Source organism: Ascaphus truei, chromosome 9 (assembly GCF_040206685.1).
Source record: "Ascaphus truei isolate aAscTru1 chromosome 9, aAscTru1.hap1, whole genome shotgun sequence".
Lineage (NCBI taxonomy): Eukaryota > Metazoa > Chordata > Amphibia > Anura > Ascaphidae > Ascaphus > Ascaphus truei.
The window spans coordinates 24,541,875-24,613,963 of NC_134491.1; the positions used below are offsets into that span (position 1 = coordinate 24,541,875).

At 43.9% G+C, this 72,089-nt stretch overlaps 3 protein-coding genes across 5 annotated transcripts in view; 1 reads left to right on the forward strand and 2 right to left on the reverse strand.

Moving 5' to 3' along the window:
* The window catches only part of LOC142502629 (omega-hydroxyceramide transacylase-like), a 25,103-nt gene extending 10,144 nt beyond the window's left edge, over positions 1-14,959 (reverse strand). For both annotated transcript variants that reach the window (XM_075613872.1, XM_075613871.1), the window contains exons 1-2: positions 14,562-14,959; positions 2,952-3,184 (exon numbers count right to left, since the gene is read on the reverse strand). In XM_075613872.1, coding sequence (XP_075469987.1) covers positions 2,952-3,184; positions 14,562-14,760 — 432 coding nt within the window. In that variant the 5' untranslated portion in view covers positions 14,761-14,959. The remainder of the gene's footprint in view (positions 1-2,951; positions 3,185-14,561) is intronic.
* Positions 14,960-41,219: 26,260 nt separating this feature from the next.
* On the reverse strand, positions 41,220-49,248 carry LOC142502630 (large ribosomal subunit protein P2-like). Of its 2 annotated transcripts, none has more exons than XM_075613874.1 (5): positions 49,089-49,248; positions 47,319-47,442; positions 43,811-43,859; positions 43,264-43,353; positions 41,220-41,336 (listed from the first exon to the last, which is right to left on the reverse strand). In XM_075613874.1, the coding sequence occupies exons 2-5, from the start codon at positions 47,439-47,441 to the stop codon at positions 41,266-41,268; spliced, it is 333 nt and encodes a 110-aa protein (XP_075469989.1). In that variant the 5' UTR covers position 47,442; positions 49,089-49,248; the 3' UTR covers positions 41,220-41,265. The 2 variants fall into 2 exon arrangements, with proteins under 2 accessions (XP_075469989.1, XP_075469988.1); XM_075613873.1 differs by having other exon boundaries at positions 41,220-41,339.
* A 12,047-nt stretch (positions 49,249-61,295) lies between these two features.
* Positions 61,296-63,320, forward strand: LOC142502632 (potassium voltage-gated channel subfamily A member 1-like). The gene has a single exon (XM_075613875.1). The coding sequence runs from the start codon at positions 61,739-61,741 to the stop codon at positions 63,317-63,319; it is 1,581 nt and encodes a 526-aa protein (XP_075469990.1). The 5' UTR covers positions 61,296-61,738; the 3' UTR covers position 63,320.
* The last annotated feature ends 8,769 nt before the right edge of the window (positions 63,321-72,089 follow it).

Genomic DNA, 72,089 nt, shown 5'->3' on the forward strand with positions numbered 1-72,089 from the left:
TATGACAGACTCGGGCAAGAGTGGCCTTTGAGAGGTTAAAATCCAGAGTGGTAGTTTAGATGGAAAGCGCTACCAACTGTGCAGGTATTGAAGTGTGTAGAAATGGGAAGGTGCCGTAGGCATCAAATGTGGAAAGCGCTCACCCAGACTTCATACACTTCGCGCTGGTGGCTCCTTTTGTTTCCTCCTTCACAGCACTTGCTGCAGAAACACCGCTCCACAGCTCTCCTGGGCTCGCACACCAATGATGGAACTGCTCACAGGGTGCCGGGTTTCCGGGTATGACGTCACGGCCGGACGTGACGCACCAACCCTTCCCGGCCGCTGCCTGGAACTACCGGAGCGCACAGGGGCTGAGAGCCGAATCTCACACACCCCACACAGCTTCAAAATTTCACAGCCTCCGCAGTACACTCTCCAAGGGACTCCACGTTAAACCACCAGGACTGGGGCAATGAGACAGGAATGCACAAGAGCTGCAACCCCTCGAGGCTCCTCCTCCTACGCGTTTCAGCACGTGACGTGCTTTCATCAGGGATACAATTTCACCCCAATAAATTACCATCTCTATCTCTCATAGCCATATAGAGCTCTTTTTCCACTTATAACTAACTTGTGGTAGGTGCAAACTGTTAGATTTTATCTTGCACTTTTCTAATTACCATGTTTTACATACTAATCCCACTTCTGCTCTGTCTCTAACTCCTCTACCAGTCCCTTCCCTCTCTGATCATCATCTTCTAACCTTTAGCCTAACTCTACCCTCTGCGCCCTCCCCAACCCCTGCTTCCACACGTACATACAGAAACAGATATGCTCTAGACCCCTCCAATGTTCAACCTGTCCTCTCTCCCATCTGTAACCTTTACTGCCCAAACCTGGAAACTTATCTATACAACACCACTCTCTCATCATCCCTAGAGAAGACATCTTCTGCATGCCATCACACAGCGCCCCCGACAACTTACATCACAACCGTGGCATACAAACTCCACCCGCTACCTCCAAATGTGCTCCCGCAGTGTGGAACGTCATTTGAGGAAATCAAGCTCTACAGCAGATTTCCTCCCATACAAATTCCTACTTTCCTCCTAAGCACCACCCTTTCGTTTGCCAAACAAACCTACTTTTCTTCTCTCTTACTAACTCTGTCCTTTAAATACAGAGACAAAAAATTTGTTTAATACAGATGCGGTCTTCCGTTCCTTCGTGTCTCCAGGGACGTTCGGGAGGCAGTCCATGTTACTGCCCACAGGGGAATTTGTGCCTCCATGTGGCATGCTTTCATCCGCTACGGCTTTTAAAAAGCCGGGGGCAGCGCAGGCACACTTTTCGTGCGCGCGGCACAGGAGGGGCTGCCATGCGGGTGCAGCAAGGGGATACGATGAAATGGAGGACTTCCTCTGTACCCTTGATTTTTCCTTATCTCCAATAATAATATGCCCATCTCACACTGAAAGGGTCCTATATTTTCTTTTCTAATCTGTTTGTTAAGGTACTTAAAGAATTTTTTAGGTGTCATCTTAGTTTCTGTTGCAATCCTTTTTTTTTTTTCATTTTCAATTTTTGCTAATTTGATTGCCCTTTTGCAACTTTTCTTACGTTCCTTATAATTCTGATATGATGCATCCGACCCTTCTGACTTTAAGAATGTAAAAGCCCGCCTCTTCCATTCTATTTTCTCCCCTACCTGTTTATTTATCCACATTGTTAAATAAATGGGGAAGGGAGAAGGGGAAGTTAGCTACCCATATGCTGCCACAGTGTACCCTCTTTAACTATGCCAGTGCCTATACTATCCGGCACCTCCTATATAAACTAAGTGTTCTTGTATAGACAGGCATTCTGAGAAACTAAGCCTATCATATCAACATAAGCTACATTCACTTTGTTGACACCTAGTTATATGCACCCCCAGCCCATTGGAAGAGATTATCTCATTCCTAAGGGAATCACCAACTATATATATGGCACTGGTGTACCCGCAACAGTTTATTTACCATTGTGGATTTAGCTTACTTACTAAGATACTAACTCACTTTGTAGCTAGTTTATCTACATTAGCCCACATCCAGTATTTTTATATCACGTGGAGATATTTCTGTTTGGTTTTTGTCCACTATTATTTTACAACATTAAATAAAGTTATGTTTTAACTTACTCGTCATACTATATACATCACTTGGGTTTGAGTACTAGTTGGTAGGAGCTTCTGTCCCTTGCAGCTGCAAGTTTTACCTTACTCTACATTGGTTAAGGCTTGTTTCGTGTATATTTATTACCCAATGGTATATACTGATGTGTTTTTCTAACAATGTTTTAAAGACTGCCCATTTATCTTCCACATTTTCCCTGCAAAAACCTCATCCCACATCATTAATTACAAGGTTTCTTTCAGAATTAAAATAATAAAATTTATGTTCGAACATTTACATAGGCCGTTTTTTTTTTGTTTAAGCATCAATTATCTACTTTAATCCCTTTAAACCTAATACTGTCATCAATTCAATCTGGTGGTGACCCTGAACCTTTCAGAGTCACTTCCATAGCCCTGACAGAAACAGTGTCATACTATTGTAGCAAACTTTAATGTATCTGGACTCAGAGCAGGCTGCAGTCATTCAACTGCGGTTGCCCCGGCTCTGGAGGATTAAAGCTGTTGGGGGTCCGATCTGGAAGCATGGACTACATGCAGTGCGTACATAGCAGGCACCGTTGCTGGAGCTGCAGCTTTTTGCTTTTCCAGTCAGTCTTGATACTTCTGTATCTCATAATCCTCTATATTTTGTCATGAAAGTGCATGCATACTGTATGAGTTTTAAGTAGTGATGTTTTTGCATATATTATTTTTATTGAATACAACGAGGACTTTAGATTACTATGCTTACCAACACGTTTCCTTTAGCAATGGTTTTGCCATGTTTAATTTATAGGCCTCACTAAATTCTTACCTGCATGACTTCCTCTTTGGATTTGTAATCCGAGACCAGTATATTTTTCCCATCCGATAATCTGGTAAGCGCAACATGAAGTCGGCCTGTAGTCAACTGATGTGCATTGTCAGGCAACAATTTCAATAAAGCCTTGTGCAGAATTCTGGTTGCATTAAAGCATGGAAATAATAGACCATGCATTGTCTTCCTGGCTTCCATCGCAGCCTCAAAGAAAGTTTTCTGCAACTCATCTGAAAGAACAACAGAATACATAATATAAAAGTGGGCCATATTTAAGTGGCGATAAGCCATTAGACACTTTAAAGCCCATTTACAGTATCTAAATGGGACATACAGGGCAGTATTTACTTCACAAGACAGCGGTGCCAAACTTTTCCCCATGCGCACCCCTGCCTGCTCTCCTCGGCGCCTGGCGCCACCCCCCCCCCCCCCTCACCCTACTCAGCCTCGGCGTCAAATTACGCGCGGGGTCAAGTGACATCACATTGCCATGGTAACGTGACCCCCACGGCGTCATTTGACACCAGGTTTCCATGACGACGCATCGCTGCAAGGGAAGGCAAGTGTATTTTAGAGGCCTTGCGCGCTCCGCCGGCATTTAATTGAAATGCCTGGGGGGAGAGTGCCGGACCTCTATAACTGCTGCGCCCCCCCAGAAAATATTGTGCACCGCTGTCATAAGATACCTTCCAGCATTGGAAGACATCTTATGGCCTATTCACTTGAATTGGCTGTAAAGTGTCTTCTGGTGCTGGAATGTTTCTAATCGAGTAGCACAATTTAGTGGATATAAGCCACAGTATTTTATGACTTGCTCCATCTTAGTAAATAAGGCCCATATTTCAGGATTTACTAACCTGTGATACAGATTATTGCACTGCCACTCCATGTTAACTGCTATTGATGTACCTTGCAATTAATGCAGGATTGTGAGGCAATAACCCGTATCGTATTTCAGGGAAAAAACGTCTCTTTATCAATTACATTGTTATTTATTATTGAGCTTGTTTCCTTTTTAATTTAATAATATAACGCTATTGTGACAGGATATTGAATGTGCACTACATACATTTCTATAGTTATATGTTAGCAGGGGCCAGGAGATCTGAGGATGTAATCTCAATATTAAGAAGATGTTATAATAATAAATTGCTGCAGCCTTTTTCGACCAAAGATAATATGGGCTGTGTTTATTTACAGGTGGGTGTGTTTGTCATTTACACCATTTTACCAGGATCATTCATTGAGCAAAGCAAGGTAGAGAAAGGTAGAGAAATAAATTGTAATTTATTCGGCATAAATTCACATACACACAGTGAAACACAAAATACAGACAAAAAAACACACTTACTGGGGTCGAAAACTAGACTTTCCTAGGTGTAGGGAACTCTTTGGGAGAGTGCTACCCTGACTGGGACTTAGCCCAAAATCTCCAGGAACTAAAATCGTCATGAAATCCTAGCCGCGACCGCTACGTTCGTTTCTGAGAACTTGGGTGCAAAAGTTGGGACTTGGTCTCTGACGGGCAGGCATGAAATCGATGCCGGTTGCCTTGCTATTTCGCACAAGCAACATTGAAAAGCCCGCCCCTGCTCTTTCAGCTCTGACTCAAGGGGAACACACAATATGATTGGCTCACGGCTTCTTATAGTATTCCCTTCTTCATTCATAAAATAGAAGCAGACCAGACAGCCAATCAGCACGTGGGAACTTTCTTAACCAACCACTCAGAGCCAAGCCGGGTATAAAAGCCAGGTCAGCTAGAAATTTGAAATAGCCAAGAGACATGTGCAAACCTGCCACATCTCCCACCAGCTATCCCAATGCCACCCGCTGGGCAGGCGCCCCTAGGTCTGGCAGAACAAGTGGCATCCCAGAGGACTGCCATTGATCTCCGGAGCTAGTACTCCACCTTTCCCCACTAACCAAATGCTGTTCACACCTCTGGGAATCCTCTGGCTGCTTTGAACTCCGATGTCCAGCAGACATACTGGTGCCTATGGGATTGCACGGGCTACCTGTTAGGACATAGGTTCCGAATGTTTAAACATATTAAAACTCCATTTTAACACACTATGAGTTTCTGGGTACAGGGAACAGAAAAGGGAAAAAGTACTCTTTTTATTTCTGTCTACATGATTTCCGCCCATGCTTTCCCTTTGACTTAGGTTCGACTCTCAGAGTCCCCCCAACCTTAGTATATGGCTTGTGGGTAGCCAACCATACATGTTTGTGGGTCACCTTACACTAGCTGGGGTACCCCCCTTAACCTAGGGATTCCCTCAGCTCAAGAGATACACATTTATCCCTGTGCCTCATTCGCCTTTCCGAGATGTGCTGAAACAGGGCGCCCTAGTGATGAGTCGCACTTACGTTTCCAAGGGGAGGTATTGCCAGGACAATGTGCCTACATGTATCTGAGAACCAAGCATGATTCCCGGGTATATTTATTGGGGAACTGGTCACTTTGGATCCCAACCTCCTAGGCACATTCGGACAACGGTTCCACCACAAAACCCCTCTTGAAACTCATCAACTAGCAACCCCTGCTTGATTGCATGGCCGTAAAGGGGAAAACACAAAAAATGGTTTTATTACATACAATAAATACAATACAATGTAATGATATAATGTTACCGAGTCCAAAAGCTAACTCTCTTAGACCCATATACACGGAGCAGGGATAACCAAATAGGCTTGACCTTTATTATATAGCCTTGTTACCCCCTCCCGTCACAGTGTTAAACAGGAAGGAGTAGTGTAATCCAGTGTTTCCCAACTCCAGTCCTCAGGGAACCCCAAAGGGTCAGGTCTTACGGATATCCCTGCTCCAGCACAGGTGGGTCAATCAGCAGCTCAGTCATTTTGATTGAGCCACCTGTGCTGGAGCAGGGATATCCTTAAGACCTAACCTGTTGGGGTTCCCTGAGGACTGGAGTTGGGAAACACTGGTGTAATCAATGCTGCACAAGTCATAAAATCCCCAGTCAGCCAAGCCCAATAATCACATGCTAGGCTCAGGTTTCTCACGTGGTATATGTGGACAGCTTGACCCAATTATATTCCTTTATATGAAGCAAAGTCTTTTACTAGTGTGAGAATGAGAAATAATTCCTAATCCTGCTTAGTAGGGTGACAATGTACTTAACTAACACAAAAAGAAAACTCCAGTGTACATTTTGCTATCACTGCTACTTGTATATGAAACCACCCCTGCTTATGTTATCTACTAATATATACTGTGTGTGTGTGTGTGTGTGTGTGTGTGTGTGTGTGTGTGTGTGTGTGTGTGTGTGTGTGTGTGTGTGTGTGTGTGTGTGTGTGTGTGTGTGTGTGTGTGTGTGTGTGTGTGTGTATACATATATATATATACACATATATATATATATATATATATATATATATCCATGTAGAGGTATCAGTACCGTGTTAGCCGAGCTTCAATAATCAAAAAATATATAGATGATACCTTTCTGTGGCTAACGAAATGCTTTTATTTGTGCGAGCTTTCGAGATATACTGATCTCCTCTTCCGGCGATGTTACAATGAATGAAGCAAGCAAAAGCTATACTATAAACAGTGTCTATTGGAATGTTATCTGTGCTGGTCCTTCCCCCGGTGTGGATGTGTTTTATGGCTGGAGGTGTCAAAAGGTTCCTGAAAGCAAATGATGAAAGAGTGTGTATGTGTATCAGTGTGAATAAAAATGAATGGAGAGCTCATCAGTGTGAAGTTAGTTGTACTGCTGGCTTTGCATTTTCAAGACTGTAGGGTTTACCATCACATTTTAAGTTACGGTGGGTGAAAAAGGCAACAAGAAATCTCCACCGTATTGCATATACAGTAGCAAATTATTTCAAAATCCTAACAAAAATATACGCAAACCGTTTAAAAAATATACTCCCATATATAAAATCCTCTTAACAAATTGTTTTTTAACTAGTTGACAATTTACAGTAAGATTGGTATATATTAAATAGTTGTTATGTTAAGGTTTAAAAAAGAAATGGATCTTACATTATCTATAGTATAACTACTGATGCAAGCTGGAATGTATTGAAAATAAGTATGTTTACCATGTAAGAACTGTAGGATTGTAAGATTTCTAATAAAAAAAGATTGAAAAAATAAATAAAATCACACATAAAGCAAACATGACCTAGTTTTGATGCCTTCTCCATTTACAAAATTATTTTGGCCTCCTCTATCACAGATATTTCTAATTTTCTAATTGCTAATATCTATCCACAAGATCTCTACATTTTCATAATTCCCTTCATAAACATCTTCCCTTATAAAAGGTTTAGATCTAGATTAACATATATACATACTCCTCCTAATCCACTTCTATTTGCTCGATCCTTTTGAAGACGGAAATTATCCTCTAAATTAACTGCCCAGTCATGAGTTGCATTCCATCATTTCAGTAATGCTTATGATATCACACTGCTCCCTTGTCGCTAGTGAATCAAGCTCACCCATTTTATCTGTCAGGCTTCTTTAATTAGCAAGCATGCATTTAAGTTTTTTTCAGTCTGTACTATTATCTTATCTGCACCGGTCTTTCCACTCCAATTGGATTTAGTCTTTAGAAGTTTTCTGGTAGTATCAGTATTTAATATGCGTGGCTTCCTGCTTGCCAAACTCTATGACCCCTTGCTATTTCCCCATCCCTATCTATTCCGTTTAGTTCATTACATAATAGAGGAGGTTAAAAAAAAATAATACGTCCATCAAGTTCAACCTTAGCTAAATTTAGACGACAAATAGTTTATCCTATATCCCTACTTACAGTCAGGGCCTCCGACAGGGGGGACAGCTGGGAAAGGTGTCCCGGGCCCGCTGGCTGAGGGGGGGACCGGCGGCCGGACCAAGCAGTTGGGCCCGACCTCTCATGGCTGCCGGGCCCCGGCTCTTCCCAAGCTGCGGCCTCCCTACTCACTAACTGTCCCAGGCCAGGCCCTTTGACATCAGCACGCGTCAGGACATCTGTGCGCACCGGAAGTGAGCTGGGCTACGCTTACGGCACGCCGGTATGAGGGACGCCCGGCAATGACATCAGATGCTCGGATTGGGACAGAGTGAAGGAAAAACCTGCAGCTTGGGGAGAGCTAGGCCACCCCCCACCCCCGCAGCCAGCAGGCCCGACTAGAGGCCTGACACTTTTGACCAGCAGCAAAGTAAGGGTTTATATGTAGTGGGTTTTTCTATGGATGGGGATGGGGGTGGGGGGGGGGTTATATGTATTGTTTTTTTATACGTATTTGTTGCAGGGTACATGCAACCACACACGCAGGTTCTTTGGATAAGGCTTATTTATTTGAGTCTTAAAACATACAGCACACCAAAAACAAATAGCTTCTCATCAGCAAACAAAAGAAAATAGCTTCTTCTTCAGCAGACAAAACAAAATAAGGCAGCTTCACTTTTGTATGCAGGAGACAGACAGTTTATCACACATGTACTTTGCAACACAGACCTTACAGCAGTAATCTCTTCAGCATTTTCAGTCCTGTCTCCTCACCAACTCTCCTGCATATGTGTACAGCCTGGGGTTTTAACACCTTGATTATGCAGCTGGGGTCAGACTAATTAAGCACCCCTTCTCAACTTAACCTCGTCACTGCTGCACTGCAAGCCTAAACAAAGGTTTTCAAGCATATGGCTGGTGACGTTCATTCACCCTGTCACAGTATTTTTTTTTTTTTATGTTTTGTTTATGTAGCCCTTTTTCTGAACGCTCCCAAAGGGACTACTGGTCACTGTACACAACCTGTGGCTCCAGGAGATCTGAGCCTCCGCTAGCTGGGAGCCTGGGGTAACACCTATAGCGCAGCGCCTCCACTTACCCAGGATCCCCGTGATGTGAGATTGCCCTGGGCAAGAAATACAACAACACACATATGAATGCAACCAGTTTTACTGTAATAATGCACGGTAACCTTATCACTCTATATTATAGCAATTAAAGCATAACATATAACCTTAGTGGCTCGGCCACGCTCATCAGGAGTAACGTCTCCGTCCCCTCACCACGTGCCCCACACACCGTGTCCATGTATTAATGTATTGGTATAGGCTCAGTCCTTTAGCCACTCGCTTAGTGTCCCTCAAGAGTTACGCCTAAGGCGGGATCAGCGCCTGTTGACCGGTGTTGGTGCACTTGATGTTAATAATACCTTCCGGTCATGGCGGTGACCGGTAACTCTTCGCAAAGGATCAGATGAATCAACGGTCTGCCTACTGGGTCTCAATGTCCAGCCGTCTGGTCCCAAACAGCTCACCAGCAATCCTGCTCCGCACTCTTGTCCCTAACTGTCTACACAATACGGTGAACGGCGTTCCTATCCTATAGGGCTTCCCTGCAGCACTGCAACCTATGGTGACTTCAGGGAATACTCCTAGGGGCCTACGGGGTAGAACTGTCCTATGCAGACGGGTCACTGACCCCCTGCTCCCACATTACCTCTCCCTTCACCTCCCGGATCTCCTCTCACTAGCTTGGTCCCTAATACCTGCAGCAACCCCACTGCACTCAACCTGGTACCCACAGCAACCGCACTGCACTCAACCGGGTACCCGCAGCAACCGCACTGCACACACACACACTGTGCCTTCTTGTCAGCGCACACAGCACTGACAGCCATGACACTGACAAGACTACACACTCACCCACACCTAAAGGCAGGGTCCCTAACTTAGGGGCCGTCCCTCAGTACCTACCCACTACCCTAACAGGGATTGGGGCCTGCCTGGGATCTGGGGATACCTTACCCGGTGCAGGAGACACTTGCTCCCTACACCCTTCCTCCCCCTTCCTGTTCCCAGCTCCAACTGCCTTGCTCCAAAGCCCGCGAAATGTATCTATATCCCTGGCTGAGAATCCTGGCCTCTCATTGGCCACTTGGGGACACCTGGGGTGCTTGGCCCCAAGCCCCCTTGGAACTGTAGTCCCGTAGAGGCTGCAAACACATTGGGGCCGCGGGCGTGCTTCTCCTGCGCATGCGCGACTTGGTACTGGCTCCTGTGAGCCTTCTGCGCATGCGCGATCACTGCGCAAGCGCGCAGCGGTAATGGCGGCCCCCGCTACCCGGATGCGCTGCCGAGACTCCGGGGACTGGGACCGCGCCCTGCTCCGGCCCCCACCTTTGTGTTGTACCGGCAGGTCCGTCGCTGACTCCGGCGGCACCCGCAATCGCTCGGCACGCTACACAGGGGGTCTCTGGGACCAGAAAGAGACCGGGGCTACATTTATATTCTATGTATTGTTTTTTATATATTTATTGGGGGGTTTATATGTATTGGGTTTTGCTTATATGTATGGGGGGATTTTCTATGTATTGTTTTTCTTCCATGTATTGTTTTTTTTATGTATGGTTTTTTTCTATGTATTTTTTTTAATATGTATTGGGGCTTTTTTATATGTATTGGGGGATTTTTTATATGCATTGAGGTTTTTAATATGCATTGGGGTCTTTTTTTATATGTATTTGGGTAGGTTATATATGCATTTTTTATATGTATTGTTTTTTTTATATGTATGGGGATAGATATATATATATAAGTATTAGCGCCTAACCAAATCCCCACTGACACAGGACTGTAGTGTGAGGATGATGAATTAATGAATGTATAAGCAATACCATATATATATATATATATATATATAAATATAGTGTAGCAGATACACCATTCACGCTTGCCTTGCTGGTATCCGGCACCGTTGGCGATTGACTATACTCATAACTGCTTATGTTCTTGATTTGTTTGTGAGTGCACAATTTTACCTTTTCCAGTCCTCCATAAATTTAATAATTTACTACACTATGAGTGCGCAAAAGCAAGTAAGACACAAGTAGGACACATGGCTGTAGAATCACAAAAAGGTAGTGCTGTTTGCACATATGAAACAACCTAGAGTAAGGGTTCCATAGGAGATAATGACTCCAGATAGCAGAGAAAATGATACTCAGCTGCCATATAGTGATGATGGAGTCAGTCCCACGGAGTTAAACTCCAGGAACTCCAGGATGTGTGGAAATAAGTCATACAGTCCACAGGATAAGCACCAAGAGTCACGCCAACAAAATAATGAATAGCTGCCTAGAGTGGACACTCAACGCGTTTCAGCCAAGGGGGCCTTCTTCCCGGAGTGGAAACAGCACTGGCTTTTTGTGATTCTACAGCCATGTGTCTTACTTGCTTTTGTGCAGCCACCACAGGCATTGTATGCATCTTTTTTTTATTTTGATATTTTGTATTGCTGTTCAGGGTTTGAGTCTTTGTTTCATTTTGTCTCCCCTGTGCCTCCCCCTTGGTTTAAGTTATTATTTTTCTTATGTACATCATTTTTGTATATAGGTTTATTTATGCCATACCTTTCTTTATGCCCTTAGCTTAGTTATCTACCTTTTTAGCTTAGGTCTTTACCAGGGTTTTTTTGAAATATTCAGCTTTCTTTGTGTCGCTTTATATAGTTATCAGGCTCATTGTGCAGACACATTTTTTGCCTTTGATTTCTTTTTCAGCATTATTGATTTTTGTAAATTTTAGTCAGTCACAGTCTTTTTGTATTTTTTGCTGCCCTTAGTGTGTATATGTTTTTAAATGTTAGTGTTCTTTTTGCTCGCTATTAAAATCTATTCATTTTCTATTCTGACTTTAGTTTCCTGGTCTTTTGGTATTATGTTATCAGTTATTTTGTGGTATATTTAGAGTGCTGCTTTCGGGGATTGTCTTAGTCTTTTGTGTGTTCAAAATATATATATATTGGTGAGGTGGTTTTTTTGTATGTACTTGGGGGGGTTTGTATATATTTGGGGAGTGGGGATTTTTGTATATGTATTTTGGAGTGGGAAGTTTTTTGCATTAGGGAGTTGGGTTTTTTGGTATATATTTAGTGGGGGGAAATGTGTGAGGAAGGAGATTGAGTGAACGTGGGGTAATTGACGGAGGGGGAGAGTGAGAGGAGAGAGGGGGTGAGTGAGGAAAAGAGGGAGTAAGAATGAGACAATGGGGAGAGAAATACATGTGAGGTGGGGGGGCAGAGATTGAATGAGAGTAGGGTAATTGTTGGAGGGGGAAGTGAGAGGTGAGACTGAGGGGAGAGAAATACATGGGAAGAGGGAGGGAAATAGAGGGGGCTTGAGAGGTGTGAAATGGGGGGCCAGCAAGGTGTGAAATGAGGCTCGAAACACTGCTGATGGGGGGGGGGCGGTGGGTAGGGGGCCCGGTCTGAACTGTAGTCCTGGCCCCTAGAACCTAGAAATCTGTTGCCAGCCCTGCTTACAGTATATTGATCCAGAGGAAGGTAAACAAACACCCCCAGTGAAATATCGTCCAATGATATCTCATAAGGGAAAAAAAAAAATTCCTTCCTGACTCCAAGAATTGGAAATCAGATTACTCCCTGGATCAACATCCTTTCCATGTTTACTTACTTGGTATATATCCCTGTATATCTTTCCTTTCTAAAAAGATATGCAACCTTATTTTGAACATATCTATTGTGACTACCACCACAGACATTCATAGGTAACGAATTCAACATTTTAAGTACCCTTATTGTAAAGAAGCATTTCCTCTGTTTCTGGTGAAATATCCTTTCCTCCAACCTTAAGGCATGACCCTGAGTCCTTTGTACTGCCCTTTCGATGAATAGTTCTTTTGAAAGCTCCTTGTACTGTCCTTCAATAAGAACATTATCTTTTTCTTGTCCCTCCTCCATTCATTCTAGTTTAAAATCTTATACAATCTTTTTCATATTCTCTTCCCTAGCACAGAAAATCACTCTTCGTTGAGGTGCTATCCGTCCCTACCATAAAGATAGCGCCTCTTAGAAAAGGAGTTCCAGTGCTCTAAAAAAAAACACTTTCTTAGTCATGCATTAACCTCCCTAATCTCCGACTGTCTCCCTGGGATTGCACATGGCACTGGTAGTATTTCAGAAAATACTACCTTGAAGGTCCTTGTCTGAAGCTTTCTCTAACTTTGTTATTGGTGCCAATGTGTACCAAGACTGCTGCGTCAGTCCCAGCACCTCCCAATAATCTGTCTACTCGATCCACAATGTACCGAACTTGAGCCCCTGGGAAACAACAAACTGTTCAGTTCATACAGTCTTGGCAACAGATTACCATATCTAATAATGGAATCCCCTGCCACCACAATCATTCTTGGTTTCTAAGTTTCCTGAGTCCCCTCTGTTCTGAAGGAACTCTTCCCTGACTGCTAGAGGAATCAGTCTCCCCCAACCTTGCCATTCCTGCCCTGACACTCCCAATATCTTTGCTCAATATGGAAAATCTGTTGGAATGGGTCAGCTAAGAACTGACCTGCCTCTTCCTCTTCCCCCTGCTTCCCCTTCTAACTGTTACCCAGCTACCAACCTGTTTCTGTTCCTCACTCCACCATCCGCACCTCTAGTCCCAGCCAGAGCCTGTTCAGTGAGCACTAAAGTCCTTTCAAGATTGTCAATGTCCCTCAATATTGCAACTTTCCGCTTCAGATCAGCAATCTGACTCTAAAGAGACCACCTGCTCACACTTCTCACAGCGGTATGCTCCCTGGAACAGCTGCTCCAAGTGCACATACATGTGGCAATGTGTGCATTGAGTGTCATTTTCAATCCTGCTCAAATTTGCAACTATGGAGTTATAAGTGCTAACAATTAACTGTACTTCAATATACTATACCTTGTTTCACCCCTTCCTTGTTCCAACTCCTTGTTCTAACTCCACACTTAAAACAAACAGCACTTGAAATCAAACAATACAATTTCATATACAGGAAGACAAAGATACAATACAGAGATACTGAACATATATATTTATACATATTCTGTAGCAAACACACACATATTCAAAATCTAGGGTGAGTCAGCGCTACTAGGCTACGCATATAGTGGCGGCGACGCGATGGTGACGTCAGGCTGCGGTCGCTGGAAAAATCAAATTGAGATGACTTCCAGCAATCGCAAACCAAGTCGCGCTCTTTCGCGCTTACTATAAGCGCACGCGATGGTGGCAATGCATTTGTTTTGACACGACGTCGCATCGCTGTCGCCGGCACTATAAGCGCAGCATGCTACACATATATAGAAAATAAAAATTTGTGCACGCACGTATGAGGGTGTCCCTAAACCCTAGCGAGATCCAAAAGGAAAGCGTACCCACAGCACTCAAAAACAGCTATGACACCAATTAAAATCAAACAGAAAGCCGTTTAATGCAAAGAGAGATGTTTTTTCTCTCTTTGCATTGAACTGCTTTCTGTTTGATTTTAATTGGTGTCACAGCTGCTTATGAGCGCTGCGGGTACTATTTTTCTTTTGACAGGCATATTCAATTCAATAAATTCATAGAGTGCAAAGCTATTCCATTTACTACTTATGCCGTAGTTTTCGGGCTTTTTTTTCCTCCCAAATAACAATGTATGCACACGGTTGTTATCTGCAAAGGTCTTTACATACTTGGCATATAGATTGTCAGCTCTTCTGCACTCCCATACACTGTCTCTTGCTCTATGCTGTAATGATACAGTGTATCTAGAACACACATTGCATTTAGTAACATCCATAACACGTACAGTATAGATGCATTTCTTACCTAGATTAGTCCTGCAGACTACAGCAGCAGCAATGAGAGATCCAGCGGAGGCTCCATAAACCTTGGGAGCCGACTTTAGGATGTCAGGTGCCAGCTCCCACAGGGCTTGCACAGCTCCAATCTGATACAACGCAAGAAACCCGCTGCCTGAAAAGGACAGGGACATAGGACTATTTTCGGATTCTACATCTTCTGTCATTGCCTTAAGAACGTTTTGTTCTGCTTTTGAGATTGCAGTAGCAAGGAATAACTCTACTTAAAAGCAATCTCCTAAACTTTCAGGGTGTGCCTGTAACAGTAAAATAAAGAGAGGGAAAACAAGCTTTCCTTAATAATCCGTCTTCCTAGTTTTCTGCTTTCTGTAACCGGCTTTGTTTAATATGTTCTGTGGAGGCGCTTTGTAGTAAATGACCATTTAAATACTGCACATGCTGACACATAACTGCATGTTACACCACATGGCGGGCTTGAAAGACAGACAGTTTTTCTTTTGTGTACTAATTTTACCATTCAGAGCATGTGTACTGAAAAAGTTCAAATCCAGAACAGCTGTTTTAAACAGTGACAATGAATTTGGTGGCACAAACTTTTTGCTGCAAATGTGGGCACTGTAAGCAAAATATTATAAACATTTCTATCTAAACTACAATAACTTATTCAGCGTTAAATAAAGATGCGGCAGTGGTAACGATAAAAGGGGGTAAGGGGTACCACTACTTTTGGTTTACAAACTTGCTATTTGACTTCCTTTCTAAAAAGAGAGGGATTTATTTTAGAAAGTATTTCTATATATTTTTACAGCATAGGTATTGCCTAAATCTTTGTCAAATACAGGCCAAAGAGCTTTTCCCTAAATGTTTAATAATAATACTAAATGTATTTATTTTTAATTTGGAAACTGTACCGGTACTTTTGTACTGTATGAAACTGATTAAAAAAAAATCAGTCACTGCAGAGTCATGTTCTTTATTTATCACTAAAAAAGGTGGCAAAACTCAGTTCTTTTAAGCTCCCCCACAAAAAAAATGAATCTATATTTTTTTTTTCACAACAATGTATATTTAAAGCATATGAATTCCTCCCCACAATGTAATGCACGTGACGTGCAGTGAAATAGTTAAAACATCCAAAGCATGTGAACTGCAAATCCTGGCCATTGAAAACAACATTTCATGCTGAGGCGATAATAAACAGTAAATTGTTGAGCGTCACTAATACTGTTCTTTAGTTTTTACATTAAGAAACCTAATACAGTACATCCATTTATTAATATTAAAGCTGTAATCCCCCTGCCCCAGAAGGTTATATGAGTTTAATGTAATAGTAACCTTTAGACTACACTGAGCTCTGGGGAGAGCTTCATTTTAATCTCTGAGATACTTAGGGGCCTATGCTAGCAGCCTTCATAAAATGTCTCGCTGGGCCTGTTACGCCGCCATTTCTTTCAGTGTATTTATTACGGTATTCAGAAAGCCTTTATGAAGGTTAATAGAATAAGCCCCCAAAACTTACGAGGATCGGCGATGTGATAGTCGCCTCTCTCAAAAGTCTCATCTATGGATCTGCAGCGATCTGTCCCAGCTGCACAGAGTGAGCCGCCTCTCCCTGCGCTTATCTCACCAGCGATCGCAGGGTTTTAATAAAAATGCTATTACTAGTTTACGTGAGCAGGGGATCTCTGGAGCAGAACCGCGTCGATTTCATGTCCGGAATTCAAAGCCTCTGTGATATTGTGGGAGTCTAATTTTATTTTTAGTGATAATAATTCTTTCAGGCACCAAATTAAATTCTATAAACGCTACATAGATGATCTTCTATTTATTTGGGATGGTGACCTCACTTCACTCCAAACATTCATTCACCAACTTAACATTAATGATCACAATTTACATTTCACTTTTCAGGAGAACACTCACTACATTTATTATTTAGACCTAATGTTGTATGTGGACATGCGGGGGTGCATCCAAACTGATATCTATAGGAAGCCGAATGCACGCAATTCTTACCTTAGAGCAGACAGTAATCATTCAAAATACCTGAAAAGAGGTATACTTAAAGGACAATTCATTAGACTGAAACGGTTGTGTTCAACAGAAGAATCCTTTGATGTTCAATCAAAAGACCTCGTCTCTAGATTTAAATCTAGGGGTTACGATTTATCACATATCACAGAGGCTTTGAATTCTGTTAAACAACTAGATAGAAGGGACCTTTTGAACTCCTCTAGAAAGAAACCAGTATCAGATCATATGGTTACACCACTGTTTATTACCCAACAAAGCACCCAGTCAGACCGTATCCGACACATCATACACAAGCATTGGGATACTTTAAAATTAGATCATGATTTATCATCAATTGTTGATATGAAACCAAAATTCGTTTTCAGGAAAGCGAAGTCACTAGGCACATCACTCTCCCCTAGTCTTTTTGACTCCAGTTTGAATTTCAAACGGATTAGCAATATCCCTAAGGGATTTTTCCCATGCGGGCATTGCAGTATTTGCAAGTATGCAAATAAAATTTAAAAAATTATAAGTATTAACCCAAAGGCTGAACATATTATACATACTTTCATCAACTGCAATTCCAGCTATACAGTATATCTTTTGAGATGCGGATGCAGTAGGGGTTATGTGGGTCGCACCATTAGACCCCTCAAAAAACGAATCATGGAACATGTTCGTGCCATTAATAAGAGGGATCAATCCCACCCAGTTTCCAGGCATTTTTCATCATGTCCACAGGGGACAATCAAGAACTTTTCCTTTTCAGGAATAGATCATATACATGCCCCAACCCGGGGAGGTGACAGGCTGGGTATACTAAACAGAAAAGAAATGTACTGGATGTACAGTTTAGGCACCATGCAACCCTCTGGCATCAACATTGACTGGGAATTGAAGCATTTCCTATAAATCTGTCTTCTATGCTCAAAAATAGATCCGTATAGATAGTACAAGTCATTTTCTAGATTAATCTTTATCTATATCTTCTACGGGATTTATACCCATTAGTTTCATATGATATATATTCATATACATGTCCTCATTGTTTGGAATGTTTTAATCGTATGACATATATCTATTTTTCAAGATAAGTCACCTTATGATTATATACATTATTCGTTTATATATATTTCATTATCATAGTTATTATAGACTTATATATATATTTATCATTTATCATTTATTGCATAGTTATACACAGGTGACTGTATTATATATTTTATGTGGGTTTTTTATTAGCACTTTTTAATATTATTTGTATAAATTGTTTATTTCACATTGAAGACTAGACTAATTTTTTTACTAATCATAATATATGTTTTCTATATTTAACCATTTATGGTTTTAAAATTATTTTATATCCATCTTGTTAATATCTTTTATATCACATATCTATGTCTATACATTAGGTATACACATAGTCTATATTGTCACTTATATATGTAGCCATACTCTATTAGTGTACATCTAGCACATGCACATTATTTGATCATACATTTTTTATTGTTTATCATATATATATGTCTTTATGACATTGATACATCTACACACATTGTTGCTATGATGTTTAATATTAGTCTTTCTCTTCTTTTTGTTTTGTATTAATTGTTATCTGTTGTTATCTCTTAGGCTCTCACAGTCTCACACTATGACCAGTGTCAGGTTAACATCCTATATTATTGACTTTTGCCTCAGCTTTTAACTATAGCTGTTTGCATAATTAATTAATTAGACCATCACGCTATTCATTGGATTTAGATTAGGGCGTATACTTCAGGGACCACTATATAGTCTGACACTGTGAGAGCCTCAGTACTCTTTGATAAAGCGCCTCCACGGCGGGAAACGCGTCAGAGTTTTAACCCTGTGTGTCTGTCTTTTTTTTTTTGGCCAAATATGCCCAATAAATAATCTTTATTAATTTATTTTTTTGCCCCAGTCCCTTTTTTTCAACTTTCTGGCAGTGCTCCGCTTTTTTTCCTTTTCTATTTGTACTACGGATTATGCCACAAGAAAAAATGATTTAATGTACACACAAGATAGTACAGGGAGTAATGCAACACAGTAGCAAACAAATACAGTAGTAAACAAATGAACATATAACATATAATCAGGTGGTGATGGGGTGAACACAATAGGGAAAAGGGAATGCAACAACATAAGGGAACAAACAGAGGGACAAACCACACACAGGGGTAGGGTAATCAGGGGGGCAACGTTTCGGGGGGGACACCCCTTCCTAAGGCCCGTTCCCTCAGGTCTGAAAAGACCATAAGGTACTTCCCTTTACCCTAACACCCCAAAAACCAGAGCAACACTCAGAGACCTATACACTGTTAAATGGAAGCTCACATAGAGCACAATCAGTCCTGATTTCACCAGAGTAAGTATAGAAAAGAAAATCAGACCATCAGGTAACAAGACCAAGTATCTCTCCTATCTCTCTCTCTCCACGGGTGTGCTGCTAACTACTGCACTGAGTACCTGTGTACTTAAATGTCCTCTCCCGATGACGTCATCGACGCATGGCACCATACAGCACGTCAATCTGTGCACCTCCACAGCTGATCTCCCTCACAGTAGTTGTATACTATGGCGCGCTCTCATCTTAGTCCCGCGCATGCGCAGTGGTTTTCAAACAGATCGGAACGGTCCCCAGCTCCTGGGTGCAGGTGCGCATACGTCCAAAAACTCCATTCACAGCCGGAACCCCAGGCTTAGTTCCTAAGCTTCACCAGTACATGTGCATATCACCAACTCTGTTCCAGCGTGTGTCAGGGATTCCATGACAGGATATAAAGCATACAGCTGTCTGGTCAGGTTTCCATCCCTCTGGGTAATGCATTCACCAGTGCAGGATAGTGTAGATGGGTGTAATCGGGCTCTAGAGTAAATGAGTGTCTCCACAACAGAAGAAACATGTGTTAGAAAATGAATAAAACTACTTAAAAATCCACTATACATTAATTACAAAAAATCTAGGGGTATCAGATACAGTGTTTCCTGTAGAAATGACCATACATAACTGAGTGGCCTAAGATCACAAGACCAGCATAAACCTAAGTGGTATTGGGATAGAGGTGAGTGGAGACATCTAGACGGACCAAAGGAAGAATCGCCACACGAAGACTGCCATAAGTGACCACCTTAGCACCTGTCCCACCGTTCATGGTACCTGGCAATCCATGCATCAAATGACCAGGTGTCTGGGCCAACCATCGAGGAATGCATCACGTCACGGTCTGGCAACAATTCATCTGTTCCTAAGAGATTGACAACTTATTAAATGTCACAAAGAAAAAAACAGTGTGAAAGCGCTATAAATAGTGAAATAAATATTAAACCCTAGTCTAGGTGAAATTAGGCCGCCAGGTGAGTGCTGATTGCACAATCAGACACTTAGATGTAGTAAAGAAAAAGAAAACCGGCGCCCTACAAGTTCAGTAGTATATAGAAAGTCCAAAACGATATCATTAAAGTCCCAACAAAGTCCTCTTGCAAAAACGATGGAAGAATTGCTGTGCAGCTCCCACCATGCATGAAGGGTTATGTGGAGAAAAAACAAACAAACAAAATTATGGTGCAGTATGTCAAACTAATATAATTGACAAAATGACCCAAAACACTAATGACAAAACAAGACAGACAAACAGACAAACAATAGCAAGGGTAATAGTGATAAAAAGCTAATTTATTAAAACAACATAAATGAAGGGTTCCAGAAGACTAGAAAATCGTCAGGTCCCGATATTGTAAAATTGGGACCCTACTCACAAGATATCAATTTGTAACAGGCAATGGAGATAAACGCCGTGCTGCTCGGATGGATGCCGCGTCACTATGGGGCGGGACCTCCAGGCGGATGTCACGTGACTGGAAGGCGGGATTTCCTGGAACAGCGTTTTTTTCAACTTCAAGCCTGGATCAACTGCACGTCTTCTTTCACCAACAGACAGCTCTAAAAGAACTTCCCTATGCGTTTCATGCGCCTGCGCGCACTTCCTCACTTCCTAGAAGGTCCCGCCCCATAGTGACACGGCATCCATCTGAGGCAGGGGAATCACAGGAAGGCGCTCCGGCCACCACTGCAGTGGATGAGCAGCATGGCGTTTATCTCCATTGCCTGTTACAAATTGATATCTTGTGAGTAGGGTCCCAATTTTACAATATCTGGACCTGGCGATTTTCTAGTCTTCTGGAACCCTTCATTTATGTTGTTTTAATAAATTAGCTTTTTATCACTATTACCCTTGCTATTGTTTGTCTGTTTGTCTGTCTTGTTTTGTTTTGTCATTAGTGTTTTGGGTAATTTTGTCACTTATATTAGTTTGACATACTGCACCATAATTTTGTTTGTTTGTTTTTTCTCCACATAACCCTTCATGCATGGTGGGAGCTGCACAGCAATTTTTCCATCGTTTTTGCAACAGAGGACTTTGTTGGGACTTTAATGATATCGTTTTGGACTTTCTATATACTACTGAACTTGTAAGGCGCCGGTTTTCTTTTTCTTAACTTATTAAATGTACATCAAAATCCTTTTTTTTAAATAACAGCTGAGGTCCAGTTCTTTGTTCATCCCTTTAGGGGCCAGTGTATCCAGTCGCCTAATCCATAGCGTCTCCTTCTGTAGCAGTGGTTTCTGTATGTTACCGCCCCGACGTTTTCTCCTCAGGCCATCTATCACCTGAAATCTGAGTTGACTTGCATTATGCCCAGCTTGTGTGAAGTGGTGGGCAACTGGGGCTTCCGGGTCACACCTCCTGATGGCAGCCTTGTGTTGTCTGATTCTATCCTTTACGCATTGGGTCGTCTCTCCCACATATCCCAAACCACGAGGGCACTTAACGAGATATATCATGTATTTGGATAGGCAGGTAAAGAACTCTCTAATATGGAATTGCTGACCCGTATGCGGGTGTTTGAAGGTTGGTCCCTCTTGCATACTGCTGCACTGGCTGCAGCCAAAACACCGGTAGCTCCCAAATCTAGGTGTCCCCAGGAAGGTTTGCCTAGGCCCTGTTCCATCAATATCTGCTTTCACAAGCTGATCACGTATGTTCCTCCCCCTCTTGTATGAGAAAAATAATTCTCTTGTAAAATCACCTCTAACAAATCAACAATAAACATAAGTTCTCTAGGCGTATAGAGTCCATTGAGATCTAGAGTATCTTTGACCGCTTGAATCCCCACTCTGTGTGGGATTGATGTGTATAGACTATTAACGTCCAGCGTCACCAGAAGAGTGTCATTGGACAAATGTGTAACAGACTTAAATTTGTTTAAAAAATCAGATGTATCTTGTATATAGGACCGGGAGCTGGTGACAAACAGTCGTAATAACTTATCCAGAAAAATGGCACACTGTTGGAAGACAGACTCGGTGCCCGCAACAATGGGTCTACCTGGTGGTGATCTCAGATTTTTATGCACTTTGGGTATCTACAACTATGTATAAACTGGCGAGAGTAAAATTATTTCTAAGTCCAGCTTCGGTACAATTGAAGCAACCCTGAAAATGAACCTAAGCATTATTCAAAGCAACTTTTAATAAAAACATCATATAGGAAGGTCTAGGAGCTCTGAAAATGAATGTGCGCATCTTTTCAGTAGATCCTTGGAGATAAGGGACTTAGAAGAATTTTGAATGATTTTTATTAACATGGTGTATAACAGTGTATATGTATATGCCCTGTATATCAACTGGGGAATTTCCAAGTCCGTGGTTCCGAGAGACCAAATGTCCACCAAGCTTGGTGACACTGTGTCTGGTCGGGTCCTGGACTTTAAAGTCTCAGAGATGCCAAGGTGTTAGGGTGGGAAGAGTACCGGAGTTACACTGAAGTACCCACGTCCTGACATGAATAAGGGCTATTCAGTAACCATTTGACCATCCCCAGACTCTGAGAAGATACAGTGAAAGCCGTCTGATAGCTCAAGGCATTCACACACAATAAGCTGTAAAAGCTTGCACAGTCAGTGGTTGTAAAGGGAGCATGAGGAGATAATGCCTATTGGAGCTGCATGAAGCATACGGGATTGACTGAATGCAGACCTGTTTCCTGTATGTGGGTAAAATCGGTAATGGTGTACTTTACTCACAATGCATACCGTTCCCCTTCTCTCCTGGCGTAACGGAACACCTAACCAGGTGACCGGCGTCCCTCCAGTGCGTGGCCACGATCAAGGTAAACAGTAGATGAGTAGGACGATCGATGCCACAGCCGCTCCGGTATACTCAGACTCACCAGGATGATGATTAAAATAAAAACTTTATTAGGCTACATAAAATGGATACTCTGACAGACAAACTAAGAGACCTCCTCCCATGCGTTTCGAGCAAGACTGCCCTTTCTCAAAGAGTATGACGCAAGTGAAGGTAGGGCACTATTTAAACCCCCCTTCCACTAATTAACTAGTGTGTTGCACCTGTAATCATTCATTGTTAATTTCTAAACATTGATTTTTAAACATAATATATGCAGTTTGGACCCACACTTTGTCAACAGTATATTGCACTGAAATACGTAATAAAGAAACAATTTATGTTATGCATTTGAAAGCAGAAGATATACTGCAATATATTTCAATTAGTTTGCAACAGTGTCTATATATATATATATATATATATATATATATATATATATATATATATATATATATATCTTAAAGGATACCTAAATCCTATTAACTCTATGGAATCAGCTATTGCCAGATAATATATAGCAGTTATTGGTGTTTCATAAGGTACCATTACATATAGCATAAGGAGTATCTGGTATAGCTTGCTATCAATGAACCAAGTAATGATATTAGATGATATTTAGAACAAAAAGGCAAAATAAATTTATCATTGGTAATTGATTTCATCAAACCACATTCACATTTGTAATATACAGTATGAAAGAAACCTGTTCTAGAGAATTTTTTTTTGTATTATTATTAAAAATATATATATATTCAGCAGTCAAAACTATGATAGGGAAAGGGATATAAGAGGGAAGGGAGGGAGACAAGGGGAGAGGGGGTGGGATGGGAGGAGAAGGGAAGAGGGGGATAGGGTATAGAGACCAAATATAGAGACCAAATGTCCACCAAGCTTGGTGCCACTATGTCTGGTCGGGTCCCGGACTTTAAAGTCTCAGAGATGCCAAGGTGTTAGGGTGAGCAGAGTACGGAGTTTCACTCAAGTACCCACGTCCTGACATGAATAAGGGCTATCCAGCAACCATGTGACCATCCCCAGACTCTGAGAAGCCTGGCACAATGGGGGGGTTCAATATGCTAAGTGGCAGAGGTGCCAGGTTGGTGCATGCCCCTTAGCAGAATTGAAATCAGTGCCCGCCCGGCTTCAGAGTACCGGCAACTCTGTCATAGGCTGGTAGGAAAATTCCCAAGCGCTGATTGGCTGTAGTGTTTTGTGAATGGGACTCAGAATCCAGACGAAACCTAGCAGCCAATCAGGTCGAGAGATTCTAAGCGCCAAGGCAGCAGCGGCATATTTGAATTGACCAAAAGATGCTCTGAGAGAAATAGACACGAGCAGGCTTCAGAAATTTCAAGGCGAACATTTTTCTAAGTCCCACTTTTTGGGGCCAAGTTCTCAGAATAGAATGTTGCGGTCGGAACTATAAGCCGAAAACAGTACCAGTACGTTTGGTACTATCTCCCGGTCAAGGGATTTTGGTATTTCCAGAGCAGATACAGTAGTGGCATCTGGTAACGCATGCCGAGCTCAGTTCCAGGACTTTTGCGGGTACATCCCGGTGAACCAAAGACTTTGTTTTAAGGACTATCTGAGCTAGGAAGGGTTAGTTTTTTCGCCTACATCCCCCATTAAGTGTGTTTCCCTCTGTATAATTGTAATCCACTGTGTTACGTTTATTTCAATGGAATAAATGACCATTTGTTTTACTCCTTGGTTTTGCTCAATGAATGATCCCGGCTTATAGAAATAGAAAAAATCTTGAGACGGCACTGGCATATTTTGCAAGGAGATAATCTCCTGGGGCCAATCCCCACAGAAAGGCCAAAGAAGTTATACTCCAAGGCGAAAAACTTCAAACAAAAGCTGGTTCCAAGTTTTCTAAAAGTATGCAGAAAAAAAACATGGTTAGAAAAAACGTTCCAAGGGTATTACATACCATTTCTTGCAATGTGACATTTGACACAAATATTCACTCTTTTGTGCTCTGTGCACATATATTTCCATTGTCATGCATTCAAATAAGAAGAAAATAATATATTATGTCTCACTAAAGAATAGTTGTCAAAATATGGTAAGTATAATTGTCTACAATTCTGATTTTTTTAATCATTTATGAAATGATCTGGCTGTGAAAAATGACAGCCAGATCATTCTCCATAAATGATTTAAAAATCAAAATCCTCAATGGAATGTTCAAACACACCCAAGAACGGAAAACATTTGAGCTTAGAATGATAATACTCTTTGACACCAAAACAAGTGGACTTAATGCAGACATGGGGTTTCTCACACACTATCATAATTTGTTGTAATGGTCATCCCTGCCATTGTGCCATCGTATACCTTCCCCAACCCCCCCCCCCCCCCCAGCATCCTCTTCCCCTCTGTGCTGCTGTGGATGTATAGCCCCCCCTTCCCTAATTCTCACCGTCCTTATCTGTTTTAACACATTTCCAGTGCCTCTCTGTTCTTTATTCTTCCTTTTTTTTTCCATTTTTTATCTTTTCCAATCCCAGTCTAAGTTGTAGAAACCTTTGTATATCAGTATTGCTGACCTGAGGAAGAGAGGAAAACTCTCGAAAGTTTGTCATATGACATCAATTGTTAGTCCAAATAAAAAAAGGTATCACCTAATACTGAAGAACTCATTTATTCTGCACTATCGCAAACTGGACTAACACGGCTATTTCCATTATATATACACACACATATGCAATTAAGGAATCCTTTATAAAATTCTCCCCTTTTTGCTATATTAAATAAATAAGGTACTAAAGTCATATTAATGCTTATTAGAACATCTATAATAAATATCTCTCTCTCTCTGAATTTGTCAGTTTGGGATCGAGATTAGAAAAGTAAAATTTAAGACAGACACTATAAGAGAGCACTTGTTTGTTCAAAATTAATCATAGCCACCAGATGGCAGTAAACTCATTCATTGCTCAGATCTAAAAAGATCATCTTGTATCTATTTCAGCTCCAACATATTTTAACATAGTGCAAGTTAATAAACAATGGTGACACATTGTAATAGTCCTCAAGTACTTCTTTATTATACATACTTCTGTTATTAAGACTTAGAATAACTTTATAACTCCTTCTTTATACTTTAACACCTAAATGTATTCCTTAAAATATATTTGGGCATAAAAAATAATAATACATTGTTTAATAGAAAAATAGTGAGACGACGATGCAATTGTTATGTATACAGTATACAGTTTGAAAAACAAAAATTAAAACTGGTGATAAGGTGTCAATGAGTCATTAAACACTAAATTGTGTAGGATAACAGATAGTAAGATTCATAGTACTCAAACCCGTCCTAATATACATACCATATCTCAAATGTATGTGTGGTAGTGGATACCTCCAATAAATCATGCATATATAGTGTATTCACAGAATACAGCTGACCTCTATGATCATAAAGCAAAGAGCTATTGTCATATCCCAAGATCCAAACCATATATTTGTACAAATACGGCATCTATATGAGTGATATCATATTTTGTATTGGACCAGGAGTATCCCGCATGAATGAGAGATGCTGCAGCAGAATAATACATCCACCAAAAATATATGTTGTTGTGTTAAATACTCTTAATAGCAGAGCAGGGATTGATGCAGGGATTGCCTGATACATTACGTTTGGAATTATTGATCCCCACCATTATACAGGCATACCCCGGTTTAAGGACACTCACTTTAAGTACACTCACGAGTAAGGACATATCGCCAAGTAGGCAAATGGCAGCTTGTGCCTGCGCCTGTCAGCACGTCCTGAACAGCAATACTGGCTCCGTACCTGTACCGAAGCTGTGCGCAAGTGGGGAGACTATAGAGCCTGTTACACATGTGTTATTTACATCAGTTATGCACGTATTTGACGATTGCAGTACAGTACATGCATCGACAAGTGGGAAAAGGTAGTGCTTCACTTTAAGGGATCTTTATTGTGATGCAACGCAAAATGACGAGATAAACTGTGCTTCTCATACACACCTTTGATATTTCTGATCCGCACTTTCAAACATCTTTTAGTGTGGCCCACATATTGATAGCCAGAGGCACAATTAATCAGATACACCAAGTGGGTTGAGTTACAGTTTATAAAGTCGTCGACAGCAAAGCTCTCACCTGTTACATGAGATTTAAATGTTTTCCTATCAGTGTGGAGATATTTGAAAATGGAACATTTACCACAAATAAAATTGCCACTAGGTTTTGTATTTAGCCAAAGTTTACTGTCTTGATGGTTCGAAATAGTTCCCACATCACTAGGTGCAAGTAAATTTTATTGGATTTTAGTTGGTTTGCATTATCACTTTAGTGAATTTTTTCTAGTAGCGCACTTTATTGTCCTCTTTTTTGTTTACTTGGGGAGATGTCTGTTATCGCCCCTCTTTTGTTGCATATCTTGAATATGTTATCCCTATATGCACCGAATATGTAAGCATTTCCTGCAATATACAATTAGGTGAGTGGTTTTCCATTGAATGTATACAGTAGAAATTTGCAAGTTCTTATAAGAATATAATTAATTGCTCACGATGAAGTTTATTTTTATTTTAAGGTATATACCCCCACTATAACACAAATTAATGAACACCGGGCAGAAGAGGGTTTGAGTGTCCGAGGAGAGTGAGAGGACAAAGGAAAAGGCCATATGCGGGAAGATCATTTGATCTTTGCCATTTTTTTTGTATTCGGCCTGCTCACTGGTTAAAAAAAAAATTAAGGGTCCTTCGTTCTGGGCAGACGATGGGCTTTTTAAACCAGAAAGACATTTTTGCTCTGCTCTATTTCCACCTCGAGAGAGGAGAGAGATAGCATTAATTTAACCAGCAGCTGAAGTGACCACGCCCGCCCCCCCCCCCCCCCTCCCTGCAGTTGCAATGTGCAGAGATAACATTCCAGGCACTAAAGTTAACTAGACTTCAGTACAGTAGTTTCAAATTGGTTTTAAATCAGGTTAGTGATAAGAACAGAGAGACATTTTTATTAACTTAGTTTGTAGGATCAAGCTGTTTTGTTTTATTTTTATACGGGAGGTGAGAATTTTTTGGCCGTGTATAAAAGAAGTGGAAATTATTTGTCTGTGTTCAACGTGTTCCAAAAGTTTAAGGAAAATCCCTTTATGTTTTCTGTTTGTGTGTAACCAGTAAATACATTTCAGCTGAGACTGTTATGGCAGATACATTAATTAAAAAAAAAAAAGTTGGACATCTTTTTAGAAAGGAAAGGTATTTGTATTGTATTGTATGTCTTTATTTATATAGCGCCATTAATGTACATAGCGCTTCACAGTAGTAATACATGTGGTAATCGAATAAATAACAGATAATATAAATAACAGATCATGGGAATAAGTGCTTTAGACAAACATAACATTAAGGAAGAGAAGTCCCTGCCCCGAGGAGCTTACAATCTAATTGGTAGGTAGGGAGAATGTACAGAGACAGTAGGAGGGAGTTCTGGTAAGTAGGTATACAGGTAGGTATACAGGGATAAACCAAATAAGTAAACATGGGAAGAATGTTGATCCAGGGATTAATCCGATTGTCAATTCTTGGAGTCTGGAAGGAATTTATTTTCCCCCTTAATGAGGTTTTTTGTTTTCCTTCCTCTGGATCAATAAGTATAGATATAGGAAAGTATCTTGTCTAAATTTAGCATAGGTTGAACTTGATGGACGTATGTCTTTTTTCAACCTCATCTACTATGTAACTTTATTTGTTCTGGTTAGGATATGATTGGGAATTGCTAAAAGTTCACAAGCACACTGTATATTTTATGTTAAGGGTGTCTTGCCCCTTGACAATGTCCCTGAGATTTAATTTTTTATTTTAGGGTTGCCATGGAAATTTTAGCCTGCATCAGGCTGTGGGGAAAGCTCAATTGTTTTTAAAATCTGAGCTGCTCAATACAGTATGTCAAACTAGTATCCAAATTAAATGTTAAAGATAGGGGCGTTGTATGTTGTGGAGTGAAATGTATATCACTCTATGGTATAAAATATTTATTAGTATATGATGTTTAGGATTGGAGTATAGTACAAGAGCTTAACACACAAATGTCAGGAGATATATTAAAGCAAGTATTTTACTTTGCTATTATATTCCAGCAATTCATATTTGAAATACTGAAAAGTTTTCATCTATCTTGCCCAAGGAAATTTGGCGGAACGCCCTGACAGCTGGCTATAGGCCCAGAACTGTGCCACAAGTTCTGATACTATTTTAATAATTAAAAATAAGTAATACAGAGTAGATATGTTTTTATTTGTATAACACCAGAAGTTTGCTCAGAGCTTCATAAAGAATACAGTACAGGGAATTAGTGTGGAGTCCGGTACAAGATAATTTTTCTACTTTAAATTTAACTAAATATATATATATATATATGCGCGGGAATATGACATTTTATAACCTTTGACTATTTTTCTTTCCAAAAAGGTGTCCCACCTTGAATCCAGCATCTATAACCTCTCATCTTAAAGAATGGGTCTCTGAGCAATCCAGATTTTATTTTACATTTTGATGGTTTCTGTCAGAGAGATACATAAGATAATGTGGTGTCAGATTATGTTTGTTTCCAGGGATGTGTAGCGGTCATGCACTCTTGAAGCTAGCTCTGGATAATGGAACGCACTGAATGTGCAGGGCTGGAAGGAAATTGAGAGCATATGTGGAGATCACTATAAAGGTTGGAGCTCAGGTGCAAAACGGCAATCTTACCCCTGTCAGCTCATCCGTCCTAGGTCCAACGATTCCTCAGCAATGTATGTTTGTTTCCAACATGAGGTTTTAAAAGCAAATTTTTTACTCAAGGTTTCGGGGTTTTTTTTTTTTTTAATATTTATATATTAATGGCTTTGCATCTCATCCCAGCCTCTGTCTAAAAGCTGTGTTTAAAACAGCATGCATTGGCTTGAGGATTGGCTTGTGTAATACGAGCTTGAGACAAAAGGTGGCACTGAGTGCTCATTTGCATGTCATTTCCCAGAATCCCTTGCTGCAGTGGAAGCGCTGTATGCTGGGCGACAATGGGGAAAGACAGGGTTGCAGACCTGTCTAAGACATGCAAATGAACATACAGTAATATTTACAGTTGCTTTATGCTTTACTGTGGAGGGTTTTTGTCACTTTTTTTACCCACCATAACCTTAATAATAGTGGTGATTACCTAGTCTAGTCTCAAACCTGCTTAGCCATTAAGACCAACCTCACACTGATGATACCCATCAAGGTTGAAACAGCTGTGTAGCTGGGACTGTGCCCCCTTGGCTCTGTGGCATCGACTCCTCTGAGTCTAAAGCCACTTGCTGCTATTAGGGGGGCACGCCATCCCGAGCTTCCTAGGAAGGCGACAGAAGAAAGATGGTGACAGGTGTGCATCTCAAGAATACGGTTCGTTTTGAGATCGATGCAGAGGAAAGAGATCGTATTGGATTGAAGTTCATCATCGAGGAGGTGCTGCGGAAAGCCAGTGTGGTCGCAGAAAAGGTGTTCTGCCTACAGGATTTCGCACGGCAGGGCATCTATGATGTGACGCATCATTTGGAAGGAGAATGCCTGAATCTCTATGAGAAGGTTAAAAGGATGGTGGAAGACCCGAAAATGCGAGGAATTAAAGTGATTCCGAGCTTCCAGATGGACGAGAAAGTGGTGACGGTACACATGTACAACCCGTTCGTACCGAAAGAAGACCTGGTGATGTTCTTGAGGCGATACAGTACAAGTGTCAAGGGGGGAATTGAATTAAAGAACGCCTACGGGATCTATAACAGCAAGAGGAGATTTTGGATTAGGCTTAAACCTGACCCAGATGGAGTGGGGGGTGTGGCTCATCCACCTTCAACTTTCAGTATCGGAGGGAATCTGGGTTTTTTGAGTTATTTCGGCCAACCTACCTACTGCAGGAAGTGCTACCAGTATGGACATACTAAAGAACATTGTGAAAAAACTGGGGTGGTTTGCAGGAACTGTGGGAAAGAGGGACATTTTGCGGTGGATTGTGACATTACAAAAAAGTGCGACTTGTGTGGTGAGTTTGGACACTTTGCACGACAATGCTCGAAAAAAAGTGTAAGGAATCCGCTCCTCGGTTTACTGTTTGCCTTACCTTGCAGACGGTGCAGTCCTGGAACACTTCCCCTGATATTTACTGCAGCCTGGATTCACTCACCAAAGCAATACTGCCACACGCCCCTTCTGCCATTGGTTCTCTGACCTTTAAGTACTGCTCTCCCACAATGCTCCCTGCCGAGCATAGTCCTTCCTGGATGTCTCTGTGTTCTGCCATAAGCCTTGTCTTGTCTGTCTCCTTGGTTCCTGAGACCGGCTGCTAGTGTCACGCAGCGGTCTGTTCCTGTGCTGAAGCGGAGTACTCTCCTTGTTGTCTTCAGCTCCCTGGTTCCTGTGACCGGCTGCTAGTCTCATGCAGCGGTCAGTGCCTGTTTGCTGTGCTGAAGCTGAGTACTCTCCTTGTTACTTCAGCTCCTTGTTTCCTGTGACCGGCTGCTATATTCACGCAGCGGTCTGTTACTGTTTCCTTCACTGAAGCGGAGGTTTCCCTGTGTATCTTCAGCTTCCTGGTTCCTGGGGCCTACTCTTTCCCTAATCTAGAGAGGCCGTGTCCTGGTTCCTGCGCTGAAACGGAGGATTCCCCTGCGTCTTCAGCCTCCTGGTTTCCTGCACTGAAGCGGAGGTTTCCCTGTGTATCTTCAGCTTCCTGGTTCCTGGGGCCTACTCTTTCCCTAATCTAGAGGCCGTGTCCTGGTTCCTGCGCTGAAACGGAGGATTCCCCAGCCCGCTCAGGACTCTTGCGCTGAAGCACTGGTTTACCAGTGCAGCTAGGCGGTGTGCTACTCTGGTCTGTCTACCACCTCCTGAGACCAGTACCATGGGCCATGGTCGCCGCACGCGCAGAAGCCACTCCCGCGCTCCTAAGCTGAAGCGGGGCTCTACTGACTACCTGTTGCTGAACTCCTGCTTGAACAACGTTTACCCTGATGTCTCCAGTCCTGACCCTGGCGTGTCCACCGACGATGCTGTCTTCTCCTATCCTGATCCTGCTACGTATGACTACGAACTGCGCAATCCGGATCCGCCTGCGCGGTCTAAGGTCGGTGCTTTTACAACCCCACCTCAGCCACGCGGTCCAACCCAGGTTTGTGGCGAGCACAGCCGTGACAGTATGCTCGGCCCCACAAACTCGGACCGCCCTGTGGTGAGGGTTGGTAAGTTTCTGTCTGAAATCCTGTCCCGGCCTGTAGACCAGTCCCAGTTTGAAAACCAGTATCTGTGCGAAATACTACCCCTGATTGAAGAACAGATTATGTATGAAGGTTTAACCCCGTTGCAAAGACAATGCCGTAACGATCTCATTATTAAGGCTTACTGCCTCAAGGACTTAAAACGGTCTCTGGCCGCTTGTGTTTGCTCCCCTGGTTCCCCTTTAACCTGGGATAATGTGAATCCTATCAAACTTGCCAACGCCCAAGATATACTCTTTGCCTTGGCCTTATCATTGGACATTCCCGTAGTACAACAGGACCCTCTCTTCATGTTGGTTCATGCTCAAGACACACTCCGTGTACTTTCCACCTGTGCTGCCAGTCCTGTCGCTAAACCTGGGGACGTATCTCCCTCTCCAGGAAATGACCAAACTGACCCACTATCACTGCCCCATAACGTAGAAGCTGCCACGGTCCCTAGCCCTGATTGTACACCCGGGTACTCTGACACCAATGATACGTCTACGTTAACCCCTGCTGATCAGTCCTGTGAGGTTCCCCTGGAATATATGTATATTTCTCTAGCCAACACTAAGGCTCTAGTATCCGAGAACAAGTCCCTTTGTCCCTCTATTCCTAACTCTGAATCTCCCTTTTCAGTCCTTGAAGTTTTTCCTGCTTTAACCCCTGCTAGGCAGTTCTGTATGCCTTCCCTGTCAGAGAACGAATCCCTCCTACCTCCACGTACTCAGTTTGAATTTCTAAGTTCTGTTCCCAGGGTCATTCCTGTATTAACCCCTGTGGGGCAGCTCTCTGAGTCCCCTTTGGTAACCCCCTGTTCTCCGCCAGCCATGGTCACGTCCCTAGCTCCAGAGGAAAAATCCCTTGTCTCACCTATTACAGAGGAAAAACTCTCTATGTTCTACTCTCTGGTACTGTCTGCATTAACTTCTGTAAATTCTTGCTGCCTCCAAACTAATGCCTTCGTTCTAGCCTCAGAGAATGTGTCCCCAAGTCCTACAGCAGAGGTTGCATTAAATGACTTCCCCAAGGTTGCTGAATCCTTAGTTAGTTTTTGCTATAAAACCCCTGCTTCCGCTCAAGTCTCAGCTGCTGCGCCCCCTGAAACTTTGGCTAAAGTTCTGTTTCCAGTTAAATGTATTCAGTTACCAAGTTTTTCCCTAAGCTTGGTCGCAGAGTTCCCATTCCCGGGTACTTCGCTGAACCAGTCTGTCACCCAGAGAGCGATGATCCCTGCTTCAGCACATAGTTCCCACGTTGTGGAATCTGCAGTCATTTCTGGTTTCCCAGACACTCCTTACCAAATACCCACTTCAGAGACCAGTACAGTTATGATTACCCCCCGTGTACTGTCTGTGTTCTCCCCTTCTCAAAGCTTAGGGTTAAAACCGTACAGTGGTCAGTATGCCCCTCCTGGGGTTCATGTGGTGTTCCCAGGAGGGTTTGCTGACACACTGTTTTCACTCAAAAGTGACACTTTTTCATATGTGCTAGCTAGAAGCCTGCACACAGTTTCCCCTCTCTCTGAAATTTGTCTTGCTGGCCCTGATACTCGGAGAGTTAAAAACCTCCCTTCAGATTCAGAATCTCTTTCTATAGAGGTCGTCCTTGCCATTAGTTCCCCTGATTTCTCTGCCCATGCAAACCCTCCAGGGATCAGCATATCTGTTGTTACCCCCTTAGTACAGTCTGAGACCACCCTGCCTATATTACAAGTCTTGGTGTTTAAATCTGAGCTATTTAGTTTTACTGCCCTTGCTAAACCTCAGTCCCTCAGCACTGCAGCTAAACGTGCTCCAGCAACCGTTGGGTTACTTGGGGTAAAAATTAAAATTCCTGTCTTAAAGGGTACTTTCTCACACATGTCCAGCAAACATAGAACCTCAGTGATTGATTCTAAGTCACTTATAACTATATCTGATTTTCTCACTAGTCAAACCCTGACACCTTCACCACTGGCTAGGAGTCCCGTTATCAGAATTTTTGCACTAGTAAACACGCCTAAATCTGTTTTTGTCATGACAAGCACCCCTGTTGTTAGGGCCCTTGCAGTTTTGGATAAGACTCCTTTTACTTCAAAAGTTTCTGCTATTGTGAGTTTCCACGGTTCCAACTTACCGCTTATTGTCTCTTTAACTCCCATCATTACTCTCCCATTACCAGTCACTGATTCCCAGGCACCAGCTCCTGACGCTAGTTCTCCTATCGGTACCCCTGCTTTGCGAGATGTTTCTGTTATGGATTCCGAGCCTCCAGCTCCGGAGTCAATTCCTTTACTCGCTGCTGTTTTTGTAGTCACTCAGGTCCCTGTCACTGAAGTACAGACTTCAGCTTCTGAGGTTAGCTCCCCTCCCTCCGCTACCCTTGCTCTGCCTGATTCTCAAGTTTCTGATATTAAAGCCCCAAAGCCTATTCCTACTCCCCAGACAATACTATCTCCCACTGAGGGTTCCCCAGTATTTGGGAGCTCCACTGCTGAGTGCTTCTCTGCCTCTTTGAAACCATGATTTTCCCCCTCGGAACCTTCTGTTGCCCCTGTTATTTCCTTTGAGTTGGAAATACTCTGTACGTATCCCAAGATTTCGGTCTCTATGTCTGGTTTACTGCTTGCCCTGTCACCTTCCATACCAATACCGAGAAATGCTCCCACCCTCCCTATACCCTCGCTGACCACTATCTGGGAGACCTCTGGAGGAGAAGTCCCTCTCAAATTCCTACATGCAGAGGTCAGCCAAGACTTTGTCTGCCCCGAAGGTCGTCCTGGTATATTCGATCAACTATCAAGGCCGCTTATCCTAAATTCTGGTCCCATTACTATAAACTGGGTTCCCAGTGGGGGTTCTTCTGCCGTTTCTGCTCCGGAACCCTCTGGTTCTTCACAGCCTTGGATTCCCAAGCCATTTCGCGGGGCGAGCCATGTGCCAATGATATCTCTACCACCACTCTCATATCCTAGAACAGTACTCACCAAGAAACTACTCGTTTACGGATCCCCTTTCCGCGTAAAAAACTTTAGGAACAACTCGATGTCCCCGAGACCCATGGATGGCCCTGTCTGGCCGCAGTTCTCTCCGGGGGGTGGGGGTACACAAAGGAGTGACCACGAGTCTCTGGATCATGACTCTAACACCAATCCTAGACGGTTCAGGAACAACTCCTGGTCCCCCAACTCTGAGTGGTCTTGTTCGCCCAGAGGTCTCACGTGAAGGGGGGGGGGTACTGTAAGGAATCCGCTCCTCGGTTTACTGTTTGCCTTACCCTGGAGGTTTGCCTTACCTTACCTTACCTTTTCCCCCGGTGGGGGAGCGTGGGATTAGAAAAACATTTGACAATAAAAAACAATAAAATACAATAAAATTAATGTGGTTACAACAATATTGCTGGGGGTTGGTGAAAATACTAAATACACTTACACGGCCATGTGCAAGCGGACACGGTAATGTGGTTTCTTTAAGCAATTCCAGTCACTCCCAACAACAGGTAATGGTGGTTTAGAGGGTTTTGAAATAAATATATAAATATATCTGTACTCACACGGCCATGTGTGAGTCCTTGCAGGAAATTGGTAACTTTGGGGTTAAATTAACCCATCTGCATCTCCCCCCAGTGTAGACTCTTCTTTGTTTGCAACCAACGTGGGATTCTAACTCCAGTCTTGGGCATCAGATGGGGACTCTCCCCAGTGGTGGTAGTAGGGGGGGGAGTAGGTAGAGAAAGTGAGGCACGTTGTCAGTGGGGTTTAAAACACATTTATTAGTTTTAAAAGCAATTGGTACAACAAGACTCACATACATACATAGTGGTTGGACCCCTGGCCTCCTCGTGCAGTCCAGGATACAGTTTAAGCAGCCGTTATTGTCAATCACGCGTCCGTGATGCAGGAGGAAAAAAAACAAAACTTTTTCTCCTTATCTGCAATGGCTGCCTGGTTGATCCGGCTACGGGAGCCACGTTGGGCCAAATTCAGCAGGAACTTTAGAGCTACGCGTTTCGTCGAATCATCGACTTCCTCAGGCTCGATGATTCGACGAAACGCGTAGCTCTAAAGTTCCTGCTGAATTTGGCCCAACGTGGCTCCCGTAGCCGGATCAACCAGGCAGCCATTGCAGATAAGGAGAAAAAGTTTTGTTTTTTTTCCTCCTGCATCACGGACGCGTGATTGACAATAACGGCTGCTTAAACTGTATCCTGGACTGCACGAGGAGGCCAGGGGTCCAACCACTATGTATGTATGTGAGTCTTGTTGTACCAATTGCTTTTAAAACTAATAAATGTGTTTTAAACCCCACTGACAACGTGCCTCACTTTCTCTACCTACTCCCCCCCCTACTACCACCACTGGGGAGAGTCCCCATCTGATGCCCAAGACTGGAGTTAGAATCCCACGTTGGTTGCAAACAAAGAAGAGTCTACACTGGGGGGAGATGCAGATGGGTTAATTTAACCCCAAAGTTACCAATTTCCTGCAAGGACTCACACATGGCCGTGTGAGTACAGATATATTTATATATTTATTTCAAAACCCTCTAAACCACCATTACCTGTTGTTGGGAGTGACTGGAATTGCTTAAAGAAACCACATTACCGTGTCCGCTTGCACATGGCCGTGTAAGTGTATTTAGTATTTTCACCAACCCCCAGCAATATTGTTGTAACCACATTAATTTTATTGTATTTTATTGTTTTTTATTGTCAAATGTTTTTCTAATCCCACGCTCCCCCATTGCTTGTATGTCTCTATATCTTTAAAAGGGTTCCGGATTAACCCTTCCCTGGGGTTGCAGCAGAGGGGAACTCCATGCTGGCTCAAAGCATCTGTCATAGAGCCGTGGTCTAACTTACTGCCACATTGTAAGCACACCTCATATATTAAGCTTAAGGTAAGCGCCAGGTTTTTTCCTATTGTCTTTTCCCCCGGTGGTACATTGACGAGCAGTAAAGAATCGGAGGTGCTGGTTTCCGGAGGGACTTCCTGTGCAGGGCGCCCAACCAGAGGGATGTCACTTCCGGTTACTTGGATTACACGGAGGACAGACAGGAGAGGACGCCATTGCTGACATCGGACGGCAGTACTGGCTTATGAAAGCCTATCTCATACTTGCTTTTATACTTTGTACCTTTGTGAGTGGGCATTTGACTGATTTTAATGTTCTATAAACTTTTTGTTATACGTTAATGCACTAGGTGTGCGCCTGTTTCTTTTCTTTTTTCATAGGTATCATCAGGGAGTAGTGACCCCTTTGAAACGGGCTGCCTTATACCTGGATGCTATTTTTTGGAACAGGACTTTGTGTTTTCTGAGGTTTTTTTCAGTTTTTTAATTAATATATTTTTTATATATTTCTATACACCTTTTTGATATGTTTATATGTTTTTATTTTTAATATTAAAGCATTAGGCTAGTGTTATATATATTTAACACTTTTTACATATCACATTTATATATAGGTTATTATTATCCTTGGTTAATACTGTTTTTTAGTTTATTTTGCCTACACTTGCCACCCCACTGGATGCATTCACAGTTAGGTTAACTAAATCAGTTTTGTTCAGGCTATATTAGAGGCGCTACTTCGCTTTTTTGTTTATATATATATATATATATATATATATATATAGGTTCCCTTATTGTTTATGCCATATATAGTAAAGATTTACTTCAGGCTTTTTTTAACCAGCTATTATTAAAAAATTGCTGTACGTATAAATCTCAAAGACCCCGTTTCCCAGAATTTTTGTATTATGATTTGTGGGAAGCACAGGAGGGGCTACTCATAATGACATATGTTTGGACAAGGCTTAATGGTCTCCCAGTCTTGACATAATTTCTAATGCCATATCCATATACAGTACTGTTCACATGGTTTACATGTGACATGAGGCATTTGTCACGGCCAGAGACCAGGACTTTAACACTTTTATACCAGGATCATTCACTGAGTTTATTCAGGTAAACCCGTGTACATACAATGAATACACAAAATACAGCCGAAAAACCACTTACTGGGGCACTGGGGATGAAAGCTGGGTTAAAATAGGGGAAGGACACCTGCTTCTGTAGACTTACCCTGACCGGGATACACACCCGGGCTTCTTGGTCCTCTTTTTGGCTAGAAGCTCTAGCCGCGACCACTGCGTTTAAAACGAGAACTTGGACCTCGCGTCTGACTTAGCCTCAGCTAGGCAAGCTTTCTTGGTTCCGAAAATGATGCCGGCTGCTTTGTAACAGAGAAACTTTGAAAACCCCACCTTTGCATCACCGGCCCAAGTCACAGGATCATCTGGTTCTCTGACTGGGGGTTCCCCTTACATACCTTCTACTGTTCTATGTTCAGCTTGGAGGTAGGAGTCACCAATCAAAGCGTGGTAATTCCTCACCGCCAGCCAGTAGGAGCAGGAGCTCGTCCTTTGGCTGACGTCAGAGGAGGCGGCGTGCCAACCTAGTTTGGGATGTCCTGTGGGCAAAACCTATAAATTGACCAATGGGAAATGCGCTGACATTCTGCCGCTTCCCTCAGTCAACCCATTGCCACCTACTGGACAGGCTCCACTTACTCTGGCAAACTAGAGGGTCCTCCCCGCAGGGGGTCTCTGTTCTCCGGACCCAGTACGCCGCCCTGCCCAGGCCACTTAGCACCCCGACACCTCTCAACATCCTGTCTCCTCTTTCAACTACAAATGTCTATCCAGTGTTCCCGGCACCTATATGGACCTAGGAATACAGTGTGACTGAATAGACATTTATAGTAAATGCAAACATTATAAAACATTTTAATACATGTTTTAACTTGGAGAGACCCATATCTATGCTGGACAAAGGACTGGGATATCCAGGCTCAAAAACCAGGAGTCTGGGGGGCACTGCGCACTGTAATTCAACCTGCATACCGACAAATCATGCCTGAACGCCGAGCATTAGCTTTGGCCCCCAAACAAAACAACTGCATTTTGACCCAAATATCCCACCTAAAACTTACACACAGAAAATGTAGAGTCTCGGGCACAGGGAACACTAGCTTTTGTTTGTTATGTTATCTGGCCCCTTGTAGATGCCATTGATCCCATGGTTTCAGGATTAACCAGATGGGCTTAACGTTTATTGTATAGCCTGGTTACCCCCTACCGTCACAATATTGTTTCCTGTGATTGGTGGGCCCCAGGACTTGCTAAGACAGCAACTGATTTATGTTAACAACGTGCCATCTGCAGATAATATAAAGTAAGCAAAGCTATCAAGCACTCGGCGATAAATGTTTTGCCCATAAGGCCCTTTTGTTAAATCTACAGATCGATTTTATTGTTACCCAGGAGTTTGTATTTTCAATATGTATTGGTTATGATTTTTCAGGCTTGGTTGAGGTCTACCCGTCAATATGTGGGCGCTGAGACAGTGGTAAAGAAATTGTTACAGGAATGTATTCCAAAGTATAGATTATTATATAATAACTCAGACAGAGGAACAAATTATCTCCCTTTGAGACACTTATGGGAAGATTTATGATCATCAATTGTTCAAAGGAACTAATTATTAAAGGACCATATTATTTGTAATGAAACAATTAGCAAGTATTGTATGCAAAAAATATAATAATAAATAAATACATTTGCAGTCTCTCCATGCACAAGTCAAATTTACAGGTCAAAGTTGTACAGTTTACCTGAAAGTGCACCTACCTTGTGCCAAAAGGATCCATTTACTCAAGTTTTTAAAAAGAACTGAAAGAACTTTGAATTTTCAAACTACTGTACTGTTGAATTATTGTATATGTACATGTATTTTCTTTTTCTATGTTTAATATTTGAATTACTAATATCTGGCTAAGGACTTTGACTGGAAACTACCAAACAGATCAGTGGATCCTGCTTGGGTTACTATTAGGGGTCATTTTCTGGTAACTAAACGATAGGGGTACAAATATGAAAGTGTTTCACATTCTATTATACCTACGTGTGTTAGAACAGTGGGGCGCAAACTTTTTTCCCTGCCCCCACCTGCCGGCAGTTCCCCTCTCCACAGCCCCCCCCTTCCCGCTTACCTAGACTTACGTTGCCATGGCGACGCATCTAAGAAGCCGCCGTAGCCAAGGTGAGGCACTTCATTTCAGTGCCTTCGGGAAGCGCGGGGGGCCTCTGTAAACCCCGCGCCCCCCGCAGTCAGTATCGCGCCCAGCTGTGTTAGAACATCCAGAGAGGAGAGAAATTTGTTGCTAGACTTAGCACATAGGGTGGTCCTCAGTATTAATATTATATTTTGTTATATGTGTGTATATTTATTTTTAAGTGTCGCAGGAGGGGTGAGTTTTATAACCATATCTATAAATATTAAAGGCTATGTCAGGATCTTATGGACACAGAGGATCCGTGATCCTCGGCGCGCTCCTCACTTAACCCAACCGGGTGTTCTGCTTCTCCTGCAGCACATCTCGCCTGCCGGCAAATACCAGCATTACATCTAGGGGAGCGCGTGGACCACACTGCACTAAATGCAGTCCCCCACCTCCACGCTATGCTCGCACGGTGACGCCACCGTCACGCAGCACGCACCTGCTATGCGCGACTCTCACATGCGCAGGACCTTCCCTGCTCCTCTACCTATACTACATCTGTTGCTGATTCCTCTGCCCGAGTATACACCAGTTCTAAATCTCTCCAGCGAACCACAGCCAGGCATACTGCAGAGTATGGCTCCAACCTCATTAGCAAATCTCCCTTTATATGCTCACCTGCCACACTGGCAATTTGGCTGAGCACAAACCTTCTTGCTAGCAAAGTGTTCACTGCTGTCTTGCCTCAACAGTCTTGTTCTGCTCCATACCTTGGCTACTCTCCTGGACTCCGCTCTTCTGTTCTCCTGACCTCGGCTACGTACGACCATCCGCACCTCTCCAATACTGACCTCGGCAAAGTACCACGACCATCCGCCTCTGTCCAATCCAGACCACGGCTAAGTACCTCCTATGATCCGCTACTCTCCAACACCGACCTCGGCAAGTACTACTGAGCATCCAGACCTCTCCTACCCTTACCAATCTACACTCCAGACGCGCCCACGCGGCTGTGTGTTGGTGTTATATCAAATCCTCACCTCGGCCTCGCCTTGTTTTTGGTGAGCACTCCGTTACAGACAGAGACACACATAGAGAGACATCTGTCACAGCCAATAAAATAAACCATTTTGACGGTTCCTTGCTTTATTTTAATTCTCATTTTAAGAAGCATTTAATCAAAGAGGCCAAATCCCATGTCTTCATCAGACTCTTCAGATTCCTCCTTTGGTTCTTCTTTCTTTTCTGCTATTGAGACAAAATATGGAGAGAAAAAAAAATGCAATTCAAGATTGTGGGCATGATTTATTTATTTTTTTATTCCCCCCCCCCCAATGTTTTCTTTATTTCTTATTCTCTCGCAAACTAGTTATATTTGGGAATATAAAAAGAATAAACTGCTGATTTATTGAAGAAAAAAAAATATATATCACATTTAAAAAACTGTACAGTTTACATGTTTAAATAACTAAATATCTTAAACCCTGTGGACAAGAGCTGCATGTCATCATTTGTATTACAGCCTAAATAAAGTTTTCTAAAGCAAATACCCTGGAACACAACATGGCTGTATTTAGACCTGGGAGGAGCTCTAAATTACAGTTTATTTTGCCGCTAACTGTATGTCATATGCCATACAATACAATATTAAATGCATGCTGCATATACATTAGAAACTAGCTATGGGGCTTATAAGCAATGTGAGAAATTTTGCAAATCTGCTACATTAAAAAGAAAAATTAAAAAAAACCTTCAACATACAGTTCTATTTGTTGGCAATTGGATATTTTTTTGCCCATTTTTATTGGCAGCTTTTTCTAAATATTGGCCTATTTTAGGCTCCATAGTGCTCTTCTGTCTTTCACTTGGACTTCATGAGGGTCAACACGCCGATGGTCCATGTGACAGTTATAAGCTTTGCTAATTTTCTATGTGCATCACCATGGTGAATTTACGACACCACGATCGTTAATCAATCATGTGGCCGCGACTTGCGAGCAGAGTGATACTACTTGGGTGCAGAGCTCCTTCTAACACTATTTCATTTAGGTCAGTTTAAAAAAAAAAAAAAAAAAAACACAGCTGGTTGATTTTGCAATTACAACACAAACCCTTGCTTTGTATCGTTGCGTATGCCACTATGGCAAGTTCTTTTTAAATTATTTATCACCGATTTTATTTCGATCTCACTGAGGAAGGTGATATGAAGGCACTGGGGCAATAGCTTTCGCGTGATTTGCGATCTCTAGGTGATCTCTGCAAGTTACCTTGCACTCACTTTACGTTAGTAGACCGATTCACTGTGCATCTAGCTACCAATAGTGATGATTGTTGGTCCAAATAGACTCACACAGAGCTTGGCAGCGTATTCATGAAACATTGTCTTGCTTTATGGCTCTTCACTAGCAACTGGGCAAAATAGCAATATTACCTTAGCAATTCTAACCCTCACACTGCTCCCAGACCAAAATCCATGTAGTATCAGGGAGAATGCTTTTAGAAAGTGGTCACTCATAACCATAATATGTATAACAGCTACTGGAATCACGGTTTACATTATAGCTAATAGGAGTCTGCATTTTCTATACATATTTAAATATAATAAGCAACTAATCAACACCTTATGGTGAATTGAAGCACTAGCCTGATACTGTAGCAATAATTTTACGGTCCTATTTCAAGTGCATGGTTGAAACAAACTAGAATAAATAACCAGATGCTGACAGACCTGTGATTAACAGCCTACTTCTATACATTGTGGCCGATTAGCACTTGAAACTCTTGTCTACTACACATGCAGCCAGGGATAGTCTAGTACTAGCTAGTACATGTTATCTGCCATCATCTCACACTTAACCAAGTGATCACACAAACACTGCATAGTATTTTAAGATTTATTTTGGCACTACATGGTCTCATCTTGCCATAACTTTTAACATAGAACTTTAAAAATAAGTAACTCACAAATCAACGTGGTAATTGGGATTTTCTGCGCCACTGACAGGGATTTCTTTCCTCAATTTTTGATTTTGCAATTAGGCAAAGGGTAAATGCAAGTTGTAATAATGTTCTACATTATTCACTCTGCATAAGAGTACTGGAATATAAGTCATGGATTTAGACTTGAACCACAGCTGTAGGTTTTAAAAAGTGTGCAAAACTATAATTGTACCTGCTGGAGCAGCTCCTCCGGCAGCTGGAGCTGATGCAGGAGCTGCAGACACAGCACCCCCAGATGGTACAGAGGACAGCTTGGAGAGACCTAGGGAAATAAATGCATGTTAGTGTTGTGATCTGCATATATTTTATATTGACCCATAACCATGAAATTGGCACAATAAAAAAAACAAAATTAGAAATGTCACTAAATGCTTAAAAAAAAAAAAAAACAAGCTTTAGCAGTAATGTAATCCATTAATCCTATGACCAAAGGCAGTAGAATTTTTTATAGGGTAAATATGGCCAATTCACAATATAGACATCACTCAGTAGTAAGTGGTCAAACCTGCCTGGGAGCACTGAAGGTTAAAAAAAAAAAAAAAAAAAAAAAAGTATGTGTACATTTTTTCTTCCTCATCGCAATCCCCTTTCATAGCTTACAAAATGCAACTGTAATTGCATACAGTGTAGGTTTTAATTTGCTTAACCCCTTTATAACAACTGTGGGGACAAAAGTGGATGCAAAATGTGAATGTGAACCACAAAATAATGTGTATTACCAGAGTTGACGACATCACCAATGTCTTTTCCTTTGAGCTCACTGATAACCTTGAAGCAAAAAAAAAAAAGAAGGAAAAGAAAATTGCCAATTAGACGATGAACTTGGGGTAAAATAAACAATAATAGATACATTGCACCAGTATATCCGACATACATATACAATTAAAATGAAGGGTGTGGGGAATGGTCACCACCTACACTCAAGCGAATATGCCAAAGGATTCACCAGCCAGCAACAATAGTACAGTACTATTGATTCCGACTGGGAGGAACCCTACCAAGGGGGAGGCCTAAAGTAGGGCTATGTCCCCATCTGGGCCTAGTCTGCCTTCAGAGCTGAACCAGGGCTCCCATACTAGGGCATATTTATAAAACGTCTTTGAAAGGCTGAACATTTTTCTACTACCGAGACATGCCACATCCTCTGTTTAATATTCATGGATGGAACTTCATGCTTTTTCCAGAAGGCTGCAATGCAAGATCTTGAAGTGGAGAGAATATGGGTGATAAACTGTATTTTTGGAATATCCGGTATTGGTCTAGCTAACTAGTAGGGTAGTTCAGGAAGGTGCCCAATAGTGAATTTCTTAAACTAAAATAATTAGGTTTCCAGAATGCTACCACCACTGGGCACGTCCAAAACAGAGACCCGTTTTGGCCACACCCTCTGAAGCAAGGTGAGAGTTGTAGATGGCATGTAGTCTGACTGGGTTCATGTACCATCTAAATAACAATGTAAGCGTTTTTCTTTATGAGCGTAAAAAGCAAGCTCTTTGCAGCTGCTTTAGATATCCCAGTGCTCATCATCTAATGACTTACCCAATTCGTCCTCCCATTTAAGCATATAGGCACATTTACAGTTTGCCTCCAAGCAGATTAAGGAGAGGTATAGGGTAGAGAACGAAGTCCACGTTTTGATGGAAATTTATAGAAGACATGGGAATATCTATTACAGAAATTTTATATTGACTTTAACAGAGCTGATTACATTGTTAAAATAATGAATAACATGAGCTTTGGAATTTTGAAGATATTATTTAAATTTATTAGTGTAATACTTACGAGCACTCAGTTTCAGTCAGAGTCCACGAAAGTCACATACGATTTATGCCACACTAAAATCAGTACTATTTAGGACTGAAGCCAAAAATAACCAATTGCGGTACTTAGTCAAACTTCAAAGTAACAACTCCAAACTTTTTGGGATGCAAAGGCCATATAACATAGCTATATACTTACTCCTATGGTACCCAATTATGGGCATCATAAGCCCCCACCCCCAATATATATTGCTGAGATATAGATATTTATCTATATCTACATTTCCAGCACTGAGTGGGTCTATGGATTCTGACTCTTGACTCACGCTTAGCTCTAGAAGCTGTTTGACGCGCAAGGCAAAAAATGGAATCTACTTAAAGTGGATAGGAAGCTACCAGTGACATGGGGTGTATGACGCAGGTTTGTAGACATGTGGAAAACCTACAAACACAAATATTTTATCTTTTCAAGCAATCTTTTTTCTGTGCCAAAGGCACAGAAAGGTAAAGTGTCTTATCGAAGGTCACAAGGAGCTGAAAATGGGACTGGAACTAGGTTCACCCGCTGTGAAGGTTAGCAAGCTCATAATGTGACAGTATTAATTTCAGTGAAGTTTTCTCCCCCACTTGATCCTCTTGTGGGTTGTGACCAACAATGTGATACAGCAGTTAAAATCTAGATTATAATGACTGACATAAAATGGATTCCCTGTAGGTGTGAATAAAGGAGAGGCCCTGCTGCAGTTTGCAAGTGCTAAATAAATAACACTAATTAGAAACTACTAACCATAAAAGCATTTAACTATACTGATTTGTTGCTTTAGCTACAGATCTTCCAAGTAAAAGTATTCCAATTTGGAGGATCATTACTTTTAGTTAGCAGATTGTCTAAGGCTGCGTTTATAGTGCCCGCGACGTCACCGTCGTCACTGGCGAAAGTTAAACTTCTGTTTTAAGCGACGTCGCTAGCGACAAGGCCAGTGACGTCACCAAGGAGGAGAGCAGCACTCTGTGATTGGTTTAGAGACAGTAACATGTGGCAACTGTCTCTTAAAAAAAAAAAAAAATATTCCACTGGCTTCCAAATTTTTGGTCGCAACGTCGCTCCCGCGCTTACTATAAGCGCATGCCATGGATTAAATGGATTTGTTTTGTAGCGACGTGGCCTGGCACTATAAGCGCAGCCTTACGAACCGTAGAAGCATGTTTTAAGAAAAATAAATAATTAAATCATGGGAGACTTGCCCCCCCCCAAATACAAACTTGGTCTAACAAAGGGCTACCCGGCCAGCATTTACCCATCCCCAGACTTTGAGGAGCCTGGACAGCGGGTGGGCTCGATATGCTAAGAAGCAGAGAGGTGCCAGGTTGGCGCATGCCCATTAGAATCAAAATCGGTGCCCGTCTGGCTTCAGTATATCGGCAACTTGGTGATAGGCTGGCAGGAAGATTCCCACGCGCCGATTGGCTGTAGTGGTTTCTGAATGGGACTCCAAAACCTATAAGAAACCTTGCAGCCAATCAGGACCTCAGATTCCAAGCGCCAAACCATCAGCGGCAAAATCAAGATACGAAAAAGACGTGCTCTGAGAAATAGACGCGAGCCGGCATCAGAGATTTTCAACACAAGAAATTTTCTAAGTTCCGCTTTTCAGGGGCCAAGTTCTGAAAACGGGACGTAGCGGTTGCTGCTGGTATTGCATGACGAATTGCGTTCCAGGACTTTCGTGAGTACCTCCAGGTCAATGGAAAAGGCTCGTACAGACGTCAGTTGTTAACATTTAATTCCAAGAAAGTTTATTTCGTTAGCCCCGATCCCAGTAAGTGTGTTTTCAGTGCAAATTGTGTTACATTGTGTGTATGTCTTTTCATGAAATAAATTACAATTTATTTTACCTCCTTGTCTTGCTCAATCAAATGATCCCGGTATAAAAAGGTGTTAATAACCCTGGTCTCCCGTGACAAAAAGCACCAAACTTCACATGGTTCTTATTCAGGTATGGCAACTGATCAGCCAGCAAGTCAAATTATATACAACTTGTAATAATAGGATTTGTGGGGAGAGGGTTGGGTGACGATATAACATCTAGCAACAAGTATGCTATGTGTATAAGTGGAGAGGATGAATAAACAATAACGCCTATTGTAATTTACATTAGAAACTCGAGTCCGGGCCTTTTGTTTTTTGGTTAGTTTCTAGGAGTGATTGCTATTGCAAATTAAACATGCGGGTGCAAATGAGGACATCTGTCCCTAATTTTGGTGAGGCATGTTAAAACAGTGCGATTTCTACGCAAACGACCATGTGTGCCCTCAGGCATAAAAGGATTAAACATTTTGGAAGGTGGTAATATGGATGACCTGCTTTTTCGTTTCACTACCTATATGGGCCAATATTTACCAAGCAGTGCTATGCTATATCACCTTCCAGTACCGCAAGACACCTCCAGGTGAATGACAAACTCACCTTGTTGACACGTTCATCTTCCGCCTCTATCCCAACGCTGCCCAGAATTTTTTTTAGATCCTTGGCTGAGGGGCTGGTGCTGCCACCGAGGACGGCAAGTAGGTAAGCGGCCACGTAACGCATTCTGCAAAGAGAAGGCAAAAACCGCATTAAACCGACTCAAGATTAATAAATCACAAAATGATGTTCCCTCCCACAAGATTAGGAATAGCTATGCCAATTTTTTTTTTAACAATATTATTTTAATGGGAGATCATAAAAACAAATGACTGTTGCGTCAGTCACGTACTGCTCAGACATTGAGGCTTTTACTAAATGTTAAAAAGTAACCTAAATTATGCTTCCCCTTGTGACAGTGAGGGGGTACCCAGGCCAATAATAAAAGATATTACAGCTTCTCGGCGCTCCGCTGATAAGGCGGCACCGAGAAGGGGGCCGCCATGTTGAATTTAAAATTGCGCATGCGCAGAACGGGTGGGTGCGCCCGCCGGTTGTGCGCTCAGACCGCAGGTCGCACATGCGCAGAACGGCAAAAATCGCCGGATCCGCTTTCTGGCGATTTCACTATACGGCGGGCCTCTGGAACGGAACCCGCCATATACCCGGGGCCCTGCTGTACGGGCTTGTGCCCCATAGCCATATTGGGGAGTTTGAAGTGTCAGCTATGCAACCCAGTTATGGCATGTACACTGTATTTGAATAAAGATGTATGTGTTTTATTGTTCCAGGAGTGCTAACCAGCGGAGATTCGCAGGGCATGAGTTTCAGGGATGATTTTACGGTAAAATGTTGTCAGGGTGTGTTTGGGTAGAAGGGGGCCAGACTTGCTGGTTACCCCGAAACATGTACCCAGGAATCCTACCAGATCCCTGAGCGATCAGACTGCCTAAAGGCAGTGATCGCGTCTATACAGCGTGCGGAAGCGGGCACGCTATGCGCGTGAAATCTATAAAAACGGATTTCTCACGCAATAAGGCGGTCACGTTAGCGGTTCGCCCAATGAGGGTGATACAGCTCCGTGACCTCACTGGCCCGCCCATAGACACGCCCCCGGACAGCGACATTGCTTAAACCTAAAATATAACTTTCGCTAGTGGCGACGTAATCGGTCGCGTCGCCGGCACTAGAAGTGCGGCCTTACATTAAGGCTGCGGCTCCGCTGGCGCTGACCACGCTCATGCTTGAGAGCGGTGACATCACCAGCTCTCCAAGCATGAGCGCCGGGTGTCCACGCTATTTCAGAAGCGTGCGCATTGCGGGCAAATTGAGCGCGCTCGAAAGTAAAAAAAAATTCTTTATGTAAGCGCCGAGCGTGGGTGAGCGTGTCCACGCATGAGCGCGCGCACAGTGTGAGCGTGGATGTGATGATCCACATTGAATAAGGTAAGCACGCTCAGCGCCTGCGGGGACTCACCCTAACTATCATCAAGCACTGTCCGAGTCGTAATGGATTGTCAGCTAAATAAGTGACGGGGTGGGGGTGTAAAGAGTGGGATAAATTGCCACTTAGTTTTCCTACACATCAACTGTTACCAAACAATATTACCAGCTGCTTACACACGTTTTGCACGAGAAATAGTGATTCAGGCCCATCCATTTACACTCCAATTGCCCACCACCTGTGTGTACGGAGGCCTGACTGATTAAAGTAAAAATAACCGCTTAAAATCTCTATGTGCTGACCAATATGCCCCTCCTCGGGCTTCCTACCGTCTCCCGCACGGGAACGGTGTGACGAGACACCCTCCCGCTCCCAACGCTATCACTCACTTTAAGTCTATAACAGACACGAAACGATGTGCGCGCTCCTGTACTCCAACACCGAGAGAAAGAGGGATGGGGACGGGGTTTCCAGGGCATAGGAGCAGGGGCAGCCGGGATCAAAGGTCAATAATGCACGATACAAAAAAGAAACACATTAAATCCCGCATTCTGTAATAATTTTTAGTTTATGACGTGACGATGGAGTGTATCTCGTTGGAACATTTAAAAAAATAATAATAATAATTTCTTATTATGACAGTTTTGTAGGCATTGCGCAAGCGCATATCAACCCAACAGCCTCTCATATCTACTGCGCACGCCCAGAATAGTTTGGGAAAGGCGGGGGATGATAGAAGGAAATCAATTTGTGGCAGTACGCATGCGCGGGGTAGAATATGCTCGTCATGAGGCTGTTGGATGTTGCGCGCGCGCCGACCATATAACTGCGCGTGCGTACAACCAAGGCAGAAGTTCTTAACTTGAGGATAAAGATTCCTACAATTAGTGGTACTGCCACTCATTGATTCTTATTGCTGATTATAGGGACTGCCATCTAACGTAATTTAATGTAATTGAGCCTGCCACTTCATGAATGGGGGGTGGGGGATGTGGAAGGAGCGGAGTAGGGGGGAAGGACTGGAGTAGGGGCAGGAGAAGGAACGGATTAGGGGGGGGGCGGAGCAGAGAGGGGGGGATGGAGCAGAGATGTGGGGGACAGAGCGGAGTAGGGGCAGGAAGGAGCAGTGTAAGGAGGGGGGAAGAGTAGAGTAGGGGGGGAAGCAGTGGAGTAGGGGGATGAGCGGAATAGAGGGTGGAGGAGAGGAGGTGGGGCGGGAAGGAGCGGAGTAGGGGGGTGGAAGGAACAGAGAAGGGGCGGAGAAGGGGGGAAGGAGCATGTGATGGTGAGGGGGTAACCAGGCTCTCAATAAAGTATGCCCGCCTTGTTACCTCTGATACATATTTGGGGTTTAAGAGTGTCAGCTCTTGAACTGGTTTATTGTATCTGCAATGTATGTAACTGCGACAATAAATAATTTTCTGTGTTTTACCTTTACAGGTGTAAAAAAATACAAAAACAGGTGTGCCAGCAAGCAGAGATTGTTAGGCTATGAGTTTCAAGGGGGGTTTTACGGAGAAAGTCTTGTCAGAATGTGTCTAGGTAGCGGGGTTCCAGAGTTGCTGGATACCCCAAAAAAGTACCTGGGAATCCGGTCGGATTCTCGGATACATTGAGACACATTGCTCCGGCAAAATCTCCCCTTGAAAACGCTTGTGCGACTCACCGCAAGGATTCCCTGCTTCAGCACAGACCAGAAAGGTAAATGAGGCATAGGGATGTGTGGTATCCCTGAAAGGGTAAAGGGGTCCCTAGTATAAGGGGGATGCCCAAATAATGCCCTGATCACCAAGAACCTGGTATAAGGGTTCTGGGGGTTCTCCAGCCATAGATAAGGCTGCAAGGGTTTTTAAAAGTCTAAGGGGGCGATTCACTAAGCAGTGAGCTTTTGTGCCCGATTGGGAATTTTTTTTATCCCATGATAAAAAAATGAAGCCAGAAGCGCATTTGAGTAGGTGCGGGCAAAAACATGCCCGATCACACAAGCTGTTATTTCTCCCCCTGCTATCGTGCTTAAAAATTTAAAGCGTGATAGCTGATTGAAAAAAAATCAGCCTGTAAGAGCTGCATGGAGACGCTGCGTCTCCGTGCACGGCTCTTACAGGGCGATAGTACCGTATACATGTATCGCAGTTTCCCCCACCCCCTGGGAGATATGGCGGCTACTATGTGTGTGGGACGCTACCTGTGACTCGGAAGAGGCCTGAGTCTCCGCTGCTGGGAGCCTGGGGTGGATCTGATCCGTCTGGTGACAGCGTCTCCACCTGTGCGGGATCCTAACAGTGTTGGATAACCCAGCGACAGGACAATGTAAGAAATACACACTGGTATGATATAACAGGTTTAATGAACACATGCGAATAATAATGTTAATACAGAACCATTCAGGCCTCGCAGTGCCGTACCCCTCACCGTTGCTCCCCAACACCGTGTCCACACCCCGGTGGCGTATACCCCAAAGTACTGAGGTGCCCCATGGCACCTAAACACCCTGGTGTCCACAGAGTCAACCCACCCAAAGTGTGTGTGACAGCGCTGTCCACACCTGCGTGTACTGTTGGTGCACTGGGAGAATGTTGGTATACCTTCCAGGTGCTCCAGCACCTGGTATCACCGACTGAAGGTGAGGGATCCGCTGATCCAGCGACGTTGTCTGCGATGGCGTCCGCCTCCACTTGGGGTGAATTCCGGCGTGGATAATTGTCACGGGAGACCAGGTTTATCAACACCTTTTTATACCGGGATCGTTGATTGAGCAAAGCAAAGAGGTCAAATAAATTGTAATTTATTTCAGGAAAAGACATATACACAATGTAGTGAGGAAAAAAAGGGGCAGTGTAGTGCGCTCTAAATCAACTATTTTAAACTACAACAGCCAGGTGCTTAAAATGATAGGAATATAAAAAATATGTTACTAGGACAATGAAAAATGCAGCAGGTATATAAAGATGGCTCAAAACATCCAATAGTGCAAATTTAAAGAAAAAAATACAAGCGCAAAAAACATGTTCCAAAAAAACAAAAATATTTTATATAGAAATAAAAGAAACACAAATGCGTGCTATGAAAAGATTAGTTAAGCAAACATAAAATTGAACCGATACAAAGTTACCAGAGGCTCCTTGTGCGTTATGAATGCAGCTGTTAGCAAAGGTAACAAAAGTAGCAGTACTGTGGTTCAGGTAATGCTGATAGGGAAAGCACCCGCTGTCAGATCGTCAGTGCAGGCAGTTCACATCTCAGTAGTTTGTAGTGTAGACCAGCTGATCCACTTCACGCCTGGCTCCACTCACGACCGGATAGGGAATGCACCCGCTTCCGGCTAACTGCCCTAAGCTTGTACCGGTCAGGGAAGGCACCCGCTCCCGGTATGATGTTTCCAGTGGTCCCGTGGTTTCACAATTAAAGATTCACAGACTCACAATAGAGCTGCAGACATAGAACACTGCACTGCTCCACTCAATCTTTAAATGAATAAGTGCAAAAAAGGGGCATTTATTATAAAAAATACTAAATAGCAAGATATATATTTAGAGTAAAAATGAAATAAAAAGCACACAATCTATTTCCTATCCTAAATAGATTGTTACCTTTTTTTGTGCTTTTTTGCTGATGGTTTGGCGCTTGGAATCTGCGCTCCTCATTGGCTGCAAGGTTTCTTATGGGTTTCAGGGTCCCATTCACAAACCTCTACAGCCTCTCAGAGCGTGGGAATTCTCCTGCCAGCCAATCACCGATTTGCCGGTATTGTAAAGCCGAGTGGGTACCTTTTCTCATTCTGTAAAGGGGCATGCGCCAACCTGGCACCTCTGCCTCTTTGAATACTGAGCCCACCTGCTGTCCAGGCTCCACAGAGTCTGGGCTCTGGCAAATGGGGGCCGGATAGCCTTGTGTTAGCCCAGGATGCTCACGAAGAACTGCAGTACCCCTCCTGTTCTAACACCTTGGCATCCCTGAGGCTTTCAAGTCCTGACAACGCACAGATACATAGGCAACAAGCTTGGTAGCCATCTGGTCTCTCGGAATCCATGACTTGGAAATCCCACAGTTCATTTACAGGTTATAAGTACATATACCTATTAAATATGACACTTTAAAAATATATACTGTGTCCTGTCTTCTGTGTGATAAAATATATAAGTTCCTATTCTGGTGTCAGGGATGGAGTGAGAGTATATCTTGCCTACATTCACTAGCCTCATTCTTGGCACACTTTAGAAAATAACCTTTAAAACTTTGTTCACACAAAAAATCATGCTCAGCTTTATCACATAGCTGGAGCACCCCTGAACCCCTATACCAGGTTCAGGGTAACTGGGCATGTATCTGGGCACCCCTCCTCATACTAGGGACCCCCTGTTATACTGGGGACCTCATGTATGGTTGCAGGTATACATTAACCCTTTCATGCCCGTTTACCTTGTCTGGATGAAGCTACAGCAGGAATCCTGGCGGTGAGTCGTAAGAACGTTTTCAGAGTCAGAGTTTGACCAGAGCAATATGCTTGGCTGTATCCGAGAATCTCACTCAATTCCCAGATCGAACTCCTGGGGTATCCCATAACTCTGTAACCATGATACGTAGACAAATTCTGTAAAGACTTTCTCCGGCAAACCAACCCTGAAACTTACAGCCTAGAAACCTCCCGGTCCCAGCATCCCAGGAAAGGCAAAACACACAGAAATCTTCAATGTAGCATAATTTGCTCACAGTCCCAGTAATGCATTTAGGACATCTGGGTTCCACAGCTGACACTCTAGGACCTCAAAACACGGATCAGGGGTAACCAAGTGGGCTGAACCTTTATTAGTGAGCCTGGTTAACCCCTTCACTGTTACACCTCCACCCTTAAAAAGCAGGCTGTGTTACGACCGCCTCGTCCGGCGGTTTAACGAGCCTGACACGTCTTGAGGTTGTTGGCTCATTGGGACTGTCCTGGCGTGATAATACATCTGCATTTCCATAATCACTGCCTTTCTTATGCTGAATGGAAAAGTCAAATTCTTGCAGGGCAAGACTCCAATGAAGGAGCTTGCCATTTTCCCCCAACACCCTTTGTAGCCAACACAAGCGGTTGTGATCAGTGATCACTGTGAATGTCCGGCCATACAAATAGGGCTGCAGTTTTCTCAGAGCCCATACAATGGCCAAACACTCTTTCTCAATTGTGGCATAAGCCACTTCCCTGGGCAGTAACTTTCTGCTCAGGTACACCACAGAGTGTTCTCCACCCTCCTCCCCCACTTGACTGATTACAGCAACGATACCGTAATCGGAGACATCGGTCTGCACCAATAACTTCTTTGAATAGTCAGGGGCAGTCTGGATGGGTGCACTGGCCAGCGCTGTCTTGAGCACCTGAAATGCTGCTTCACAGGCAGGAGACCAGGCTACCAGAACTGGGAGTTGCTTCTGTGTCAGATCTGTCAAAGGTTTAGCCCCAGCGCTGTACTGTGGGACCAACTTCCTATAGTACCCAGCGGTGCCTAAAAAAGCCATAACCTGCTTCTTAGTCTTGGGGACTGGCCACTGCATTATAGCCTCAACCTTAGCTGGTTCAGGCTAGAGGTGCCCTCCATCCCTCTGTGCCGTAGGTACAAAACCTCTGCCATACCTACTAAACACGTGGTGGGTTTCAGTGTGAGCCCTGCTTCCCTAATTCTGATTAGCACCGCGGCTACATGAACTATGTGAATGTCCCACGTCCTGCTAAATACTGCAGTGTTGTCCAGGTATGCCCGTGCGAAACCCTGCATCCCTTCCAGTAACCTATTGACCAGGGATTGGAAGGTAGCCAGGCATTCTTCATCCCAAATGGCATCACTAGAAATTCATAGAGGCCACTTGGAGTAATGAATGCTGACTTCTCCCAAGTCTCCTGGGTCAGCGGGATCTGCCAATACCCTTTGCTCAGATCCATGGTGGTCAGATACTTTGCCCCCGCGAGCTCATCTAATATCTCAAACATGCAGGGCATAGGATAAGCATCTGACACCGTCCCTGCATTGAGCTGTCAGTAGTCCACACAGAACCGGGTGGCCCCAAGGGCTCTGGGATGGTACAATTACCCCTAGGGTCAGCATCTCCTCTATATCCCTCTCTATACTGCCCTTCATTTCTGCTGATACCCGATAAGCATGCTTATGCAGAGATGGAAATAGGCTAAAGCGCTCAATGCAGGACTATATAAGAATTAAATATGCCAAACCACTAAACAAGGTATGAATAATGATATTATTGTTAATATCCAATGATATGGGTACTCTCCTCCTGAAGATAGGTGGTAGCTGGTACTTGCCCACCCACCATCAGTCTCATTGGCAGGTTCCCCATAACATTTCAAGTACTCACATTCCCTTGAAGTGGTAAGGCAGGCCGTGCAGCTTCCAATATATCGCAGATAATTTTAAAGGAAGGGAAAAGGATGGGTCTTTGTCACATTAAAGTGCCCTTTTAATTCATTTTTGTTTTTGGGTCCTTCCTGCTCCGTTATGCTTATGCAGAGCACTGGGTGATCGGTGATATGTGTTCTGCCCGGCTTGTCTGTGAACAGAACCCTATGCTGCTGTAGCATAGCCCTCACCTGTACCTTCTGCTGCTTACTGAGCTGGGATCCTATCTCTACCTGCGCTACTGTGCCCCCTGTGATGGTGAAGGGGTTAACCGGGCTCATGAATAAAGGTCATGGCCACCTGGTTACCCCTCACCCATGTGTGGGGGTCCTAGAGTGTCAGATCTGGGACCCAGATGTCAAAAATGTATTACTGGGACTGTATACTAATTTTGTGACATTAAAGCATAATGTGACGTTTGCCTTTACTGGGGTGCTGGGATCAGGAGATTTCTAGGCTGTAAGTTTCAGGGTGGGTTTGCAGGAGAAAGTCTTTACAGAATGTGTCTATGTATCGGGGTTCCAAAGTTATGGGATACCTCAAAAGTTGTATCCGGGAACTGAGTGAGATTCTCAAATACAGCCAAGCATATTACTCCGCCAAACTCTAACCCTGGGAACGTTCTTGCGGCTCAACGCCAGGATCCCTGCTGCAGCATCATCCAGACAAGGTAAATGGGTATGAAGGGGTTAATCTATATCTGCAGCTATACACGTAGTCCCTAGTATAGCATGGGTTCCCCAGTATAGCAGAGGTATCCAGGTATCCTGAACCTAGCCTAGGGGTTCAGGGGATGCTCCAGCTAAGTTATAAAGCTGAGCATGTTTGCAGTGTCTAAAAGTTTTAAAAAGTTATTTTTCTAATGTGTGCCAAGAATGAGGCTAGTGACTGTAGGGAATATATACACTCACTCCATCCCTGACACCAGAATAGGAACTCATACCTTTTAGCCCACAGAAACAGGACACAATATATTTTATTAAATGGTTATAGTTTAATGTGTATATGTATTGGTAACCTGTATATGAACTGAGGGATTTCACATGCACCGTGACGTAGGACGCTTGGGACAGTGACAACGGAAGCCCGTAGTCCACACTCCTCTACGAGGATGCAGCACTCAGCTGTTCCTTGATTTGCTGCACCTCATATCGTGTAGTGGGACCTTTTTCCAGCTCATGCCCCCCCACCCCCACCCCTCATGTGTGCGGGTCCGATTACCAACAAGCAGGACTGAGCTGAGTCTAACATCAAAGTCCCGGTTTTGGTGAGAACGGAAAGCGTTTTTTACTAAATTGTAAGTGTCATATTGTATTTTTTTAACATAAAGTACTAACTATTTTTATTCAGTATGTTTCTCTGTGCGCTTTTTCTTTAATTTTAGTGTCCTACAGACAGGTGAAAGACGTCAGGCAAAACTGACACTTATCCACTGACAATTTTAATCTGTCCTCTTTCGGTTGGCCAGTACTTTCATTAGTCGAGTTTCATGTTCCTATAAGGTTCTTCCAAAAACTATGATGTTGTCCAGATATACTAGCACCTTTAGGAAATTCATATCTCCTACTACATGTTCCATTAGTCTCTGGAACATGGCTGGGGCCCCTGACACTCCATGAGGCATGCGTTCAAATTGATAGAAACCAAGTGGGCATATAAAAGCAGTTTTGTCTTTGTTTTGTTTGTACATTGGAATCTGGTAATATCCACTACGAAGATCCAAGACTGAAACCCATTTGCTTCCTGTGAGACAGTCTAAAGCGACATCTATATGAGGCATAGTGTACTGGTCTGGAATGGTCCTCAAGGTGCAATAGTTTATGCACATTCTTATGGCCCATTTTTCTTCCGAGCTTCTATGATGGGAGAAGCATAAGGACTATGAGATTCAGAGATTATTCCTGCTTCCATCAATTCTTTAGGTGTCACCTCCCATTGTCCATGTCAGCTGGTGCTAGTCTTGGCGACCTTTTGCAAAATGAGACAAGTGTCCATACATGCGTATCTAATGCTCTATTTTGTTTGCTTTCCCTATGTCCCATTCTCCCGTGGAGAAGACTTCTGGCATTCACGCCATCTTTTTCCACAGACGTGTCTTCCAGTATTCAGGAGCAGTGCTATCTCCAAACTTAAACAGGTCTGGCGTCACCTTTCTGTTATTATTCTTTTTTGTCCCGGTTGGGCCCATCACTTCAGCACTATATAAGTGGGCTATTACCGTGCCTTTTCGTACCAACACATCATGGGCAGTCTCGTTTCTCACTTCCACCTTCACCATCTCCACCTTTCTGGTGGGCACACTCAATACTCTGCTTTTCAAAAGTCCTCCAGGTTACCCTCCTTGAAATGGGCTATTTATCATGAGGGTGGACCCATCTATCTTCCGCCACAGATTTACTGTTCCTTTTATCCTCTGTATACTATTGGGGGGCACAAGGACAGGGGCAAGATCCCATTCAAGTAATTTCTCCTACGGTTACCTCATATTGGACCATATTCTTCTGTTCCATCCAGCAGTATGCTTTCAAACACAAAGGGTTTCAACACATAATTTCTCCCTCCCACGGTCTGACACCACTGGGCTACAGTAGTTGTCCAAACATATTGGCATTGGTCCCAATTATGGCCCTCGTCTCTTCATTACTGCAGACCTCTGTGCAGATGAGGGCAACAACCATCAATGGTCCTTACACTCCAGTAATTCCATTGGGGAATTCCAATTTCACCACAACATATCCTAGATAAGGGTAACTGGCTTCACTGAGTCCCCACACTACTAATCCCTCCAGCAGTTGCAGCAGCAGATGCTGTAAATATCTATCATACCAGGGTTTGAAAATGATAGAAGCCTGTGATCCACTGTCCAAGAGAACATTGCACGTCATCCCCTCGATCTTAGCTTTCACTCATGCAGATGGTCCTAATAACCCGCAAGCCATGAGGGAATTAATTGGGCCTTCAGCTTAAACCTGCATTAAAGCATATGTAATCACAGCAAAGTATTTTGACAACTTGCCAATTCACATCAAAGCAGAGATGCACGGGCTCGCACTGAGAAAAAAACCGGCAAGTTTAAAACTTAACTGCAGCACCTCAGCTCCTCTCCTCACTGCGCACACTGAACACGGCAGCACAAGCAGCCTCTCTCCCTCTCTGACAGCTGCTAGTGCTGTCAGAAGCTGCTGTGTCCCAACTGGTAACTTTGTTGCTTGCAACAAAGTAATATTTCTCACCACATCTATTGCCTGTGCTACTGTAAGGTAATTTGTATATCTTTTTATTTAGTTGTAGTTAATATCACAGTCCCCCCACTTCTCTCCCTCTTCTCTCCCACATCTCCCCCTCTATTCCCCCCAATTCTCCCCCTCACCCCTTTTCTCCCCTCGCCTTTCTCTCTCCCCCCCTCAACTTTCTCCCCCCTCAACTCTCTCTCTCCCCCCCCACCTCTCCCGTACCCTCACCTCTCTCCCCCCCCCCACCACTTCTCTCTTCCCCCCTCCTTCACCGCTCTCTTTCCCCCCTCCTTCACCTCTCTCCCCCCCTACACCTCTCTTCCCCCCCTAAACCTCTCTTTCCCCCCTGTCCCTCAGCCCTCTCATCTTCTACTTTACTTATTTTTTCTACACAGATATATACACTGATAAAAATCAATGACCACAAAAATTTACCTTTCTTATGAAAAATTTAAAAAAAAATAAGCCTACATTTAGCCTGTAATAGTAATTATCCCCTCAGAACGGGGCATTACTGGACAAAATAATGCCCTGGCTGGGTTAAACTCTTCCAGCCAGGGCATTATTGGCCAGTAATACCATGTTCTGAGGGGATAATTACTTAAGTAACACCCCTACAATATTAATCTCTTATTTCAGAGATAATGGTATAATGGTATTGTAGTCCGTATGAGTTTGTAACCAAGGTAGTTTGGACTCAATCCCTAAATTTCCTGTGTATTAACTCTTGAGGTCAGATGTGAAGATAAGCAAAAGTCTCACGGAGGTGATTGAGACGCAGGAATTTGTGCAGCAGTGTAGATTGTAGCGAGCTACTATATGTGGAATAGATAGTAGTCAATATAAGCAGTGTAGAGGCTGCTTAGGGAAAGTCTGGTGGGTATAGCCGTCAGTCCCAATATGTACACAGATGTTTATTTAACAGATTTTGCAGCAATGCAGGCACCAGCCTTCTCTGTTACATCTGGTCCGATTATGCACTGGAGTCTGTCTGTGGAGCTTGTGGATTATCCCATGTGTAATGTTGCTCTGTGTGTGGTTACCTTTATCTCCTCAGCGTTGATGTTGTTGTATACTCACACCTTGATAATTTCCCGCAGCTGCCCCTTGGAATTCCTTTCTTGCTAGCAGGTAATAGGACACAGCGTTCCCAAAATCAATGCTCAGCTGTGGGGAGTCAATATGGATGTAATAATGTCTTGAATAATAGACAATATGGTGATGAACATTTTGAAACCCACTCTCGTGAGTAGTGCTAATCCAGTGATTCACTCCAAAGATGTGGGGGACCTGTGTAAAGAGGTGTGGGTCAGCTATAAATGCCTGACCCCCTAGTGTCACAGTAATGAACGTCCCCCTGGAGAAAGACACAATTAATAATGAAGACCCAGTCCGTAATGTTAGGAGTGGGGTACTCACAGTTGAGAGATGGTGGGTCCGTCGGCATGCATACCGTGTAGTGTAAGGGAATGACGGGGGCTAATCCATGGTAGACATCATGGTATGGGATAGGTAAAATCTCTAACGCGTTTCGGAAATGCGTTAGAGATTTTACCTATCCCTTACCATGATGTCCACCATGGATTAAAGGATTTTTAACCCTCTACTTACCGGTGTCTAGCCCCCGTCATTCACTGCTGTGCTCCGGTTTTTTTCTCTTGTGGAATCTCTCCTTTCTTGCTAGCACTGCATCTGCAACCAGAGTCACCTCCGATATTATTCTTATTCTTATTCTTATTCTTATGCTCTTTGCCAGGAAATATAGAGAATGCGTCCCGCTTCTAGCTCGTGTATACCGAACAAGTACAGCGTCTTCTCCTCTGTGCTTTATTCAGTGTGTGTGTCTGAGTGTGTCTGAGAGAGTGTCTGAGTGAGTGTGCCTGAGAGTGTCTGAGTGTGTGTCTGAGTGTGTGTGTGTGTGTGTGTGTGTCTGAGTGTGTGTGTGTGTGTGTGTGTGTGTGTGTGTGTGTGTGTGTGTGTGTGTGTGTGTGTGTGTGTGTGTGTGTGTGTGTAGGTGTGAGAGTGTGTGTGAGTGTCTGTCTGAGTGAGAGAGTGTGAGAGTGTCTGTCTGAGTGAGAGAGTGTGAGTGTCTGTCTGAGTGAGAGTGTGTGTGTGTGTGTGTGTGTGTGTGTGTGTGTGTGTGTGTGTGTGTGTGTGTGTGTGTGTGTGTGTGTGTGTGTGTGTGTGTGTGTGTGTGTGTGTGTGTGGCTGTGAATGAATACAGACACCAACCCACAGTCAGTCAGTCACCCACCCTTCAGTCAATCACCCAAGTGTCACCCACCACCCAAGTGTCATCCACTCACTCAAGTGTCAGTCACTCACTCACCTAAGTATCAGTCACTCATCCACCCACCCCCCACCCCCCACACGCACTCTCTCTATCACCCACTCTCTCTCTCTGTGACCCACACTCTGTCTTATCTTAACTGCCCTATACCTACACCGAAATAACCTAGACTGCCTTCTTCCAGATCTGACTCTCAAGCTTCACACAGGAAATATCGAAATTCCCCCTAACCCAGAACACAGGTAGGGAACACCCCAGGCCCATATTGAATCCCCCTCAGGCCTTTTGTCACATAGGATGTAGCATTGGGTATCTTTGTCTTTTGATGAAAATATTAAAATAAACAGATTGCATTGTAATTTTTTTTCTGTATTAACAATAACAAGAAAACAGTTAAGTGTGCTAATGGGGGGGTGAGGGGGGGAGGTTGCTCCTGTCATTTGTCCTGTGCCCCATGATTTCTGTTGGCGGCCCTGATTACAACGCATTAAAAATTGCATCAAGTTGATTTTTTAAATAAAAAAGGGTACTAATTATTATCTAATACTACGGAACTGATTTACTTTTAAAAAAAAAACAACAAAAAAACACACAAGTAGGATATTGCTGGGATTGCTCCTTTAATAGGCGAGACTCACTCCATGTTAGACCCACAATGTCTACACACATGCTGGGACTGGCTCCATTTTGCTTTTGGGTACAATAAAAGTGCATGTTTGGCGCCTTTGGTCCATGGGAATCCTGCATTAAGTATTTCACCTTCACAGCACCGACGAGTGCGTGACCGGCTGTGACTGCCAGTTAAAAATACTCCGAGCACTCCAGCTCCCTCCCCACGCGTGGGTTATTGACAGACGTTCGCTCTCTGTGGGCGGGAGATAATGGTCAGGAAAGGAGGGGTGGTGGAATGGAAAAGCTGAATGATACAATTGATATTCGGTGCGCGCGCAGTCAGATGGATTCCCTGGTCTGGGAGTTTGGAAGGAAGGTCTACCGGTTGAAGGAAGGTGAAAGGGGGGACAGAAGAAAAAGAGAGCGGGGAGGGGACCCGGTGGCTCTTGTTGTGGGCTGAGGGAGGAGGCCGCCGCCGCTTCCCCTGCACGCCCTCCCCATACCTTACCTTTATGGACGAACACCTCAGCCTCCTGCACTCCCCTCCTCCGTCCTCCACCAGACAACGAACCAACAGCAACATCGTGAACCTGGGTTACACTGAGGTGGAGCAGGAGACCATGACCGTGGTGGCCTGTGACAACATCTTGGAGGAGGCGGCCACTTTGCCTGGTCACCACTCGGGGGAACCTTACGAGCAGGAGGACCACGAGTGCTGCGAGAGGGTGGTCATCAACATTTCCGGACTCCGCTTCGAGACCCAGCTCAAGACTTTATCCCAATTCCCTGACACCTTGCTGGGCGATCCGAAGAAAAGAATGAGGTACTTCGACCCCCTGAGGAACGAGTACTTCTTCGACAGGAATCGACCCAGCTTCGACGCCATCCTCTACTACTACCAGTCCGGGGGCAGGATCAGGAGACCAGTCAACGTCCCCATCGACATCTTCTCCGAAGAGATTCGGTTCTACGAACTCGGGGAAGAAGCAATGGAGAAATTCAGGGAGGACGAGGGATTTATCAAAGAAGAGGAGCGCCCACTGCCCTCCAACGAGTTTCAGAGACAGGTCTGGCTCTTATTTGAGTACCCAGAAAGCTCTGGACCTGCCAGAGGCATCGCCATAGTGTCTGTCCTAGTTATCCTCATCTCCATTGTCATCTTCTGCCTGGAAACTTTGCCTGAGTTCAGGGACGACAAAGAGTACAACGGACCAGTACCACAGGCAGTCAATGGTACCGGTCCGTATCTGAGCAGCTCCTTCGCGGACCCTTTCTTTGTGGTGGAGACCCTGTGCATCATCTGGTTCTCCTTCGAGCTGCTCGTCAGGTTTTTCGCCTGTCCGAGCAAAGCCACCTTCTCCAAGAACATCATGAACATCATCGACATAGTGGCCATCATCCCTTACTTCATTACCCTGGGCACTGAGCTGGCGGAGCAGCAGGGCAATGGCCAGCAGGCTATGTCCCTGGCTATATTGAGAGTCATCAGGCTAGTGAGGGTCTTTCGCATCTTCAAGCTCTCCAGGCATTCCAAGGGGCTGCAGATTTTGGGACAGACACTGAAAGCTAGCATGAGGGAGCTGGGGCTGTTGATCTTCTTTCTCTTCATTGGGGTAATTTTGTTTTCCAGCGCCGTGTATTTTGCCGAAGCTGATGACCCCAGTTCAGGGTTCAATAGCATCCCCGACGCCTTCTGGTGGGCGGTGGTCACCATGACTACGGTGGGGTACGGGGACATGCACCCAGTTACCATTGGGGGTAAGATAGTTGGGTCTCTCTGTGCCATCGCCGGCGTGTTAACCATTGCCCTGCCGGTACCTGTGATAGTCTCTAACTTCAACTATTTCTATCACCGTGAGACTGAAGGAGAGGAACAAGCCCAATACTTGCATGTAGGTAGCTGCCAGCACCTGTCCTCAAACGAAGACCTGAAAAAGACCCGAAGCAACTCCACACTTAGCAAGTCCGAGTACATGGTTATAGAAGAAGGTGTGAACCCCGGACCTTTTAAAGAGCCCACATTCAAAACGGACAACTGCACGGTAAGCAGCCCCAACTGTGTCAACATCAAGAAGATCTTCACTGATGTTTAATGCTTGCCATGGTACCATGCGTAAAACAACTAGAAGTGTCATCACCATCGACATCAGCGTGCCCTACTTTTTAATGTTTATTTTGTAAGCCCTATCTTGTAGGAGGAGACCGCACTCACACCGTGTGTTACAGAGAAGTGCAAAGTGCTATGCAATGCTACTGAAGAAGCAGCACCCGGAGGCTATGATTTAACACCTCACATGTTATCGTTTTGCAAAAAAAAAAACAGCCAAAGGCGCTGGGTTTTTTATTTCTCTTACTCGTCTCTCTGGAGATAACCTCATCAAAGCCAAAATAGGAATAGAATCCCAGTTTCAAAGCATATGGGACAAACTGACCTTGAAAAGCCAATGACTTGCTAGTTAGGGTTTATTTAGAGTATATAGAGCCAGTTGTATTTTTACCTATACAGAATTATTTCTATTTTATTTTGAACATGGATTTATTTTCAAATCCCCATTCTGTTATTTACTTGCCAAAAATCACTTAAGCACAGATTCATTCTGAGGGAAAATATCCCGTTATCCTGTTATTTCCTTGACAGCACAGCACAAGATGCCTCTCTCTGTTTGTAAGTAGATTAGGACGCAATAAGGAATTCGTTTAAACAGGCTGCTGATTGTTCTTACAGAAAATATATTGTAATTTATCAGCCCAGTGCACATTTGTCATATATTAGTTATACTTGGTGCCACACAAGATATAATAAATGCAACACATGAAGCAGGTGGATGGTTCTGTTTTCTCTACTGGGAATGGCGTGACAGCCTACATGCCAGAGAAAGATTAAACTGCTGGACTTGCTTCTCATCGGAAGTTTCTCATTCTGACCCGAGTGATGCAGTTTCCATAGCAACCTTGGTTTCCTGGGAAACCCCCAATTGGTTGTCATGGCATCCGTGTTGTTCCCATAGCAACCATCCAGATGGTTCCAACTTACGGAGACGCTGTTGCTGCTGAGAAAACGCTGACAGAAAGTTAATACCACAGGGATTTTCAAAATAGGTATGAACATGTGAAGGTCACCTGTGATCAGGGACATGTAGAGCCGAGCCTAATCTCGTGATGAAGGCGGTACATGTATGCTTCCAAAACAGTTGCAATGTAGCAGGAAATAAAGACAACTAATGTTAGCAAAAAGTAGAATGTTTCCAGTGGAATATAAAGCTCTTCAATGACACCATGTTTAAAATGAGAGCATGGTTCTAAAAATGTGTTTTCCGCATTAAATAAATTGTAGCAACCAAGAAAAGCACTTAAAAAAAACACACACACACATCAACACTGTATCTAAATGACAAGAATCCGTTTTCTAAGGAAAAATAGAGACAATGGAAAACAGTAAAGGGCTGCAAAGCAAACAACACTGGAGAAATGCCAACCTGGCCTTGTCCAATCCTTTCACCAAAGGCAAGGATGCAACTTAAAGGAAAGGTGAGTCCAGATGTTACCAGTCACAATTGGATTATACTGTCAGTGTAATTTGTCCTGCACATATTACAACATTACAGGGAATAAATCCCTGACCCAGAAAGGTCACACTGTAATATTTGCATATCTTGCATAAGTAGATAGTGATTTATTTGAAGGTTATCTGGATAAGGCATTGCATCTCAAACATTGGTCTGAATGTTTAGAGGCCAGGAGGTCCTCGAACCAGTGACCTGAAAATGACAATGATCCATTTTATGACAATACTGTTTTGCTCTTTACATATTCAGCTGCTTAGATAATGGTATTGTGGGTAATATACATTAGCCTCATGCTAATTGTGCGTGGTGTCTGTTCTGATGCTCTGTTTGTAGCCCACTACAATAAATATCAGGAGATTTATTTTTCACAGTAGTTGTTATTCCGTTGACATTTGATGATGGTCAATATGCATTAGGCTAGTTAGTGTCATCTGCATCTTTTTGTTGTTGCTGTTGAATAGTTGAAATAATGTATGTAGAGTCCTCACACTCAAAAGGACGCCAATTCTGACACTTTGAAGTTTGTACAGTAGTTATGCTCAACAGTAGTGTCTATTTGACATGCTCAATTTCAAGGAGGTCAAGACCTTGAAATACAGATTTAATTACAGAGTTGAGACTAAAGTGTAGCCATTCTGGGCCAAAGAACTGCACCAGATTTAGCAAATAAAAATACCCTATTTATTTAAATGAAACTTTTTTCTTTGATAAATATGCAGTTGAATTGCTCCACTTTCTGCCTTTATACATATGCCCCAATGCACCAAAAGGGCTAATATTAGTAGAATGTATTGGCAAATCTTCCTTTCTTAATAGTGCAATTAATTTTGAACTTACAGTACTATACATAATATTGCTACAGCCCTCTGGTTGTTTCAGTTCTTGTGAAATTGTCTGCACTGATTTTGTTTCCTTAAATGTATTTTGTTTTTTTGTTTTTATATATAATCAATTTCAGTTGGATTGTTGCTTAATTTGAGATATCCTTAGGCTGCGGAATGGCAGGGAGTGAGCGTGCTGGTGCTCGAGCGCCGAGACATCATGTGCTCTGCTTGGCCGTGCTTTTTCTGGCCAGCTAGTTGCGCACGTGTGGGGGGGGGGGGTGTCGGAGGCACGACCATGACGTCATGGAGCTGGTTCACCCTCATGTGACGTGACAGCGAACGGCATAAACAAATTTGCTTGTCTCTGCAAGCAGCTGAGCGCTGTGCGCTCATGGGCATGCACAGGCACTCGTTCACGCTGGCCACACACATTGCAGCAATGTGTTTCATCGAGACGAGCCCGAGCGCGCGTGCCCGCTCAGCGTCACCCTGGCCGCAGCCTTATTATAAGACTGTTTAGAGTTTCTTTAGTTATATACTTATTTAGGGCCTCTATACACTGAAACAATTTAATTACACTCAAGATAGATTTATGTAACCACTTTATGTATGTATGTATATCTTTATTTATATAGTGCCCACAGCTGTACTCGGCACTTTACAAGAGAGACAATACAGTGCAAGGAATTATAGTACAATAAGTACCATAAATAAGATCAGACAACAGGAAAGGAAATCCCTGCCCAGTTTACAATCATTTCAGGGATGGAGCCATGGATGCTTATTTCTTTAGGCCTTATTCTCCATTTGCCATAATAACCAAATAAAATATATTAGTTCCTAAAAAATATGTCCTTATTATGCATGCTTATCAGTTTCTTTGTAATATTATTTCTGAAAATGAAAACAGGCCACAATTATTTAAGTTAACAACGTAGAAAAAAGATGCACTAGTTAATAAGCCATTCCCATGATGCTTTCTAAATAGAATAACAAAACAAAACAAAAAATATATATATTATATATATATATATATATATATATATATACTATATATATATATATATATGTACTATATATATATATATATATATATATATATATATATATATATATATATATATATATATATATATATACACACACACACACACAGTGTTCGACAAATCCAGTCTCCCACAGGACCGGGGCGACTGGATTTGACCCCGTGGCAACCTCCTCATGGCGGCCCAAGCAGCGCACGAGGTTCTTTTCCAATTCCCCTGCTCACACAGAAAGAAAAAAAATCCCCCTACCTGATTGGCCAGTCCCGAGTTGGTGCGCTGCCAAGACTTGTTTTCTTTTTTTGGGCGCGCAGGCTCTAGTGGTCTGCCACTCCTAATGCCGTTTGCAGAGAACGTAAGTACCCTCCCATGCCTTCCCCCTTGTCTCCTGCATTACATCCACAAAGCCCGCCCCTTTGTCAGACGCCCCCCTCGTGTCAAACGGATGCTGGGTGTGTGTGACATGCTGGGGGGGAGGGGGGGATGTGTGTGTATGACATTCTGGGGATGTGTGCGATGCCATGTGACAGAAGGGGGCGGGGGAGTTGAGTTGAGCACCGCCTGTCCCATGGTAGCACGACCAGGAGGGAGAGGAGAAAATCTCTAGAGTGTTCACCAACAAAATGAAGGTATTGAGGGCTATTAAGTTGAATGGGCAGGGGTGGGAGAGGAGTCTAAGGCGTGCACCTACCCCCTTGTATCTCGGACGCCCGCCCCCTTGTGTCCGACGGCCACACCCCTTGTGTCCGACTGCCCCCCTTTTGTCCGACACCCCCCCTTGTGTCCGACGCCCCCCCCACCATGTCTCCCTTGGCCCTCCCTTGTCTCCAGTCAGTAACCTACCCCCCTGTCTCTCTCTGTCACCCCCCTGTCTCTCTGTCACCCCCTGTCTCGCTCTGTCAACCCCTGTCTCTCTCTGTAACCCCCCTGTCTCTCTGTCACCTCGCTGTCTCTCTCTGTCACCCCCTGTCTCGCTCTGTCACCCCCCTTGTCTATCTCTGTCACTCATGCTGGCACCCCCCCTGTCTCATCCTGGCACCCCCCCGTCTCACCCTGGCAGTCCCCTGTCTCACCATGGCACCCCCCTGCCTCACCCTGGCAACCCCTTGCCTCACCCTGTCACACATCCAGTCTCACCCTGTCACCCACCCAGTCCACCCTGGCTCACCCTGGCACCCACCCAGTCTCACCCTGTCACTCACCATGCCTCGCCCTGTCACCCACCCTGCCTCCCCCTGTCACCCACCCTGCCTCTTCCTGTCACCCACCCTGCCTCCCCCTGTCACCTACCCTGCCTCAGCCTGTCATCCACCCTGCCTCACCCTGACACCCACCCTGGCACCCACCCAGCCTCACCCTGGCACCCACCCAGCCCCACCCTGCCTCACCCTAGCTCACCCACCCTGCCTCACCTTGGCTCACCCACCCTACCTCACCCTGGCTCGCCCACCCTGTCACCCCCTCCCCCCAGGCTCACCCTATCGCTCCCTCTCCCCCCCAGTCTTTCTCTCTCGCCCCCTCCCCCCAGTCTCTCTCTGTCGCCCCTCCCCCCAATCTCTCTCTGTTGCCCCCTCCCCCCAGTCTCTCTCTGTCACCCCCCCAGTCTCTCTCTCTCACTCTCTCTCACACCCTCTCTCTCTCTCACACACCCTTTCTCTCTCTCGCTCTCTCTCACACCCTCTCTATCTCTCTCTCACTCCCTCTCTCTCTCACCCCCTCTCTCTCTCTCACCCCCTCTCTCTCTCTCTCTCACACCCTCTCTCTCTATCTGCCTCTCTTTCACACACTCTCTCTTACACACACACACACACACACACACACACACACACACACACACACACACACACACACACACACACACTCTCACACTCTCACACTCTCTCTCTCAAGCTCTCTCTCACACACTCTCACACACACTCACACCCTCTCTCTCTGTCTCCATCTCACACACTCTCTTTCACACACTCTCTCTCCATCTGTCTCACACTCTCTCTGTCTGTCTCTCACCCACACTCTGTCTGTCTCTCTCACACTCTCCCTGTCTCACAAACACACACTGGATATCTTATTTACCCTACAGTATATTTCTTAACTGCCCTATACCTACACCGAAATAACCTATACTGCTTTCTTCCAGATCTGACTCTCAAGCTTCTGACTCTCAAGCTTCAAGATATCGGAATCCCCCCTAACCCAGAAGACAGGTAGGGAACACCTCCCCTCCAACATATAATATTGCGGGAATGAGGGTACCTGGACATTGAGGGACTGTGTATCAGGTAAGATAACACTGTGGTAGATTTCTGCCGCTCCTGTGATGCCTTCCAGTGAGTAGATAAGGTGGGTGATCAGGTGAAGGCACCCCTGAACCCACTACTGGTAATTGGGGAACCTTTCCAGATGGTAGCTATGGACATAGTGGGACCCCTCATGATCCCCAGTTGGTCTAGCAAGCGTTTCATACTCACGGTGGTGGACTTTGCCACCCGGTACCCTGAGGCTGGAGCACTTTCCACCATTGATGCTAGGGCAGTAGCACAAGCATTGCTAGTTATTTTGAGTAGAGTAGGTTTCTCTAGTGAGATTCTAACCGATCAAGGGTCGTAATTCATGAGTGAATTGCTACAGTGTCTCTGGGATGCGTGCAGCGTGACCCCTTACCACCCCAGATCAACATGCTATGTGAGAGGTTCAATTGTACCCTGAAGCAGATGCTGCAAGCTTTTATAGAAGCTGATGGGAAGGAATGGGAGATTCACCTACAGCACTTGATGTTTGCATATCGAGAGTTACCGCAAGAATCTACCGGGTTCTCTCCCTTTGGGCTGCTATATGGTCACAGGGTACGGGGACCTCTGGACCTATTCTTTGAGGGATGGTAAGGGGAGATTACTGATACTGATTATTCTGTGCTTCAGTATGTAGTAGATCTCAGGTACCGGCTAGAAATGCTTATGGGGTTGGCACAGGCTAGTCTTAGGGAGGCTCAGACCAAGCAGAAAGCTTGGTATGACCAGAATGCCCATAGCAGGTCATTCATCCCAGGACAGCAAGTACTTGTTCTAAAGCTCAGTGCTGGCTATTTGTAGCCCACCGATGGGGTACCCGACGAGCAATGCTCTGCCTGACCTAAGGGAATCTAGGAATGGGGGCACCATAGCGCAGGTAGAGATAGGGTCCCAGCTCAGCGCACAGCAGAAGATACAGGTGAGAGCTATGCTAGAACAGTATAGGGTTCTGTTCACGGACAAACTGGGCAGAACGCATATCACCGATAACCCATTGCTCACCAGTGAACTGAGACCCCTGCATAAGCATGCCTATTGGGTATCAGCAGAGGTTAAGTGCAGTATAGAGAGGGAAGTAGAGGAGATGCTTGACCTATCAGTAATTGTACTGTCCTAGAACCCTTGGGCTTGTCCGGTAGTCCCTGTACCTAAGAAGGACAGGACCATCCGGTTCTGTGTGGACTACTGGCAGCTCAATGCGGGGAGGTTGTCAGATGCTTACCCCATTCCTTGCATGGACGAGCTATTAGATGAGCTCGTGGGGGCAAAGTATCTGACCACCATGGATCTGAGCAAAGGGAATTGGCATATCCAGCTGACCAAGGAGGCTAGGGAGAAGTCAGCATTCATTACTCCAAGTGGGCGCTACTAATTCTTAGTGGTGCCATTTGGGATGAAGAATGCTCCGGCTACCTTCCAACGCCTGGTCAATCGGTTACTGGAAGGGATGCAGAGTTTTGCAAGGGCATACCTGGACAACATTGCAGTGTTTAGTGGGACAAAGGACAGTCACCTAGTTCATGTAGCAGCGGTTCTGAGCAGAATTAGGGAGGCAGGACTCACACTAAATCCCACCACGTGTTTAGTGGGTATGGCAGAGGTTTTGTACCTAGGGCACAGGGTGGGTGGAGGGCATCTCAGCCTGAACCAGCTAAGGTTGAGGCTATAGTGTAGTGGCCAGTCCCCAATACAAAGAAGCAGGTTATGGCTTTTTTAGGCACCGCTGGGTACTATAGGAAGTTTGTCCCACAGTAAAGCGCAGTGGCTAAACCCTTGACAGACCTGACACAGAAGCGACTCACAGTTCTGGTAGCCTGGTCTCCTGCCTGTGAAAAAATGTTTCACGCACTCAAGACAGCGCTGGCCAGTGCACCCATCCTGGTAGCCACTGACTATGCAAAGAAGTTCTTGGTGCAGACCGATACCTCCAATTACGGTATCAGTGCTGTACTCAGTCAAGTGGGGGACGAGGGGGGAGAGCATCCGGTGGTGTACCCGGGCAGAACGTTACTGCTCAGGGAAGTGGCTTATGCCACAATTGAAAAAGAGTGTTTGGCTATTGTGTGGGCTCTGAGAAAACTGCATCCCTATTTGTATGGCCGGACATTCACAGGGATCACTGATCACATCCCCTTGAGTTGGCTACAAAGGGTGGCTGGGGAAAATGGCAAACTCCTTCGCTGAAGTCTGGCCCTGAAAGAATTTGACGTTTCCATCCAGCATAAGAAAGGCAGTGAACAAGGCAATGCCAATGGACTTTCACGCCAAGACAGTCCCAGTGAGCCCCCAGCCTCAAGACTTGTCAGGCCAGTTAAACCGCCGGACGAGGCGGTCGTAACAAAGCCTGCATCTTCAGGGGTGGGAATTGTGATGGTAAAGAGATTAACCAGGCTCACTAATAAAGGTTCAGCCCACCTGGTTACCCCTGATCCGTGTATTGAGGTCTTAGAGTGTCAGCTTTTGGACCCAGATGTCATAAATGCATTACTGTCACTGTGTGCAAATTATGCGACATTAAAGATTTATTTGTATTTTGCCTTTCCTGGGGTGCTGGGACTGGAAGATTTCTAGGCTGTAGGTTTCAGAGTGGGTTTGCCGGAGAAAGTCTTTACAGAATGTGTCTTTGTATCAGAGTTCCGGGATACCCCAGGAGTTGGATCTGGAATTCGAGTGAGATTCTCGGGTACAACCAAGCGCATTGCTCCCTGGTCAAACTCTGACTCTGAAAACGTTCTTAAGGGCTCGTTCAGGGAGGCAGCTGAGGACTCGGAGGGGGGGGCGTGCGGGAGGCAGTGCTGAGAGTTTGCTGGCGACATGTGATTATCCCCCAGCTGCCTTTTCAGCGTTGGGGAGGGGGCGGGGCTACAGGCTGCAGGGTTAAAGTATCCAAGCTGCAGCCATGAAATCATTCTGAAGAATGATTTCATTGGCTGCCTTGGTCCCTGTGACGCGGCTTCAGCTCCAAGAAACGAAATTTTCGTTTACTGAGCTGTCGTCAGCGGCAACGCCTGGCTTCGGAGGCAGGGCAGTAGCTACCTTGAAAACAAGTATTCAAATTGAATACTTTGTTTCTCACTGCAGCAAGCACGTCAGCACGCCCTCCCTCCGAAGCCAGCACCCTGAACGAGGCCTAAGACTCACC

What these genes read in the sequence shown, in the direction of transcription:
- LOC142502630 (XM_075613873.1), bottom strand. Translation starts at nt 47,441, where the DNA reads ATGCGTTACGTGGCCGCTTACCTACTTGCCGTCCTCGGTGGCAGCACC. An exon ending in AAGATGAACGTGTCAACAAG is followed by an intron (nt 43,860 to 47,318) that starts GTGAGTTTGTCA and finishes TTTTGCTTCAAG; the next exon opens with GTTATCAGTGAGCTCAAAGG. An exon ending in CGGAGGAGCTGCTCCAGCAG is followed by an intron (nt 41,340 to 43,263) that starts GTACAATTATAG and finishes TTGTCTCAATAG; the next exon opens with CAGAAAAGAAAGAAGAACCA.
- LOC142502632 (XM_075613875.1), top strand. Translation starts at nt 61,739, where the DNA reads ATGGACGAACACCTCAGCCTCCTGCACTCCCCTCCTCCGTCCTCCACC.